The sequence below is a fragment of the Helianthus annuus genome, chromosome 4, assembly GCF_002127325.2.
Source record: "Helianthus annuus cultivar XRQ/B chromosome 4, HanXRQr2.0-SUNRISE, whole genome shotgun sequence".
Taxonomy (NCBI): Eukaryota; Viridiplantae; Streptophyta; class Magnoliopsida; order Asterales; family Asteraceae; genus Helianthus; species Helianthus annuus.
In genome coordinates, this window is record NC_035436.2 from 166541988 (window position 1) to 166614076 (window position 72089).

At 39.6% G+C, this 72089-nt stretch overlaps 2 protein-coding genes across 22 annotated transcripts; both read right to left on the minus strand.

Moving 5' to 3' along the window:
• Window positions 1-12320: 12320 nt before the first annotated feature.
• Window positions 12321-19149, minus strand: LOC110937234 (signaling peptide TAXIMIN 1). 21 transcript variants are annotated; one of them, XR_004890456.1, is made up of 17 exons: window positions 19032-19149; window positions 18867-18970; window positions 18733-18796; window positions 18599-18662; window positions 18345-18528; window positions 17853-17949; window positions 17474-17772; window positions 16878-17056; window positions 16564-16777; window positions 16283-16395; window positions 16142-16196; window positions 15963-16070; window positions 15094-15246; window positions 14303-14894; window positions 14153-14228; window positions 13076-13343; window positions 12321-12611 (listed from the first exon to the last, which is right to left on the minus strand). XR_004890456.1 is itself a non-coding variant. In XM_035988597.1 (16 exons), the coding sequence occupies exons 15-16, from the start codon at window positions 13189-13191 to the stop codon at window positions 12488-12490; spliced, it is 240 nt and encodes a 79-aa protein (XP_035844490.1). In that variant the 5' UTR covers window positions 13192-13343; window positions 14153-14228; window positions 14303-14894; window positions 15094-15246; window positions 15963-16070; window positions 16142-16196; window positions 16283-16395; window positions 16564-16777; window positions 16878-17772; window positions 17853-17949; window positions 18345-18528; window positions 18599-18662; window positions 18733-18796; window positions 18867-18970; window positions 19032-19148; the 3' UTR covers window positions 12321-12487. The 21 variants fall into 21 exon arrangements, 1 of the variants encoding a protein (XP_035844490.1); XR_004890458.1 differs by lacking the exon at window positions 13076-13343 and having other exon boundaries at window positions 17474-17599; window positions 17678-17772; window positions 19032-19148; XR_004890466.1 differs by lacking the exon at window positions 18345-18528.
• An 11049-nt stretch (window positions 19150-30198) lies between these two features.
• Window positions 30199-30798, minus strand: LOC110933887. The gene has a single exon (XM_022177089.1). It carries the CDS (start codon window positions 30796-30798, stop codon window positions 30199-30201), a length of 600 nt encoding a protein of 199 aa, XP_022032781.1.
• Window positions 30799-72089: the final 41291 nt, after the last annotated feature.

Here is a 72089-nt window from a genome sequence, read left to right on the forward strand (position 1 = left end):
TTCAACGTTAGCAGTCTTCCAAAAGTCTCGAATAAGGCTTTCATAAACAACTGGATTCTCACGAAGAGCATGAACAATCCGGCATGTATTTAGGCCTTTCATCAACGACGTATACAGCTGCTTGTGCTTCACTGGTGGAGGTGCTAAATATCCAACTTGATTATGAGAAGATATAAACTTTAAATCCATTTTCTGCACACAACACACCTCAAATAAGTTTCCAACTTTCGAATATAACAGTGATAAAAATAAAAACCAAAACAAACACTGTTACTGTTCACTCGAGACCATGAGTCGCAACTAAAAGGTCTCGAGTCGAAACCAGTTGTCTGCGAGTCGCAACCATGAGTCGCAACCAACAGATTTCGAGTCGCAATCATGAGTCGCAACTGACAAACATTGAGTCGCAACCATGAGTTGCAACTGACAAATATTGAGTCGCAACCATCAGTCGCAATCTTGATGTTGCGACTCGTAACCACTGGTTTCGAGTCCTAAGTGTTCTTGATTGCGAGTCAACATCTTCAAAACTTCATCGGAAACATCATCGGAATCTTCAAATCCTCATCGGAATCTTCAAAACTTCATCGGAATATTCAACAAACATTCATAATTCCTGCAAAACTTGAATGATGACGTCATTATACCTTGATGATTAACGAAGCAGATTGCGAGTCGCAACCGGAAACCAGTCGGAACTGTTGATGATCACCGGAATCTTGAGAGAAAAAGAGAGAATTGATTGCGAGTGAACAAGGGTTATGACTCGTAACCTCCCTTTTATACTCAACAGTTATCATGAGCCCATGTCTTATGGGCTTGGGCCTTGTGGACTTGGGCTTAAAACAGATTTATCAAACAATTTTTAACCCCATTTCAAAAAACCGATTTAATTTTAATAAAAATTATCCATTAAACCTTTTGAGCAACGTTTGCAAAATAAAAACCTAAAAAAAACAAAATTAAATAATAAAATATTATTTACAAAAATAAATCAGGAAATTTGCATAGATACTCAGGGATCAAATCACAAGGTTTCGGGCTTGACTTCACTTATCAACACTGATCTACTACAGGATGATCTAGACAACTGCCAGTATATTTGTCCTCTTAAACTCATCTCCCTAGACCTTTTCCATATAACTGCCTGTACCTCATTTTATCATGTTTTGATATTTTAACCATGAACACCCAAACAAATACTAACCAAATCCTGGGATTATGCACAGCTCACTCTATCATGCAAGCAGTTTCCCTACCACATATTTCACAAGTCCAATCCAAATTTCTGAAATCTTAACTGGGAATTAGATTGAGAAGAGAACAGAATAGATCTTTTGCAGAGAAGATATAATATACAAATCAAATGAGTTTTCTCAATTTGATATAGGTTGCATGGGTTTCTTTTGGGCACTTGAGGGCCTCTTTCGGGTGTTAATTGATCTACAGATCGACAACGTACAGCTAGGTCAGCATGTATCTGGATGCAGCAGAAGCTGTAGTTGCCTAGCACCTCCAGGTCAGCATGTATCTGGATGCAGCAGAGGAGGTACACGACTTTTTCAGATAAGATTTCAGAATCAGATCAAAATTGTGTGTATCGGGAAAAACATACAGACATTCAAATAGACATGAGCTAATTCCAGGTGATTTTCTTTTCTGAGGTCATGTACTAGTTTAGTTCTGAACAGAAACAGCTAATGTTTCCAATCTTAAGGATAGAGCCTACCAACACATCATACTAGAGTCAAACTTTTTCGATACTGGTCTTACATGAGTCAGCCCTCGACCATAATGTGAAAATTCATTTCATTTCCCAGTCCAGCCACACTTCTTTTTGTATTTTTCAATTTTTTAATTTTTTTTTTCGATTTTTCTCCCCCTAAATTTGAGCATAAATAAAAAAAACTACCTAAGAATAGAAAACTTTATGAACAAATTTACCTACGAAAATAAAACAAAAAAAACATGCTCAATCAGTAAAACGGATCATTTTTAGAAAATCCACAAGCACTCTGAATTTCGAGCTGCTGATAGGTTTGGTGAACAAATCGGCAGCATTTGCATCTGTGTCGATTTGTTCAAGAGTAATAAGACCTCTGTCAAAACAATCTCGAATAAAATGAACTTTAATATCAATGTGCTTGGTTTTGGAGTGAAAGACAGGATTTCGAACAATTTGTATTGCAGCATCATTATCGCAGTAAATAGTAGTGTTAAGATAAGTCAAACCATAATCCTGCAATTGATGTTGCATCCACACCACTTGAGAGCAAGAAGCAGAGGCAGCAACATACTCGGCTTCAGCTGTAGATATCGCCACTGTTTGTTGTTTCTTGCATTGCCAAGAAATGAGCCGATCACCCAAAAATTGGCATCCCGCAGATGTAGATTTCCTGTCACTGTCAGTACCTCCAAAATTGCTGTCAGAGAAAGCAAACAAGTCAAAATTGGAATCCCTCGGATACCACAGACCAAACCGAGGTCGGCCTTTAAGATACCGAAAGATCCTTTTAACAGCAGTAAGATGAGAAGTTTTAGGATTAGCCTGATAGCGTGCACAGTTGCAAACATCAAACATGATGTCCGGACGGCTAGCTGTGAGATACATCAACGACCCGATCATGGACCTATATTGACGTTGATTGACAGACTCTCCTTCTTCATCTTCAGTCAATAGTGGTCTCTCTGCCATAGGTGTTTCAGTAGGCTTTGCGTCCGTGAATTTGAATTTTGCCAGCACATCATCCACATACTTCCCTTGATGAATAAGAATACCTTGTGAACTCTGCTTGACTTGTAGACCCAAAAACAGTGTCATTTCCCCCAGAGCACTCATTTCAAACTTCTTCTTCATAACTCTCTCGAATTCCTTGCAAAGATCCTCACTTGTAGATCCGAAAATGATATCATCAACATAGATTTGAACCAAGATTTGATCACGTCCTACCTTCTTGATAAACAGAGTCTGGTCTATGGTGCCACGCGTATACCCATGAGCCAACAGATGCTCTGTTAGTGTGGCATACCAAGCTCGAGGAGCCTGGTGTAACCCGTACAGCGCCTTGTCTAGCTTGTAAGCGTACTCAGGATGGTCTGGATGCACAAACCCTGGTGGCTGCTCGACAAAAATTTCCTCCTTCACATCTCCATAGAGAAACGCGGTTTTCACATCCATCTGATAAACAGTGAATCCCATGTATGACGCGTAAGCCAAAAAAATCCGGATGGCTTCAAGTCGTGCAACCGGAGCATATACTTCATCATAATCCAGTCCTTCAATTTGTCTAAATCCCTGAACCACCAGCCTTGCTTTGTTTCGAACTATGACTCCTGCAGAATCCTGCTTGTTTCGAAATACCCATCTAGTTCCAAGCTTACGTTTTCCTGTTGGCAACTTGACGAGCTTCCATACTCCAAGTTTTTCAAACTGGTTCAGCTCTTCGTGCATAGCATCTACCCAGCCAGGTTCCTACAAAGCTATATCAATGGTTTTAGGTTCGATTTGAGAAAGATAACAAGAATATAAGCAAGTGTTAATGGTTCCTGATTGACTCCTGGTCAAAATTCCTGCATTTACAGGACCAATCACATTCTCGATTGGGTGATTGCGTTGAACGCTCGTAGGTATGGCCAAATCAGGTACAATCTCCTCTTTAGTGGTGGTGTTGCTAGACTCCCCCTCATTAGGTGCTGTAGTAGTGTGAACTACAGGAGAAGTGACAACACAATCCTCAGGAATTGGTTCAGGAAACAATGCAGAGTCACTCGTTGATGCACCCTCAGGGGATCGATTGACCGTCGGAGTTGGTGTAGGATGTTGCGTAAACACCATTCCCGGTGGATCAATGGTATGATGCCTCACGTTGTCTTGCATCAGTGCTTCGTCTTCCGTATCTTCAAACGACAATGGTTGTTTGGGAATAGACATACCTGCAACTGAAACATCACTTGACAAAATGTTAAATGATTTAAACAGAGCAGAATAATCGTATAACCAATCTGGACCAACTCTAGCGTCCGTAGCATTCTCTTCAAGCCATTCAATGTTGCACGACTCGAAGACCTTTTTAGTTACTTTGTTGTATACCCTATAAGCAGAGCCTTTAGCATATCCAACAAAGTAACATTCGTCACCTTTGACTTCAAACTTTCCGTTGGAGTCCATTAGTAATAATACACATGGACAACCAAAGATACGAAAGTGTGAAACCGAAGGTTTATGTCCTTCCAGAATCTCATAAGGGGTTTTCATGTGACGTTTGTTTACTAAAGCATGATTCTGGATATAACAAGCCGTGCTAACAGCCTCGGCCCAAAAGAAGCTAGGAAGCTTTGAATCAGCCAGCATAGTACGCGCAACTTCAATGAGAGTACGATTCCTTCTTTCAGCCACTCCATTTTGTTGTGGAGTTCGAGGCGCACTGAACTGACGATCGATTCCCTTATCAATGCAGAAAGTATCCAAAGTAACGTTCTTGAATTCTGTCCCATTGTCTGATCGTATAACCTTCACCTTAGTACTCGCTTGATTTTCAGCCAAAGTAATGAATTGTTTTACCAAGACAGCAGTTTCATTTTTGTGGCTGAGAAAATATACCCAAGTGTAGCGAGAGTAATCATCGACGATTACCAGACAGTAAGCTTTCTTCCCAATGCTCAGCACATTCACTGGACCAAAAAGATCCATGTGAAGTAGTTCGAGTACAGCTTTTGTCGAAGGTGCTGGTTTAGTCTTATGAGGTTTTCGATGAGCTTTCCCTTTCGCACAAGCAACACATTTCTCCACCAACATGAAGTCCTTGATTGGAAGATCACGTACCAGTTGACCTTTAGCTAGACGGTTCAGATTTTTCATATTCACATGCCCAAGTCGACGATGCCACAGCAGACCATCATGCTCCAAAATTTTTGAAAATAGACAAGTGATCTCTTCACACGGTTTCTTGTTCATATCAATGACGTAAGCATTTCCTTTCCTTTCAGCTGTCATCAAGAACCAGTCTTCTGGAATAACAATCCCAGGCTTAAGAACATGACATCCCTTCTTCGTGAAATGAACTGAATTCCCTCGATCACAGATCTGCGAAATACTTAACAGATTGTGTTTCAGTTCTGGAACATAATTAACATTCTCAAAGCTTAAGACGCTGTTTTGAACAGTTCCTTTTAACGTGATTCTGCCTGACTCTCCTCCCGCAAATGAGACATATCCACCATTAAACTCTTTGACATTTACCAGTTGGGATAAGTCTCCTGTCATGTGCCTGGAACAGCCACTATCCATGTACCAGAGGCGCACGGTAGTCCTCCACAGCTGTTCCTGCACGATTAGCGGGATTAGTTAGATTTAGGAACCCATCCCATAGTGGATCTGGGTTTTCCTTGTGCATCAATATACGTCACTCTCTGCCACACTAAATTTTCTTTATTCAGAAATTTTGAAACATCCCTTTTGGCGACATTTTGATGACATGTTTTCATTGAATTGGATTGCATACCATTAGCTTTAGGTTTCCCAAACTGTCTTGACCAGTTAGCATTGAAACTTTCAAAAGCGTTACCAAAAGAATTACTTCGATTACGCTGAAAATTTGTTTGTCTATTCTGATATTGATTATAGCGTTTGGCTGCATTCCAATCCTGATCAGAAGGTCTAGTCCTATGATGATAGTTGTTCTTCATCGCCTTAGTCCTTGCAGACATCATGGACTCCGAACAGTGATATCGGTTAGACGTGACCTTCTGATTTCGCCCTGATGTTTTCTTATTCGGTGTCCTTGGGAGTTTACCACAATTTCTGGCAATGTGACCAGCAATGCCACAGTTAAAACATGTTTGACGTTTCACATTTTGAATATTCTTGACATTTTGACTCTGTTTGCTTGATTTCGTGTGATTCGATGTTTTAGTTTTCTGAACATGTTTGACTTGTGGTTTTTCTTTAGACAAATTTTCTTCTAATGATTTCTCTTTTAGATCAGCATCCTTTTCATTGTTACTTAATCTTGATTCCGAATTTGAACATGTACGAGTTTCATCCAAATGCGTTTTATCAAGGCATTTATCATCTGAAACTGATTTAGGTTCACTTCCCGAACAAGAAGAAGTCTCAGCAACATGCTCTTCCTCAATGCATTTGTCATGTGAAACTGATTCAGGTTCCTTTTCTGAGCCTGAAGAAGTTTCATCAACGTGCATTTCCTCAGAGCATTGATCTTGTGACACAGATTCAGGTTCATTATTTAACACAGTTTCCAATGGGGTCCCACTAGATTCAACATTAGGGACACCCACTGAGACAGATTCAGAAGAAGAATCAGGATACTCTTGATTTTCTTGAGAAGTCGTTTCAGTGGTTTCACTGAATGCATCCTGAGGGACCTCACCTGTAACATTTTCACAAGCTGAAACATTAGAGATGTTAGGATCACAAGCATTAGCTGAAAAACAATCACCACACTTATTGTTCAAATCATCCACACAAACATTATCCGTTTTGCCCAAAACAACAGGCTCACAAGACGAAACATAAGCTGAAAATGACGCAAACAAAGAACTAGTAAAAGCAATGTCAGACTCAGTTGGTTCAGAATAATGTTCAAAATATGGTTCAGAAACATTTGAAATAACGACTGGTTCACTCCCATGAACATCACCACACTTTACTTCAGAGCTATCATCTGCACATGACGATGAAACGTTAGGATCAATTGTGCCTTTAGGAACAAAATTCAATGCTGTAGACTTTTGTGGCTCAACATGTCTGTTATGAACAGACGATTTGTTGTTATTTAAACCATAAGTCATTTTACTTTCGTTCAGCATCTCCTCCTCAGTCATTGGTAAATAAGTGTAATTATCATTGTACGGAGGAGGAGTCTGATTATAACCCAATCCCGACCCTTTCTTTTTAGAATATGCTAATTGTTGATCACACAGATTTTTGACTAATTTACTGGAGGAATCGAATTTTTTAATGTTTAACTGATTAATTTGGTATTTATCCCTAACATTCTTCGGTTCTTTAGTCACCTCACATAGTTTTTCTTTGACTATGATGAGTTGGGCCGTAGCTACACTAACATCGTCCTTGAGTTGAACGATGTCCTTACGCTGAGCTTCGATTTTCTCTTTGAAAAGTTTTTCGTTTTTCGTTAAAGTGAAATTTTTCCGTTTAATTTCATTATAGTCTTCGATTAGCTCAGCGTTGTGAATTCTATAAGCCTCAACTCGTTCCCTACATTCAGGAGTGCAGAAAACAGAAATTACCTCTTCTTTCGTGAGACCTTTGACAGGTACTGACATGATTTGAGTCATGAATGCAAAATCATCAGCTGCAGTCTCTTCCTCTGGCTTTGGGCTATGTTCGCTTGAAGTCATGAAAGCAATGTTGGATGTAGCAGTTTGATTCTCTGGAGCTGATATGTTCAGACGCTCAATTTCTGAAGACCAATCAAAGTTGATGTTGGGCTGCACCACCAGTGCTTGTGCTAATCCTTGCGGCTGTGGACTTCCAGAAGCGGCAGCATCTCCTATACTTGTAGTGGTCACAAGAGCTCTTTCTCGATTAGGAGTTGCAGGTTGAGCAGGAGTTGCAGGAGTTTGATCTCTGTTTACGAGTGGCTTCAGGCAGTTTCGAGCATAGTGTCCTTCCTCATGACAGTTGAAACAACGAAGATTGAAGGGTACTGTAGCAGCTCCATTCCATGCATTTCCCCACCTGTTTTTACCTGTTCTTTTCACAAACTTTTGGGCTCTGAAGGCTGCCATTGCCATCTGCCAGGTGATATCCATTTCTTCAACATCATCTGGATGAACCTGTGTCAGATCATCAGGACTCCACTTTGGTGGATCAAGCTTTCCTGCAATGAAAGCATTCAGACAGTTGATCACTGAAGCTGCTATATCCAGTTTTTCCTTTGATTGATTTGCGAAGAAGGCCATCATTTCGTTGTTTGCAGCGGAGGCAGAGGTAGGAGCAACAGTAGAGACATTTCCAGCATTTTGAATTGAAGCAGGAGAAGCTGGAGAAACGACTTGATTTGAGGATCCAGATGAGTGCACCTTTGCTGAAGTTGGAGAAGCGGATGAAGTATTGCGAAACATCTGAAAGCCTCCTTGAGACAATAAGGCTGTGTTGTTGTTGTTGTTGGAGGAGGCGGGAGCAATGGAGAAACCAGCAGCTAGCATACTGTTCTTGTAATTTGTTTCTCTTTGCTTATCATCCAGTTCGCATGCCTTAATGTGAGAGATCATCTCTGACAGAGTGCATCTAGCTAGGTCTTTTGTCTTCTTGATCATAGCAACATGATGATCCCAACTCTTTGGTAGTGCATTGAGAAGTTGTCGATTTGAGGATGCATTTGTTGTATGAATTTCTTCCATTTGCATTTGAGTGACTAGCTTCACGAATCTCTGAATCTGATTGTCTATCGTTTCACCATAAATATGGTTGAAATTGTTGAAGTTTTGTTGCAGCAAATTTCTTCGGCTCTCTTTCATGTCTTCGTTTCCTTCATATACCTCGATCAGAGAATCCCACAATTCTTTGGCAGATTTGCAGGTGCGAAAACCAATAGCAATATCAGGACCCAAACCCATGGTTAAGTAGGAAAGAGCTCGATCATCTTCTTCAACAATGAGCAAATCATCTTCAGTGTACTGATCTCGAGGCTTCTTTATTTTGACATCTGGTTCTGTGGGGCTTTCCATCATAATCTCCCTAGGTCCTCTCAAAATGCTTCGCCACAGCTTGTAATCCTTAACCTTCAGATGTTGTTCAAAGCGCCACTTCCACTCGGGAAAATCATTAGCATCAGTTAACCTAGGAATGCGTGTTGTAGTTCCAAGCTTTGAGTCCAATTCTTGTTGTTGATTAAGGGCGGTCAATTCACTGTTGTTAGACGACATGTTTAATTAATCAGTTAATTAATTAATTAATTTTTGTTTTAAGTCCAAAAGTCAACAGTCCAAATGTCCGTAAATCAGTGTCGTTGCGAGTCGTAACAGCTGGGGTTGCGAGTCAAATCTACTGTGGTTGCGAGTCGTAACTGCTGAGGTTGCGAGTCGTAACTAAAACAGAATGAGCCGAAACCGAGGTTGCGAGTCGTAACAGCTTTGGTTGCGAGTGGAGACTGAACTGATGGTTGCGAGTCGCAACTGAAACAGGATGAACTGAAACCGTGGTGAATGCGAGTCGAAACCAAAACGTGATAGTGATGGTTGCGAGTCGTAACCAGAACGTGATGAGCCGCAACTAGATGGTTGCGAGTCGAAACCTGCAAAAGAATAAACGATAAGATCTGTTTACTCGCAATCCCGATTTTTCAGCACTTCCAAAATTCAAAGATATTGTAATCTTTGAATCTGTTGACCACCAACTTCCCGCAAATTCAGCAAACACCTTTTTCAGAAATCAACAAACCAAAATCAGTATACTTTTTGATAAATCGGTCATGAACAGTTTGAATATATCACTGCAAAAACACGCAACAAAATGGATCAGTAGCACAAACGATTCTTGAATCCGAATGATATCAAAACCGAGCCCTTGAATGGCTTCAATGGCTCTGATACCAATTGTAAAACCCGTGAGGATCTCTCAATGATATCAAACTCTAACTTGTGAAAGCGCGGAAATCAATCACAAGCCGATTCAAGAATATAAACTAATAAACAAGATGAAAACAATAATCAAAACACAAACCGATATCTTGCATTCAAAGACTCGCTATGACTGATACAAGAGATCGATAGGAACTCGGTTCCTTCCTTGATGTCGCCCCCAACTGTTCTCCAAAACAACAACCTCAAACAATGAGGTAAATGTTGTTTAAATACAAAACCAATTGGGCCGAAATCTAAGCCCATGCGACACCCACTATACTAGCCCAAACCTTACATAATTAACCCAAAACATAAGAAATAAACAAGTACATAATCAACCCCCAAACTATGCTAACCTACATGAATAAACCTTCGGGTTCCAACAATGAGCCCCTCCCTATATATATATATATATATATATATATATATATATATATATATATATATATATATATATATATATATAGTTTTAGATATATAATAACCACCCTTCACCCACCGGAGGCATTCAACTAGATCGCTAGAGGAGGCCGGAATTTTTTTCTCTTGATCATGAATGCTTCTTGGGGGTTTTTGATATTTTTGATTTTGGGGATTTTTGAGGATTTTTGATTTGGAATTTAGGTTTTTGATGCAAGTAGCAGTGGAGGTAGAGGTGGAGGTGGCGGTGGAGGGTGCTGGTGGTGGTGAAGGGTGGTGGTGATGGAGGTTATATATATAGTTAAAATAATAATAATATTTTAAATTATTTTGTTCTATCTTTTAAATACTATTAAATAAATGGGGTAAAAAGACTAAAATGCCCTTGAGTGACCAGATTTAACCAAAAAATTTAACTGGGTTTGGCCTAAAGGACATAACCTGCAAGATTTTGAAACGTTAAGGACAAAACTTGTCAACTTTTGCGCTAAAGGGCAGCGCCTGCAATTTGATGTAAACATAAAGGACAAAACTTGTAATTTACTCATATTTCAAACACCAAACTTTGAGCATCGATATCTCATTCATCTTAGCACCAATCCCCCTCCCCCCACTCTCTCTCTAAACCCACCTAAATTACCTCTCTAAACGTCCATCAATCCCTTACCCTCCTCTTCACCCTCAGCTACCTCAACCGCCCCTGATTCTTCTCCGCCGATAACCGTTTCATCCTTTGTAAATTTTCTCTTATGTTGACTAATTCCGCTGCTTCCACCGCTTTAGATTCTTCTATGCCCTCTGGTTTATTAATGTTTACCTAATCGCCATCTGTAATCTTGGGTTTAACTCTTTTGTTCCATTGATTCACGTGAACTTCATCAACCGATTTCAAAGGATGATTCACAGACGATCGTTCTCTGTTCCTCTGTTTACTATCAATAAACTGAGCCGGTGAAATTTTTGACAGGCAAGTCCAACCATGAAGCCATTGAATTGAGATCGAGCTTCCAATGTAAAAGCTAGTTCTTGTTTCATTCTCAATTTAATACGGACTGAGTGTCAGTTATAAGTTAAAAAAAGAACAAAATATCAACAATTGATATGTGAGATTGCGATATCACGAACCGAATTGTAGAAACCCTAGAATCTTCATTTCATAAACTTGATAGATTTCTCTATTTCAATGATTCGTTGCTAATTTAAAATTGCAATAGATTGGTGAAAATTGTGGCTGGTGGTTGTTGGTGGTGGTGACGGCTGGTTGTGATTGTTGTGGCTGATGGTGGTAGTTGGTGGTGATGGTTGGTTGTGTGGCTGGTGGTGATGGCGGTGACGGCTTGGATAGTAGAGAAGATGTAGAGGGAGAAAGGGATGAGAGAGATAGATTTTGTTTTCTTATTTGTAATATATCAAGATTGTTTTTAACAGAGGGATATATTAGTCTTTTCACCAAAAACATAAAAGTGGTCTGGGTGGGGTTAGTGGGAGTGGGAGTAGTTGAAACGAAAATGAAATCAAGGAATTTGCGATGTATAAAAGCAAATATAAGTAGGTTTGTTTCATGGTATAGAACCCAATCTTGATGGAATTGGAATGTTGATTCAATTACTTATTTTGTTGGTTTTAACAAAAAAAAAAAATTGAATTGGAATTGAACATAAGGAAAGGATTCTACATTCTTAAGATTCCACTCCATTTTGTGAAACAAATATACTTAAATTACAAATCAAATATCAATTCTTGGACAATTTCCGATTCCATTACATTACATTCCACGAAACGAAATTAAACGACCGCTACCAAGTGTCAGGGGTACAAGGTTCCTGATGGCACTTGCCTCGTCATGGCTTTGAGCGGTGATGGTTATCGGTGGTCTTAAGATGATCAAGATCTAGGAGATCGCATCTTTGCTGGATAAACGGGGAGGAAAGGATTTGGATACTCATAGAGAGGGGGGGGGGGGGGGTTTCAGGAGTAGTGCTGCCACTTGCCCACATAAATCAGGTTAAAAATGACAAAAGGGTTTCTTATATATTGGTAGGGTTGTTCAGATAACTCGTAACTCATAATTCGAAACTCACTCAGATCGTAACTCATAACTCGAAACTCACTCAGAACGTAAGTCACAACATAATCTTTTAATTTATATTACTCCGACTATGTTTATTTCTCCCAAATAATTAGTCAACTTCGGTGAGGAACATGATTGAACAACAAAAATGATGGTGTTTTTTTTTTTTTTTTTTTTTTAACTTTTTCTCAAGTTAACCACACCGTTTCCAACAAGTCAATGGATGCATTAAACAAATAAGGAGTACGCATTTAATCATCGTCAGGAAAAGATCATATCGTCAATCATATATTACAAAAAATCAGAATCCTACTAAATTCATGCAACAGTTACACAAAAACAAAAGATTTCACTAACTTGAATGTTCCTGTATGAAAACCAAAAGATCTAACAAGGAATTTGTTCAGTAAACCATTTCATGACGGAAAACGGAGCCTTGATCAACGCTATCGCCAGCTCGACTATCACCGTTACACAAAAACAACAAGGGCATATACAGCTCAAAATCAACCTACATAATAATACAAAAGTAACAAAACCATTATCAATACCGTAATCATTATTTCAAGCAGATCATTCAAAGTCACAACAAAAATATGTATCATGATTTTGTAAAGTAGTTTTTTTAAAATACTTAATTTTGCTATCCAAAAGGGTCTACGACACAGCTTTTTGCGTGTTACAAGATCATTCAAAGTCACAACAAATATATGTATCATGATTTTGCGAAAGTAGTTTTTTTAAAAGACTTAGTTTTCCTATTCCAAAAGGTCTGCGACACAGCTTTTTGCGTGTTACAAGATCATTCAAAGTCAACACAAAAATATGTATCATGATTTTGCGAAAATAGTTTTTTTTAAAGACTTAGTTTTGCTATCAAAAAAGGGTCTACGACTTTTGCGTGTTACAGTCTTATGTCGATTTAAATCCAACAAAAATTGTAAAAATGCTATAAAGTGTAAAGAGACAACGAACCCGACGATCCAGATGACGATTCCGATGAGGGAGAGGAGGAGGGCGACAAAGGCGAAAGGGAGGCCTAAGAGAAAGCCTAAGGGTCTGCATCTACAGTCATCGTCACCACCAGACATTTCTTCTTGTGATATTGGATTGGAATAATGGTTTTAGAAGAAGATAAGGTGGATATTGACGTCTTGTTGACGACGGAGAACACAAGAAGACGAGGATGGGGATCAGAGATCCCAAAGAAGTTAAACTACTCTGACCACTACACCTCAACCGCCTTCCAGCGAAATTAACGTATTATTCAAGTATATTTTATATAAATTATAATTTAATCAAAATTAATAACACGTATTGTTTAACAAAATAATCAGTGGCGGCTTTCATGGTGTGCGGAGAGGACCTCCGCACAAGACTTGTGATTTCGAGGGGCACGCGTTTTAAAAAAAAATCCGATATATATACAGTGGCGAAGCTTGAAAATTTCCACCGGGGGTTCGAAAGTCACCGAACCTAAAAATTCTATATAAGTAATTTTTTTTTATAAAACCAGGGGGTCGAAAACGTATATACCTAAAAAATTATACACAAAATGTACATACATAACACTACTGAGCGAAAAGTTCAGGGGGGTCGGGCACCCCTCCCGGCCCCTTGAAAGCTACGCCCTTGTATATATATACTAGGTTATTACCCGGGATTGCTTCCCGGGCTCGAGAAAGTTACTACTATAATTAACACATACTTAAAATCATACCAAAATTGGGACTTTAAATATCTTCACTACAATACCTGACCGGACTACCCATATCATACGCCCTATTTAAATCTTATGATTTAGAAAAATATATATATATATTCAAAACCGGTCCACCCACTAAACCGGAAAACACCCTGTTCAAATCTTATTATTTAGAAAAAAAAACATATATAATCAAAACCGGTCCAACCAGTAAACCGGGTAACCAGTTCAACCGCCACTCGCAAAAAGGGGCCAATTCAACACATTACACATAGCAACTGAACTTGCTGGTCATGTACAGTGGTTATAACTTATAAGTTTCATATGGTAGAAGTGTGAATACTTACTCTTTCCACCCTAACTTGCTCGTGTGTTTGATAAAATTCAAATCGCGCTTCAAATCACAAAATATGAAAAGAAGATCTGCAATCAAGTTCAAAAAATCAGTAAACGAACCAATACGAAACCATGTTCTTCTAACAAGCAATGAAGCATACCGTCTTGAGTCACGAGAGGATAATCCGAGGCACTAAGGTTTATAAACCAATCCCAATCCTTAAATTTCTTAAGAAGTATAGCACAAGCACGAAGAGTGTTTGACACCATTGTGGGTCATGTATATGTAACCATATTCGCTTTCGAAACCACATAAACATTCCCAACCGCGACAAAAACAGGATCATTTTCAACCCGTGAAGCGAGCTCCTTTCGCTCCTCCACCGGCGATTCAAGATCAAGATGAAGAACATAATAGTTCCACGGATGGTATAACGCTCTAACCGTCCTCCACAGCTTGTTTAAATCCCCTTTCGATCCGGAAACCAGCAGATGGAGGAGAGTGGGTAGGCGGACCGTGGAGAGAGGGATTGAAAAGTAGGGTTCAAATTTTGAAAGGAGAGCCAAAAACTAAAAGTATGAATTTAGGACTAAAATGCAATTTAGAAAAATTTAGAGCAAAAAGAAAAGACACTCAACAGGGTTTAGAAATTAAAGATTTGACCAAAGTTCGTCACTTTATTAAAGCAGTTAACCCTATGGCTTATGCAATCAGAAGGTATGCAGCTAGTGATCCTCCTGTACCCTGTACTCCTGCACAGCGGAAAGCGGGCAGTAAGCCATTTCTTCGAAGTACAAATGTTTCAAAAATAAAAACCTCTACTAAATTCCTTCTTTCTTTACTTGTTCTTCCTACATTCTTTTATAGACTTTCATGAAAGATATTGTTTTGACCCAAATCCATTTTGGCCAATTTTACAACCGACAGAAAAATAGAAGAGAAGAAACAAACCAGAAGATGCAGCTTTGATCAGTTATCATAGCCTCCTTCATCACGTTGCTGGTGAGGGTCATAATACTGATCTCCATTTGGCGAAGTAGCAGCAGGCCCATCGTTATGGAATTCGTGGCCAGCAATGAGCATTGTCATCAAGTCATCTCGTAGCTGTTTCATGGAAATTGTAAAAAGATTATTCAAATTAACACATTAAACATTCAGATAAAACTGTAGGTTATACTTACTTGTCGATCACCAACATCAACTTTGTTCAACTGAAAATACAGGTTAAAATAGGGTTTTGAAACCACTGTAAATCATAATCTTAATTTTAGTTGCATTTTACATAAAACCTATAGTTTTTGAAACAGTGTTTTAATCCGAGAAAAAGTGAAACCACTGTTTTGGGTTAAAACAGTGTTTTGAAACCACTTTTCGGTTAAAACAATGTTTGAAACCACTATTGGGTTAAAACAGTGTTGTTAAAACAGTGGTTTCAAACGCTGTTTTAAACCAACAGTGGTTTCAAACACTGTTAAGCCTAAAGTGGTTTTAAAACACTGTTTTAACAACACTGTTTTAACCCAACAGTGGTTTCAAACACTGTTTTAACCGAAAAGTGGTTTCAAAACACTGTTTTAACCCAAAACAGTGGTTTCACTTTTCCTCGGATTAAAACACTGTTTCAAAAACTATAGGTTTTATGTAAAATACAATTAAAATTAAGATTATGATTTACATTTTTAAAACACTATTTTAAGCAAGCAATAACTACAGAATTTCACTAACAAACAAACCTGATGAATGAACCCAGATCCGACAAATAACTGGAAAAGTAAAAAAAATAACTGGAAAAGTTTAATTTATGAATAATGTTAATGTACCTGCAAATAAGTCATGTACGGACTTGGATTCACGACTCTCAGCGCGCGATAAATCTCGAAAGGATCTGCGAGCCGGCTAGTCGGGCTCGGACCGGCTCGTTTACACCCCTACAATTACGGTTAAAAAATGATTAAGGATTTGGAACAATCCAGGATGGCACAAAAGTCCAAATGACTACCTGCGGTTAAACATGACATACGCCACTCGTTACAGCATGCTGAAACAGATTCAACCTGTATGCCAGGAAAGTACAATTGTATATTTTTAAGCAACAAAAACAGAGTTGACTGCAAGCAGAAGGAAAGCTATATGGTCAAACCTCTTCAGTAGTGAACCATTCTGATGCTAGCTTTAATTCAACCAATGTTGCTGGAGGATCAAGAGCCAACGCAGGGAAAGCAACCGAGTAATCGAAATGAAACCTCTTGAGGTCTGTAAATGATATAATAAGAAACCTTAAAGGCACAGAACTGTCCTCTAATTTTCCTGATCTAATATCATCCCAAATCTAATATTCAAGATCTTGATATGACATTCATACGTCACCGAAAATAACTAATTCAACAAGATTATAAAAATATCAAAAAACATGAATTGTACCTTCTTTCCTTCAGCCTTTAACAGACTTTTTTATCAAGGGACTGATATCCTTCATATGTGTTTGTGTTGTAAAGCGTTCCAGGCACCAAACATTTATTTCTGTTCCCACGGGTTGCTACAGTTTGTAATTCGTCACTTGGTTCGGTTGGCAAGGATTCAGCAAGTAAATTCAGATGGTTTGATGCATGGGGATTAGAGCAAGGTGTGTAGAATCCTACAAGAATATCATTTATACAATCAACTTATTAACCAACATGTGACTAAAATAACTGCCAAGACATAAATCAAAAGGATTCAAAGTTACTACAGCAAACCTGTTATTGAAATGGGTGACTCGTCGGTTTTTAGCTTGTTGAGTTTTAAAGAACATAGTCCATGCCAAAAACCTTCATCCACGGAACTCTGAAAGGTTGCGAATTAGAGAATAGACCCTTTCCTCTCACCGGACATGCTTGATTATATGAAAACTATGAAGTGTCCGATTTTGCCCCACCTGTCAATTGTGTTTTTCCATAGTTAGATTACGAAAGGATACTCATATTCAGACACGAAGAAGAATTTAAACATAAATTCCCAAATTGCAAATCGAATTTGAAACAAGTACCCATAAATCATCAAAATAGTTACAAATCCCTAGAAAAACCCTGCCCTGCAAAATCTTGAATTATAAATATACCCATACCTGATTTCTTGAAAAATCGATCTTGAAAATGTTGATAATCAAAAGAGAAACGTGTATCAAAGAAAAAGGTTTTGACTTTCTTAAGTCCAAATTGGATTTGAAGAAATGTATAGGCAGAGCCGCAGAGAGTAAATTTAATTTTTGGTTTTATATGAGTTGTAATAAAATTATTTATTTATTCCATTATATCTCAGTTAAAAGGAATGGATGTTATAGTTCTCAATAGACCTGGCTATTGATGTATTCTGAATATAAGGGAGCTTATGTCTCTGTTAGTTATGCACAAAAAATCCAACAAATTTTAGTGACTTAGGGGTCTCGTGACGCCTCTTGTTCCGCCCCTAAACCTACATACTGGAAAAACAATTTCTGATTGCACAATTTAAATGAACCAATTAATCGAAGAAGATATTTTTTTTAAGTTCTAATCACATAATCGAAGATAGATCGATGCAGGTTATATTAGTAATTCCTTCGTTATATAACTCATCAGACAGTTGTGAGTTTCCACACCCGAGCTCCAATACCTGCAGCAGTATTACATCGAAAAACCATTTCAGGTGTTGACTGACTAATGGTGATTGTCAAGAAAGAGAAAACAACTTACTGAAGAATCGGGTTTGATATGCTGGTGGATCAAATGACGAAAATGTGCGTAATCTTTGAGCCATTTGTAATGATCCTCAGAAGTAAACCTCTCATTCCTGAACAAAATGTATACATACATACATACATACATATTAATTAACCAATTGTCAACATCATTAATTTACAAATACGGTTCAATTTCGACTTCTGCAGATGACTATAAACATCAACAGTAATAACTATCAATGAAAACAGATTCAAAGAATGACAATCTAATATGTACCTAACAAATAAGACCTAAATTCTTCTATTATTTCACTAATAATTTGTATTTTAATTCTTATACATAGTTTCAGTCTCAAAATATCGTTTTATAATTCCTAAATCTTCGTCACTAACGAACTATATAATAATATTTCCTTTATTCAACGCGTAGTAAATGATATAAATGTTCAAGGAAATAACAGTGTTTCATTTCAAGTTTCGATTCAGAAAACAAATTAGGACAAACCAGTAATTGGGGTCGAGGTAAGCCAAAACGGAGGGTGGTCTGACGGTGGTTCTTTTTGCATCCGATGGCTTCTCCATTTCGTCCATTTTTAGTAGAAATGGAAACCCTAAAAGGTCCTTTCTTTCAAGTGAACTTAAACACCTTCCTTGTAATATAACTCAAAAGTCAATTTTGGTGTGTTTACCTGAGAAACTCACAAAGATCCAATATCAAAACCTAAAATACAACAAATCTGCTTGTTTCGATAAACATACCTGTGAAAATCGCCTACAACGGACATCGTTTTGAAAGGAAACATTAGCCCTAATCATAAACTACCTGAGAAACTCACAAAGATCCAATATCAAAACCTAAAATACAACAAATCTGCTTGTTTCGATAAACATACCTATGGAAATCGCCTGCAACGGACATCGTTTTGAAAGGAAACATTAGCCCTAATCATAAACTACCTGAGAAACTCACAAAGATCCAATATCAAAACCTAAAATACAACAAATCTGGTTGTTTCGATACACATACCCGTGGAAATCGCCTGCAAAGGACATCGTTTTGAAAGGAACCAAATGTTTTGGATGAGAAATCGAGAAGCAGGTGAAGAGAATCGTGGTGAAGAAGGAAGATTACTGATTAAGATGATATATCAATAAAACGCTAAATCTAGAATAGAAGGAAGATTAATCATACCTGGATTAGATGAGAATCGTGGTGAAGAAGAAAACACAGAGTTTTTTTTGAATCGCACTGAAGATCGAGAGAGAAGGAACCCTAGCCATTTGAAAAGATAGATGAGAAGAGAGACGATAAAGGAAAAAAAGGGGACGGGGGTACTGTTGGGCGGGAAAATGGAATTGAGGATGCCCTAATCAAGTGACACGTAGCCCAAATTCTTTTCATTTATTATATATAATAGATATATGTTATTTTTTAAATAGTAAATACATACCAATTCCAATATAGCCCATTTACAAATCATTTTTTATGCTTTAGAATTTAGCCAACTTGGCATAGATTTATTGAGCCCAATACTAATTTGATTTTTTTTAGATAATAGTAAAACATTATAAAAGGGCATATTTTTTCAAGCTCGAACAGAATACATGAATCCTTAGAGACGCCTCCGAAAATAATAAAGATATTTATGTTCTGTTGTTTTTCAATCAGTATGAAGCTTTATTTAAGTTAACAGGAAGAGATATTGTTTATATTTTTATGATATGTCTTCTGTAAAAAAGTACGGTAAGAAAATGTGTATAATTATTTTGTATATATCAGCTACAAATGTTTCATGTAGCCAATGTATGCAATGTAGCTAATAGTGGCAACTTTGTAGAATAGTAACCAAGTTTCAAAAGTGTTCCAATTAGGTCACTCAAGTTTCAAAAGTGTTCCAATCAGGTCACTCAACATTCATTCTTCATTAAAATTAAGGGTTTTTTCATTCATTTCATAGGTAACTGTGGTGATGTGGATTTTTGTTTCTTTTTTCTCTTTTATTTGATGCCAACGTCGAGTGATGACGTAGATTGTAACTTGTTTTTTTAATTTTTAATGTAATTAAATGGCTTTTATTTTTAATAAATATAATTTCATATATTAAAATAATTCGACCCAAGCATCTTATGCTTCATTTTTTTCTTGACACGTGGAAAAAAAAATATGGCTCGATTTGAATGTTAAGTTATCTAATTGTGACAAAAACGACACCAGTGACCTAATTAGAACACTTTTAAAACTTGGTTACTATTTTGTGAAATTTTCCCTAATATTAAAACTTGTTACATATGTAGGTCCATTTGGAGGATCAAGATTAAACCTACTTCCTTGTTTGTTAACACACTAACGAGTGCGGAATCCACGTAAGTATGCAAACCAAAACAAAATGGAACAAACACCAAATACTCAAAGATTCACAAAGCTTTGATTGAATGAAGAGAATCAGTACACATACACACAGTGTTACAAAACTCACAGGACTCTCTTGACTAAAATGGTGAACAAGTGTGTCATTATATAGGCCCTGATACCCAGTATCACTACGAAGAGTGTTACTGGGCCACGAACTGTTAACAACATCGACGAACCCCCTCAGTCCACGAACTCTCCATTTCCCACGAACTCTTCATATGCCACGAACTGTTAAGGGTTCGTGGTGAACTCTCCTTTACATCCAATATCTACGAACTATGAGGGTTCGTGGTGAACTCTTCTTGCACCAATATCCACAGTTCGTGGGCCTTCATCATACAAGTCTACCAAGACTTCATGCAAAAAGGATTCTAATATTAACATGTGTGACATCATCATGATGATGTCATGGTGATGTTAGCTCGCGACGTTTCGTGCTTCGCGTGACGAAATCTGGGGCGCACGACGGAGGAATGTCGTGACGTCGGGCTTAAACCAAACCTAACCGAGTCAAACCGAACCGAGTCGAACCGAACTGAGTCACATCCACAAAGTGCATCAACAAACTCCCCCTTGGATGCTGCTCGTGATGGTTCGATCTTCACATGTTGTCGGATCTTCAGATGTCTTCACGTGTTACTGAAAGGAGGTGCATCAACAAACTCCCCTTGAACGTTGCTCGTGAGACTTTGATCTTCAAATCTTCAGATCTTTGTGGTGTTGATGAGTGGTCAGCAGCAACTCGATCATCTTGATCCTTTGATTGCATCCATGTCGTGTCTTCATTCCAAAGCTCATCATCTAACATGTTCTCTTTGACTTTAGCTGGTTCGAGTGCCACATCTGCATATACAACTGAGCTAAACGCGTAATGAGAACAACCGCTTGGAATATAGTCAAACATCACATGACACACATAAGACCAACTCTCAATCAACTACCGACCCACAACAGTTTGAAAGTTGAAAAATTTGATCAATTTAGATTTTTTTAACTTTCAAACTTGCTAAATTTTGACCGTTTATGAAGGTGTAATTGTTTTTCGGCTTACAATCAGGTTTCAGGAGGTTAACACTCGAGATCCAACATCGTACAATAAAAAATAAGATACAATAAAAAATAAGATAGAAATAAAATCTTTTTGGCTTTTATAAAGTTTATATTAAAACACACCTAAAATCTTTTTGGCATTTTTGAATATTTCAAACGTAAAGACGGAAAGCAGTAAATAAATATATACAGAGATGCAGAAATTGAAAGCATTAAATAAATATTTACAGATATTCTTTTTACGAGTTTCGAGGGTAAGAGAATCATATCAGTGTACGGTCATGCCAAAACGCTCTTGTTGTTCAGTTAGTTAATATTAAGATAAGCATCCTATAACGATTATCGGTATTGTTGTCCACATAAGCTCAACTTATCAGATGTACTCGCGATTAGGGGATACGTTAAGGTATGATTTATACTTACCGACTGGTATTCATCCACACACACGACACATTCCCGTATCAAGGTATGCACGAGAGTTCATCTAACTGGTGAGTATACCATTTATCATCTGTTTCAACGTATATGATGTGAGATACTCACTTATTTTGGGTGAATACAAGCCCTATGTGATAAAATCACTTATTGATGAGGAACTTGATATTCGATGCATGCAGGGCACAAGAGCAAGTCCGTGAACAGGTTAGTACCATCGTACTGACAAGTAGACGAACTTGACTCCTGGATAGATGTGATATTTTATCACTTATTGATTTTGGACATGTGATTGTTTATCACTTATTAAGGTTAAATGCATCATGTATGTTGTATAATATTTACACGTATGTATAGTATCATGGAAGTTCTAGACTTGCGTCCCCGTTGTTTTCCGGTAAAAGAAACAACCATGATACCCAGATGATAAACAGCATAAAGACCACGTATCTCAGAACCTCGGCAATCTATCAAGCGAATTTCGGTACCAAGACCATAGGCCAATGAGCGGTTCCCACACGGTCTTCAGTCGATTTAGGTTTATATCACCCTGAACACTTTAAAATGATTGTGAGCCTACCGATACATCTTATATAGAGCTGCTTATCATTTTTCATTTTAAGTTTAAAAATGTTTCGACAGACCACTGATGTACTATCATATTCTCTTTTTCTCGCCAGGAAACTCATTTTTGTTTTTCTATTGTTTTTGTGTTTTTGAAATTTTTCGATGTTTTTGTATTTTTAAAATTTTTCAATGTTTTTGTATTTTTCATTTTTACTCCCCCTAAAATGCAAAAAGTACGAGAAATTAAAAAAAAACACATATAAATATTTACAAAAATGATTTTCCGATGTTTGTTTTACTCTGGCTTGACCTTAATGCCATTTACCATTAGTAAATAGTCAAATCGTGATTTGTCAAAGGCTTTGGTAAAAAGGTCGGCACGTTGGACATCGGTGTGGATTTTCACAACATCGATAAGTTTCTTTTCATAATAGTCTCGTATGAAATGATACCTTATCTCGATGTGTTTCGTCTTTGAGTGCTGTACAGGATTACGAGTGATCTGTAAAGCAGCGGAATTATCAACATAAATAGTAGTAGTTAGGAATTCAAAACCATAGTCGCGCATTTGCTGTTGGATCCACAGAACTTGGGAGCAACAACTTGAGGCAGCAATGTACTCAGCTTTACAGGTTGAAGTAGCTACACAGGTCTTCTTTTTTACATTGCCACGTGACTAGACGATTCCCCAAAAACTGACATCCCGCTGATGTTGACTTTGCATCAATCTTGCAACCGCCATGATCAGAATCAATGAATGCAATCAAATCAAAGTTATCATCCTTAGGATACCACAGACCGGTGTCTAAACAACCCTTTAGATAACGAAAAATCCTCTTAACGGCCATCATATGAGAAACCTTCGGATTGGACTAGTAACGAGCAAGAAGACATGTTGGATACATAATATCGGGCCTTGAAGTGGTAAGATACATGAGAGATCCAATCATAGCGCGATAGAGAGAAGGTTCCACATGTTCACCAGTTCCGTCAGGAGTAATTCCATGATTCTGAGCCAGAGGAGTTCCCGCAGGCTTCGAATCTTCCATCTGAAATCGCTTTAAGATATCCCCAACGTACTTTGTCTGATGAATAAAGATCCCTTTCTCAGACTGATGAACCTGCAAACCCAAAAAGAAATTCGTTTCTCCCATAGCACTCATCTCGAACTTCTCTTGCATCACCCGCTCGAATTCCTTGCACATTTCATCATTTGTAGACCCAAAAATGATGTCATCTACATATACTTGAACCAGCAACAAATCCCCGTTTCTTTCCTTGATGAAGAGAGTAGAGTCGATCAACCCACGCCGAAAACCATTCTGCAACAGATAGGTAGACAACGTTTCATACCAAGCCCTCGGAGCTTTATGAAGACCATAAAGTGCCTTGTTTAGAAGCCAAACTCTGTCAGGATGAATCGGATCTTCAAAACCAGGCGGTTGCTCAACATATACTTCTTCCTCAACCACACCATGAAGAAATGCACTTTTCACATCCATTTGATAAACAGTGAACTTCTTGTAAGACGCATAAGCCAAGAAAATCCTTATCGCCTCAAGACGTGCCACCGGTGCATAAACTTCATTATAATCAATGCCTTCTACCTGATTAAAGCCCTAGACAACCAAACTCGCTTTATTTCTCACAACTACACCTCGGTCATCCCTTTTGCACTTGTAAACCCATCGAGTACCAATCTTCTTATAGTTCGGGGGCCTGTCAACCAATTTCCACATGCCCAATTTCTGAAACTGCTGAAGTTCTTCCTGCATTGCTTCAACCCATGAATCGTCTTTCATCGCCTCTTTCCACGATTTTGGCTCAACTTGACAAACATAGCAAGCGAAAAACCAATCATTCTGTTCCCCGGATTCTCTAATTGCCGAATATAACCCAGCATTCTGGTTGTTTCGAAGCTGATTACGTGTCTGCACACCACTTTGGACATCTCCTATAATATTCTGCCGAGGATGAGTATCATGAATTCTAGTTTCAGGAACATCAGGAACTCGAGAATTGATACCCAAATTGTTGATATTCAAATCAACAACCAAATCGATGCCTTGAGATACGGTAGATGTGGATGCATTGCCTTCAGTATTCTCTTGGCTTTGCACATGAGAAGTTGCTTCAGAAGTACCCTGGACAGGAGCTAGAGTAGCTTCATTAGCATCATGAAACTCATCATCTTCCGACGAAACATTATAATCAGCTGCATCTTCAAACTCCTCATTTTGAGCGACATTATGAACCGAACTAGATTCTTGTTGATTGACAATAATTAGTCGCACTAATGATGAATCAACTGCAGTATCCCTTTCCAGTAACATTTGAGCTGCCGCAGACGCATCATCAAAGGTTGGCAGATTAAAGGTGTCACACCCGACCACGTAAAACAACAAAGCGTGGTGGAAACGTCGAGGAGTGTTGTAACAGAATCATTGTTTCATAACACATGGAAATTTGAAATTTTGCTTTATTGATTAAAAGAGTTACAATGTCTTAACAACAAAGAAACATAACATAATTAACTAGTCTTGCATCTTTTAATGTCACTAAGGCCCAAGTCCACCTAAGTGTATCTTGATCAATCATATGCATCATTTCCTGAAACACATGTGAAAATAGGTACGTCAGCATAAAAATGCCTGTGAGATAAATAGGTTTCATTGATTTAGGTTTCATGACTTATAAGTTTAAAGAAAAATGTTTAAGAAAAGTTAGTCATGATCCTTGTAAAATGATTTCTTTTATAAGTCATTGGAAAAGCGATGTGAAAATCAAATGATATGTATATATAAAAGAATAATGTATGGTTAAATAATTAACCAAATAAAATGAGTTTGTATAAATTAAGTCATTTGTAAAACAAAGTTTAAGTGAAATATATCGTATGTGTAATATGTCTAAACTGAAATGATTTAAATAGCGCTACGATATGTAATACCATAAAAGCACTTATATATAGGAAGTACCAGCGGCGTATCCACTATGCTTTTATCATATTACACACGTCTTTTTACTTAAATCACTTACCTCAAACAAACCACCTATGTATAATGTTTATGTATAGTCAAATGTCAAATGTTTATGTGAAAACCATCAAATGTAAATCATGTAATGTGTAAACAAATGTTATGTATGGTAAGCAAAATGTGATTACTTAAACCAAATGTAAAAATATACAAAACAAAGTATTTGAATAGATCAAAAGTTATGCTTTGTAGAAAAATGCATGCTTTACTGATACAAACATTTATGCGGTAATGTTAAACGTCTACATCCAAGCCTTGAGAGAGTAAGATAACCTTAGAGTGAAGGTTATCAAAAAATGCTTTCGGATTCGGTCATTCCTTCCACCCAAACAAACCTAGGATTTTAGGAACGGGAGATGTCAAGTCCTATGGTACCACTACCTACTACCGAGCGGCATGATCGGTGTTAATAAATGTAATTTAGTTCCGTTAAACAAACCAAATGATATACCAAATGTAAGCATGTTTTATGAAAATAATGTACCTAGTATGCTAAGTGAACATACAAGGTAGAAATGTAAAACAATGTGTCCATATGTTACGAGAACATGTGCAACAGAGATGCAATGTAAAACAATGTACTAAGTATGCTCTAAATGGACATACATAGCATAAAATGTAATGTAATGTAAAATAATGTACTAAGTATGCACTAGATGGACATACATAGCATGAAATGTAATGTAAAATAATGTACTAAGTATGCACTAAATAGACATACATAGCATAAAATGTAATGTAAAATAATGTACTAAGTATGCACTAAATGGACATACGTAGCAAAAACATAACGAAATCATGTACTAATAGTGTACTAATGAACATAGCAAGTATATGATATGAAAACATGGAAAGCACGAAAGTAACAAGTAGGCACATGTGTTTCACCCCAAAATGTTTGAAAAACAGTAAAAGAGGGGACTATGTACTCACTTGAGGGTGCTTAGAAGTCTTGAACAACAACCAAGCAAAGCTAGAGGGATCACGGAACGGCACCTAATTTAGATAACTACATATATAACCGAACCTAAATCGCGAGATTGGATAGTATGAGGTTTCGTAAACCAAATGAGTATTGGAACTCATATGATATGGTTTAACAAAGCCTACATACTAAAATGAAACCTAACCTAAGTGCTTACGACCCATTACGACTCGTTTAGGTAGCTTATGCTACTTTAACGCGTCGTTCGCGAAAAACGCGTTCGGACTATTTAACTAGTCCTATGACAAGTAAAATATGCCTTAACATGTCTAATATAGTTGCCTAATCAGTTTAGATGTCAAAATTTATTTTACATATGCTTAAAATGAATTTTGGTGTTAAAATGGCATTTTGGTAATTTTCCTAAAGCATATAAACTACCTATCATATAACTACTTAAACGAAGTGACCATAAGGTATAACCTCGGAAGGTTATTCCCTATACAACTATGGTCACCTAATGTGTTTGGTTGGAACCTAATGATCGACCAAACAGGTCGGGTTTGAAAGTATATGCGATTGTTTAGATCGCTTACCTTTACGACCCTATATAAGCACAATTCTAATAGTGACGAGTTAAACATGTTAAAACATGTTTAACGAGGTTTGAAAACAGGTTTGGTATCAAGACAAAGGGTCTTGATACCCAAAAGTAGTTTGGTTACAAAATACGCAAGAATACGCATTTTGGCCGAAACTACGACTCGTCACTAAGCCTAGATAACGTGGTAATCAGTAGGTATAGTCACTAGGGACTATAACCATCGTGATTACGCTCACGTTACGAAGTTCAAACGAACTTCGCGTTGAGCATAAACTGGTCAATGCAGAAAGTCAAACAGAGTTTGACTTTAACGCTAAAACGTAAAAGAACGAAAGAATACTTACAACGGGTCCAAGAACGGAAGTTTTGATCCGATTACTCTCAGGTATGAAGTAAATACTTCAACTTAGAGAGATGAAATCAGATCAATGTGGGTTTGAACAAATGAGGGGTGGGGGTTTATATAGTTTTTGCACAACCGTTAAGATCGTTCATCGTAAAACGAGTTTCGATCTCATCCGTACACATGTGCCCATGGTTTTGTGAAACCAGGGGAGCCCCTAGTTTCATTAAAACCATGTGCAAATGAGAGGAACAGCTGGAACAATCTGGAATTTAGATTTTCCATTTTGGTCCCTTCCTAAGATAGCTATGGCAGAATGTCGATTTTGGTCCCTGAATGTGCAAAACATGGTTTTTGATGCATTTTTTACACGTTTAAGCCCAGTTAATCCCATTTCAAGGCTCTAAAATGAAGTTAAAGTATAGGGAACATGAAACATGCTCAAAAGTATCTCGGATGCCGGTTCGTTTGGTCGTACGGTTGCGTTGGTCGGTTAATTACGACGAAACACGAACGAATGCGAAAAACGATCCAAATTACGCGACGAATGGAATTTTATCATGCCAATCACTAAAATAAAATATTTTAATGATTACATAAAGTTTTGGATGTACGGATGTGTTCAGAACGTAAGATATGCGCGAAAATGCAAACTTATGCACTTTTTGACGCTTTTAGTCCCTGAATGAGCATAAAGTTTATTTTAGCACACCGAACCCCTCAAAGCCTATTTTGTAAGCTATGTAAAGGATATTTAGGGTGTGTTTAACTTATGATAAAGTTCCGGAATGTCCGTTACAGTACAAATTGACATACTTTTGCAGTTTGTCGAATTTAGTCCCTGTAAGCGAATAAACTTGGTTTCGACACACCAAACCATCCAAAACTTATTTCTAAGTTATGTAAAGGTTATTTAAGGTATGTTAAGCCTATGTCACTGTTCCGGAGTGTTTGTTGCATTAAACTGGTTATATTTACGCATTAGATCGCGTATAACCTTCTAGAAAGCGATGTAAAGCTCGAAATCGAACAAAAATTGATATGTGTAAACGATACACATATTTTTACAAATTCCATGTATGAAACACAATATTTCATTAATTTGGTATTTGTTTGATGGCCGTGGAGGCACAGGTGTCACAGTCTCCCCTACTTTAGGAAATTTCGTCACGAAATTTATTTAGAGGAAACTTGTGAGAGCTTGAAACATGAAGTCGAAAAGATCAAACAATACTGGTTAGAGTCCTGAACTTCTAGTAACTTTAATAACATCATGCTTTCAATGTAAGAGGGACACTTATATACAAGTATATAAAGTGTTATTGGTGTGTCCACCGTACCTTCATTACATCGTTCGCGTTTTGTTATTGTTGCCACTATAGGTTCTTACACATGATAAGTCTTACTGTGGTTTTTGTGCACTAAATTTCATAATTATGTACGCGTCCATAATTACGTAATTCCTTGCATAGTTCACACAGTGTATTTTATAATGTGTAGGGGAAAACTAAATGAACAAACCTGTGATGAGTGTGACTAGACCACCATAGGGTCCTTTTTAATTAGAGTTAACTGCCATTTCAGTCCCTGTGGTTTGGTCACTTTGGCCATTTCAGTCCAAATTTCAAAAATACGCCATTTTCCTCCTGACATACTGGAAAGGTGCCATTTCAGTCAAAATTCTCATAACCTAGTTAAAGTCAGTTAGGTGAGTATATTTAATGAAGGGTATTTTAGTCCTTTTATAATTTTTTTCTTTTCCCTTTATGTTTTTATTAACCAAAACCTTCCTCCCCTGTATAAAACCCCCAACCTGCAACTTGTTTACAACGTAACCCTAAATCCCAAATTCACCCCCAAATTGAAGCAATCCATCCCCTCAACGATGGTCGTATGCGCTAATTGTGGGTCTCCAACAATTGTGAAGACATCGTGGACCCCTGCAAACCCTGGAAGGAAGTTTTTCTGCTGCATTACTCGACATAGGGGTTGCGGGTTTGTGGATTGGGCAGAGGGTCCATCGTGTGAAAGGGCTGTTGAAGTATTTCGACATTTTGCGGGTTTGGCTTATCAAGTTAGGGACCATGAAGAACAAGCTTTGAGGATGACATCTGAAATTAGGCAACTTCAAGAACAAGCTTTAGGAATGGCAGTGAAGTACACGAGATTGAAGATGATGTTAATGTTTAGCTGGGTTTTTTTCATCTCATATGTTGCTTTTCATTGAAATGTTTAATGTTAAAGCAGTGGTATAATTGTGTTTTGCTGGTATGTGTCTTCGATATGTAATGTGGTGTCTTCGATATGTAATGTGGATGTAAAAATGGGTTATTATGTACATATTATGACGTTAATGTAATAGCAGTTGGCGAATATTGTCCGATACATTGTAATATGCTTTTGTTATGGTTATGCATTTGCCGAATATTGTTGCGTCCGATTTAATGTAATATGCTTTTTGTTATGGTTAATGCACTTGCCGAATATTGTCCGAGGCAATGTAATCAACTGGTGTTACCTTATGGTTATGAATATTGTCCGAGGCAATATTGTTGCGTCCGATTCAATGTAATATGCTTTATGTACCAAAAGACATCACCATTATGGTAAAACCTTGGACATAAAACATAACCATAACACCTGGACAATTACATCAGACCTGGACATAACCATTACCCAAGACCTGGACATAATAAATAAACATAGCACCATAACAGATTTCATAATTGACCATAACTCATAACAGAAGACATAACCAGCATATTACATAGTTTACCAGAATTCATAACAGAAAGACATAACCTGGACATAAAACATAACCCCATAAGACATGTTCAAAACACAGATTAGGTAGTGTACCAACAGACATAAGCAAAAGACATGACATGTTCCTGGACAAATTACATAACCAAAACATTCAAAAGACATTTTCAACCAACATAACCAGGACATGTTTCTACCAAACTACTGAACACCAGCAATGCCTATTCAACATCAGTCCCCTTGCAACTCCTCCTGTTATGGCCCCTCCTTTTACACTTGCTGCATTCCACAGTTTCACCCTTTCTTGACATCTTGCCACTGGATTCCATCTGTTGAGTCAACTCAGTGATTTCCACAGCAGATTTCTTCCTTTTCTTTTTTGGCTTGCCTATTTGCTTGTGGTGCTTTGGTGGAAGCAGCTTAGTAGGGCATGTGGAAGGTGTCCATAAGTATTGACCATCTACTGGATCAATTACATGAGAATACACATCCTTCCAAGTCTGCATCCAGTATGATTTATCAACCCACTTCTCCAATACACCATCATCCTTGCCATGTAGGGCCAAGTTCCATATACAAGCAACCGCATGCTTGCAAGGGATGCCAGTCAAGTCCCATCTTCTGCAGGTGCAACTTTTCTCCACCAAGTTCACTACTTTGTTGTCTCTTGGCCCATTAACTTGATACTTGGAGATAGAGTTAAAGATAACAGTGTACTCAGCAGCTTCTTGTTTGATCTTGTCTAGGGCTTCAGTTGCATAGGGGGTTAGAGGACCTTTGCTCTTTGCAATCAGCTTGTGTACAACAAGATTCCTCTTCATTAGGTATTCCCTGATGCACTCTAGACTGGTAATGATTGGTTTATCCCTAGCATGTATCAACTGCCTATTGAAGACTTCACAAATGTTGTTTAGAAGAATGTCACACTTTGGCCTACCTGTTTAATGGAAACCTGTCAGTTATTATGCAACCACAAACAATTATGTAAATGGCTTAACATATATGACATTCTTAAGCCTTACCACTAAACTGACACTGGCTCCAATGCTTCACTGGGATCTGTCTTAACCAGTCATGCAGCTTCTTATCTACCATCTTGATATCTTGCATTGCATGATCAAACCAAGGAACTGTTGTTGCAAAAGCAGCATTCCAGAATAGACCCTTTATCTTATCATCCCTCCAGTTAGCATTAGCCTTCATATTTTCATGTATATGCCGAATACAGTACCTATGCTCTGCCATAGGAAAGACCTTGCTAACAGCAGGTAGTATTCCCTTTACAGAATGGACTGTTATACATAACAAAGTTGAACAACAAAGGAATACATTTAAACAAATTATACATAACACACTTGAACAACTAAGGCATACATTTAAACAAGTTATACATAACACAATGGCACCTTTTGTCTGTCGCTTATGAAGGTGAAGTTGGCAGTTCTTGGCAGCTCCAGATCTACAGCAAGTTGTTCTAAAAACCAGGTCCAGGTCTTTGTAGTTTCAGACTCAATCACAGCAAAAGCAACAGGATAAATCCCGTTGTTTCCATCAACACCCACTGCTGTTAAAATTTGGCCAGGGTAGGGCCCCTTCATAAAGCATCCGTCCAACCCTAGAATGTCTCTACCAATTATCTTAAAACCCTTCTTAAATGCACCATAACAAATATAAATCCTCCTAAACTGCCTTGTTGAACTTTTGGCCTTACAACTAGATGGTTCAACATCTATGATAACAGTTGTTCCTGGATTCGATTTCATTAACTGTTCAGCATATTCCCTAAGTAACCCAAACTGAGTTTTATAATCCCCTTGAAGCTTCTCCATTGCAAAATGCGTAGCTCTAGAAATTTGGTTAATTGTAATCTGTACCTGAAGTTTCTTCTTGAGTTGATCTTGAAGAGCAGCCATTGGAATTGTAGGGTTAACCAAAATTATGGGTTCCACTTCCTTGGTCAAAAAAGAGATATTGCATAAGCCCACATCCCTGGTATGCAAGCACTCATGTTCATTGATAAGAGTCTTCACCACCCATGTGTCTTGGCTCTTGAAGTGATTTGAGATGTGCAAAACCCAAGGGCATGTGGGAGGAGGAATCTTTTTCCTTGGACGTTTTGGCTTCTTTTCAGGCTCTTTTGAAGAACAATACTGTTGGGCCCCACCATTGTTATTTGTGTTTACATTATGGTCCCCAATCACTTCTGGGTTTGCATTCAAAGGTGTATCATATGAATTTCCAAAACTGCCCTCATTATCACAACCACCTTCATTACTGCTCAACTTTGGATTCTTTCCCATGCACACAACCCGGAACCTTCTTTTATCATTCCTAATTATGTACAATTGCCTTTTAGATTCCACTACATACCATTTCACAAGATCTTTGATTGATTGCCTATCATAAAACTGTTGACCTACATAAAAGGGACAACCATCTGTTGGTTTCTTTTTCCTCCTGCTTCTCCTAATCCTCCTAACGGCCCTCTGCAGTTTTGTTTCATCATCCGGGTCACTCAGACTATCAAAGTTATCTATATCTACTTGAACATCTACCAATTCATCCTCATTTAAATGGTCTTCTTGTATGTTCTCATCTTCACTAATGTCAAAGTCCACAGCAGCCCTAAATTCATCCATGTCATCATCATAGTCTATGACTAAGTTATCCTTATCAACAATGAACTCAGGATCATCTACATCCTCCTCTGTCTGCACCTTCTTGTAAGCTTCACTTTTGGTGGCATTTGCCCTCTTATTGCTGGCATGTTCATTCACACCCTCACTATCCTCTTCACTAACCTCATCATCAGGAATAAACTGAGGGTCTTCAGAATCACTTCCCTCAGACTGGACCTTACCACTGCTACCATCTCCACTGCCCTCATTATCATCACCACTGCCATCATTATCATCACCACTGCCATCATTATCATCACCACCTCCTGGACTACCATCACCACCTCCTGGACTACCAACACCACCTACTGGAATTTCATCACCACCTACTGGATTTTGATCACCACCACAACCTGGTTCCTATGTTAGATCTCCTAAATCAGGATCATTTTGAGGCTGTTGATGTTGTTCAGGATAGACCACATTTAATGGTTGCTGTGTCAAGTCTCCTAAATCCACCCTTTGAACCTTTTCAACATATAACTCTATAACCTTACTCTTTGTTGCATGTTTAATCAACCTACGAATATCATCATCTGTACCTATTGGCCTTAACCCAAAATCCATATCTTTACCTGGAATCCTAAAATAGTATTTTAAAAGATCCAGATCCTCTTCCATATAACCAAGTTCCATCATCATGAAATTGATGATTACTCGCGAGAAATAGTCCGCATTCACCTTATCAACATATTCGATTATCCCCCCCTCGTATGTTACATCTGGGAACAGAGTGAATTCACCTCCATGGTGAACTTGCAATGTGAACATATCAGGTTCGTGTTCTGAAACGTTTATACAACAAACATTAGTCCTAATTTATACATGATGAAGAAACACAATCATTCAAAAACCAAAAAGTGACGAATGTAAACCTACCATATGCGATTTTAGGGTCGAAATTTGAGTAAACACCTCGAACCCTCCAGTTTGGATCGTTGTCGTCTTCATGATCCATTGTTGTTGATCGTTGATTGTATACAGATTGTTGAGGGAAAGGGGTTAATTTTGGGGGTGAATTTGGGATTTAGGGTTACGTTGCAGGTTGGGGGTTTTATACAGGGGAGGGGGTTTTGGTGGCAGTTAACTCGTTTTGGTTAATAAAAACATAAAGGGAAAAGAAAAAAATTATAAAAGGACTAAAATACCCTTCATTAAATATACTCACCTAACTGACTTTAACTGGGTTATGAGAATTTGGACTGAAATGGCACCTTTCCAGTATGTCAGGGAGGAAAATGGCGTATTTTTTAAATTTGGACTGAAATGGCCAAAGTGACCAAACCACAGGGACTGAAATGGCAGTTAACTCTTTTAATTAAATCAATAAATAATTTAAATAGACTACCAAGGAGTCTATTCAGCCATATCACCACGTCTCGTTCTTAACTAGATTCTGAATCAATCTTTTTGATTAGACCACTCAAAGGGTCTTTTTTTGAATCAAGGAATGGCACTATAAAATCCATGGGTCTTAAATATCACGTAGAAGCCCAATTAAGGATTTAATGGTAGTACCTTTTGAATATCCTACTATGAATCCCTCATATGAATACATGAAAGATTCTACGAGGATTTGGATAACGATTATCCAGAGTATACAAAAACACAAATGCATAAAAGAAAACACAAATGCATAAACACATAATCACAAAATTGTTTAACTTGATCATCAATTTATTATCATTTTGTTAATTTGTTGTTAATTGCGCACATGGATTTAAAGCACACTAGGAATCCAAGCCGTGGATTTTGATTGGCACTTTAAATATTTCCAAGAATCTAACTATAAGATAGAAAAATTTTAAAAATTCGATTTCGATTATAAGGAATCGAAATGTTCGAATTAAGGCATACAAGGAATCCAATGAAAGATTCTGATTTGAATGATAATTATCCACAAGGATCTAATTGTAAAGATAAAAAGATCCCATATGGATTTTAGAAGTTGAAGATGTTTTAAAACCTTGCACTGGATGTGCTTAAGTCAAAACATGAAGTAAAAAATGCTTATGAAGTTGAGATGCTAGATATGTCAAGGCGACGTATGAAGCAGAATTTGAAAATTAAGTCAATGTATGAGAAAAAGATGTTTTTTGAGAACTATGCATGGGGTTTCTTTAATGTTTTTGAAATCTTACATAATCCTTTTGAAATCATAAAGTAGGTGTATTAGATAAAAATGTTTTAAAATCATGCGAGATGAAATTTTTGGAAATTATGTATAAGGTTTTTGAAAATATGAATAATGCTTTTTGAAATCATGCACTTGATAAGAAAATATACTGTGTTAATATTGTTTTCAAACTATATGAAACATTTTGAAATCATGAAGGTTGTTTTTGAAAACATAGACAATGCTTTTGAAATCATGCATTTGATATGTTAAGTAAATACACTATATTAAAAATGTTTTCGACTATATATAAAATGTTTTTGAAATCATGAAGGTTGTTTTGAAAACTTATGTTATGCATGTTGAAAAATCAGAACGTAATGGATATGAGATTTGAAAATACCCTTAGTTATCTAACCAAGGATTCAAAGGCACAGATGTGCAAAAGCACGATTACTCATAATGTCACTTTATTTTCTGTACTTCGTTTCTTAAAATGAAACGAGTACTTAGAATTTTCTAAGGGAATCATGAGCAAACACAAGAATGGGAAATTCACAAGAGTAGTTTGTAAGGAACATAGTTCCTTAATGTAGGTATTATAGGGAAATGCCATACACACCTGTAACTACACTTGTGTATCAGAATTTGTGATCAACGATTTATTTATAAACAAAACTGATTGTTTCACATTACAAGAAAAACAAAGAACAAAAGCATAAGATTAAAACAACAACATCTTATACTCAGCCAAATGCTCATCCGTGGGTCAGATTTGCATTGACAATCTTTGTTCACTTGTTCCTGAAATAGCTCGTCTCGCCATAGTTGTACCAAGTACCAGATGGTAAACGAGCTGGAGCATGGTTGACTTGGGGTGGTTTGGACCACCTTGGATTGGGTTGAATTGACAAGCATTTGCCAGGTGACCGAGTCGTCCACATGATGCACACAAACGACACTGCAGGTAAGCTCGGTGAGGTGCATTACACTTGATGCACATCAGTGCAGTACCGGCATAAGGTTTCCTAGCAGGAGGTTGAGCAGCAGCAAGGTTTATAGCAACTTTGTTTTGGATAGCAAAGCGGCATATGTTAACCAAATGTCCCCATCGTCCACAGTAGGTACATTTGAAGCAGGGTATGAGGTTTGAATGATGATGGTTGCATCGTTTGCACCATGGGGCAGCTCTTAAATACGGCTTCCTAGCTGGTGGCGTTGCCACTTGGCTAGGTCCCGCTTGATTTGGTGCACCCGCTGCGGGCTTCCTTGAAGCCTTACGCTTCCTTGATTTTGGTGCAGGCTTGACTTCTGCTTCCTTCGGTGACTCTTGAGTGGCTTCATTGTTGAGACGAGACATGGCAATACCTAAATCCATGGATTTCAGAATTTCTTCGCCTATTTGCTAGGCAAATTTGGCTGTTTGCTCGGACATTTGACCATTGCTGAGATGAAGAGACATTCTAGAAGAAAATGAAAGACATAGGAAGAAACAAGTGAAATGTTATCAGATAAACAAAACAGAATGGCAATGCATAAGAATTGCGATCATTTGTTTGTTACCTAAGGCAAACAAATGAGATGGTGACAAATCAAAGTAAACGGGTCATATTAATGTATCACTGAAGACATGCTTGCCTATAAGTGAACACTCACCCCAAGAGTTCCCAGGTAAGAGTGACTGGTCTGATTCTACGAATTTATACGAACACTCTAGCCTTAGACAGAAAACTCAGAGTACAGGCATTCACCCTTCCAGTTTGCATGTGTTCACATCAAAAGACCCAAACTTTGACAAGATTTGAAAACTTAGAGGGTTCAAAACCTAGTAGTCAATCATCCTAGAATAGATGATTGGTTTTCAAAGCGGTTCTGAAATTTATGTTCTTGTTGTGGTTGTTGCCTAAGGGTAGATGACAGTATTGTTTTATGACTAAATGCAAGTAAACTCGCGTTAGGGTCCTATGAAGGTTATAGACTAGGTCAAAGCATTACTAATAACCTAATTCCCTATAACCATGAGCTCTGATACCAACTCTTCTGTCACACCCCGACCACGTAAAACAACAAAGCGTGGCGGTGTCACACCCCAACCGATGGCGGAATCATCGGGGCGCGGCACTGAGCGAAACAGATTGTTCAGAAGTTTCCACAACAACTATCATACAATTCAGTTATATAACACGTCCCATACCGTGTCCCAAATAATAACAAGTTATCATAGAAATCAACTAAACAATATGGGAACTGTTCCGACAACTCGGATTCTTAATTATTACAGACCAAAAGTAATATTGTTTTAAGACTTCTAGACAACTATCCGTAAATCTTACTGACTACAGGTGCCAGTACAAGATCTACAGATAATTATGGCCCTGGAGCAGATACGTGGACACTGTCCTAAGGTCACAGGCTCCTAGAAGCTTATTATTGCCTCGCTTCCCTAGCACGCTAGTAGCTTAAACACCTGTCACATACGTTAAAATAAAAGTCAATACATATAATGTAAAGGTGAGTACACAAGTTTGATATAACATATAGAGTTCGAATAGTTTACGCATAACCAAGCACGTACACAAGGGCAAACGATGCATGTAAATTATCAACATGGGACCATCGATACCAATGACTTCGAGTTGACTGTCCGAGACAGTTCGCAATACATGATTACCACCGTAATCCATGCAAGTAATTGTCCTTAGCAACCCCCGTGTGAACGGGTGCTGAGTCCAAACGATAGTACTACGTTGCTAAAGCAGGCAGATAGCACTCCACGTGTAAACATAATAAACAGCAGTCATTTAGACAAGTAATACATGCAAGTAGGTTAGCGTTCAAATAGTTTGTGTCGTTTGTGAATTTGATAGATTACGTATGTAACACCCAAAAGTGCTGAAAGCAAAAAGGGATCGAGTATACTCACAGTGGTTGATTGTGGATTGAAGGGAGCACTGAGAATAGGTTAGCCTGAATAGTTCGATAACACAACGATGAGTAATGCGGAAAAAGTAAACAATGTACTTGGATCGAGTAGGCCATTCGATCGGACAGCAGTTCGATCGAGTGGGCTGTTCGATTGGTTTGAAAGTCCGTTCGAACATCCGCTCGATCGGCCGGCTGGCTCGATCGGCTGGTTCCCTCAAGTGGATTGTTTCTTCCTTTGATGTGAAGGATGTGTTTGTGTATGATGGTTTGTACTACCTTTCAAGTTGGCCGATCGAACAGCTGTTCGTTCGGTTAGCCCAACCGATCGGTTAGCATTGTAGACTTGGCAAGATGTCACTCGATCGGTTAGCATGCTCGATCGGGTGACATTCCATTGTTTCAAAAAGTCTTATGTGTTTTAAAGTATAGTATCTCATGATCCGAGCAGTAATGATTACAATCGAGTGGCGTAGTCGATCGAACAGTATCTCGTCAATACTACACTTTTGTGAGTTGGTGGGTCTAAGTGCTAGTCGATCGGTTAGCCTAACCGATCGGTTGGCATAGTCGTTCGGTTGGGCTGTTCGATCGAACAGCCTAGCCGTTCGGCCAGCTTCTCGATTCGGTTAACTTTTCACTTAACACTTGTTTCTTCCCGTTACTTGGTGTGATTTGGAGATATTTTGACTACGGGTTGAACCACAAAGCTGAAGTCCCTACTTAGCCTACCAACTCGAGCAGGAATCACCCAAACTCGGTCAGAGACGGTTTGGAACCTAAGTTTAACGTTTAACCCGAAATCGGTACATCTCTCGGTAGAACCCGAATCTTGAACCATGTGTTGTTTAGATTGATTTGTAAACCGGTTCAAGTCTCGTTTTCACCTTTTTGAGTGTAAAAGAGTTGAAAGATAGATGAAAACCCATCTTCCAATCCTCTTCCACCGTGAAATGTTAAGATTTTCCAAAGATCTTAGGTTATTTATGTGGAAATCGGTTAGATCTAGCTTATTCATGGTTGAATGAAGTCAAGAACATGATGTTCTTGATGAACACCAAGAACACCATGATGACATCACTCAAGAACACCTAGATCTTGGTGATTTCATGGATGAAATTCAGATTTTGAAAGATAGAAAGATGGAGAATCGATTAATGAACAAAAACGTACAAGGATTAGAGCGAAATACTTACCGGTTTGAGAGAAATCTTGGATTTAGTGAGAAGAAGAGGCTGGTCGGTCAGAGCTTTTCCAAAAGTGGAAAGGTTGACAAGGACAGCCCTATTTATAGGCTTCCAAAAGAGGAAAGGGTCAGCTGATCGAACAGCATTCCTGATCGAGCAGCTGTCCGATCGAACAACCTGTTCGATCGGCTAGCCTGTTCGATCAGGTTGCCCTGTTCGATCGGCTTGCCTAGTTTTGAGTGTTTCGCGACGATTCTTGATATTTCGACTTCGATGAACGATGATTTGAGAATGATAGAATTCCTAATCAAATTACTTTTAGTTCCAACTACTATATCTAACATACAAGCATCCCTACAACCATTTCGGGTTCGAGTTCCATTGAGTTTGATTCACCTTTGAGTCTTGATTGATTTGATTGATTCACCACACACTTTAACATAAAAGTAAACATGCACAAGTAACACATAAGGCACTCACACACGTATAAAATGTACTAAAATCCCCACACTTGAGTTCGATGGTTGATTTGATTAGCTTGATTATTGATTGACTAACTTTATTGCATTGTTACTTCCTACCATTCACAGTCGATCGTTGATTCACGGTTCGATTATCGGTCGATTAGTTTGATTATACAACACTTACTCCAAATAATATGAAAATCAAAACGAACTAAAATGAAATTAACCTTTATTAATCTTTAATTCCAATAACAGTCAACACTTGACTTTGACTTTGACTTTTGGAAAACACGGGGTGTTACAGTCTCCCCTCCTTTAGGGAATTTCGTCCCGAAATTAGGCCGAGAACCGTACATCGCCGTGTGATTTTACCAATTTGATGCTTCAGATCTATCTGAATAACTGCGGGTACTTGGCCTTCATGTCACTTTCGAGTTCCCAAGTGAACTCCGCGCCTCGTTTGCCTTCCCATCGTACTTTTACAATAGGAATGCGAGAGCGTCTGAGTTGCTTGGTCTGTCGGTCCATGATTTCGACAGGCTTTTCCACGAAGTGTAGCGTCTCATTGACCTGAAGATCGTCGAGTGGTATTATTGCGTCGTGGTCGGCAACACATTTTCGAAGGTTCGAAATATGGAAAGTCGGGTGGACATTGCTGAGTTCCTCCGGTAATTCGAGTTTGTAGGCAACTTTACCGATCCTTTCCAGAATCTTAAAAGGTCCAACAAATCGAGGCGCAAGTTTCCCTCTTTTGCCGAATCGGACTACTCCCTTCCAAGGCGATACCTTTAGGAGCACGTAGTCGCCAACTGCAAATTCGCGGGGCCTGCGTCGTTTATCGGCGTACATCTTTTGTCTATCCCGGGCCTTCACCAAGTTTTCCCTTATCTGGTGGATCTTGTCGGTCGTTTCTTGCAGAATCTCGGGCCCAGTCAACTGTGAATGACCGACCTCGTGCCATACAATAGGCGAGCGACATCTCCTACCATACAAGGCTTCGAAAGGTGCCATTTCGATGCTGGAGTGATAGCTATTATTGTACGAAAATTCGACCAAAGGTAGGTGTTTGCTCCAACTACCACCAAAATCGATAACACACGCACGGAGCATGTCTTCAATAGTACGAATCGTTCTTTCCGTCTGCCCGTCGGTTTGCGGGTGGAATGCGGTACTCAAATTCAGCGTCGTACCTAGAGCTGCTTGAAAAGTTTCCCACAATCTCGATGTATACCGAGCATCGCGATCAGAAATGATATCTCGAGGCGTACCATGATTCTTAATGATCTCGTCGGTGTAGATTTGGGCTAGCTTGGCCACCTTATAGTCTTCTCGTATCAGCAGAAAGTGGGCTGATTTGGTTAGACGGTCGACTATAACCCAAATACTGTCGTGACCTGATGGCGTGGTCGGAAGCTTAGTTATGAAATCCATAGCTATGCTTTCCCACTTCCATACGGGTATCGGCGGTTGTTCGAGTAAGCCTGAAGGTCTTTGGTGTTCAGCCTTGACTCTTGCACAAGTTAAACAGCTACCAACATATAGCGCAATATCCCTTTTCATCCCAGGCCACCAGTACTTGTAGCGAAGGTCCTGGTACATCTTGTCCGCACCGGGATGAATGGAATATCGGGATTTGTGGGCTTCGTTCATGATGATCTTTCGCAAATCTGTCCTCCTCGGAACCCAGATTCGGTCCAGATAATAGAATATCCCGTTGGCTTTGCTCACGAGCTGAGTTCCATCATGATAGATTCGTTCTTTCTTCAACGTACGCTCGTTAAAGCATGCGTGTTGTGCTTCGCGGATGAGAGCTTCGAGGTTATACTGAGCCTGGATGTTTCGAACACCTATCACGTAATTCTTTCTGCTGAGGGCGTCTGCAACTACATTCGCCTTGCCTGGGTGATAACGGATCTCACAGTCGTAGTCGTTGAGAAGTTCTACCCATCGGCGTTGACGCATATTGAGTTCTCTCTGGTTAAAGATATGTTGTAGGCTCTTGTGATCGGTGAAGATCGTACACCTTGTACCGTACAGGTAGTGTCGCCAAATCTTTAAGGCAAAGACAACTGCGCCTAGCTCGAGGTCATGGGTTGTATAGTTCTTCTCGTGGATTTTGAGCTGTCGAGATGCGTAAGCTATAACCTTGTCTCGTTGCATGAGAACACAGCCAAGTCCAAGGTTTGAAGCATCACAATAGACAACGAAGTCATCGCTTCCGTCCGGCAGTGTAAGAACTGGTGCATGGCACAGCATGTGTTTGAGGGTTTGGAAAGCAGTCTCTTGCGCGGTTCCCACACAAAAGGCTTGTCTTTATGAGTAAGGGAGGTAAGCGGTACAGCAATCTTTGAGAATCCTTCGATGAATCGTCGGTAGTAACCAGCTAATCCGAGAAAAGAGCGAACTTCTGACGGATTCTTTGGCGTAACCCATCCCTTGACTGCCTCAATCTTTGCAGGATCAACGTGTATACCCCGACTATTCACAATATGACCCAGAAATTGAACCTCCTCCAACCAGAACTCACACTTGGAGAATTTGGCGTAGAGTTGGTTTCCCTGAAGCAACTCGAGAACCAATCGCAAATGCTGCGCATGTTCGGCCCTCGATCTGGAATAGATCAGGACATCGTCGATAAATACAATGACGAAACGGTCTAAGAACGGTTTACACACGCGATTCATCAGATCCATGAAGACCGCGGGTGCGTTGGTCAAACCAAAAGGCATGACAACAAATTCGTAGTGGCCGTATCGGGTTCGAAAAGCGGTTTTGGGTATATCTTCCTCTTGAATCCGCAACTGATGGTAGCCTGAACGTAGATCAATCTTGGAGAAACACTGAGCACCTTGTAGTTGGTCAAACAGATCATCGATTCTTGGTAAGGGGTATCGGTTCTTGATGGTTAGCTTATTCAATTCCCGATAGTCGATGCACATTCGGAACGACCCGTCCTTCTTTTTGACGAAAAGGACTGGTGCGCCCCATGGAGAAGTGCTCGGGCGAATGAAGCCTTTTTCAAGTAACTCTTGGAGTTGGTTTGAGAGTTCTCGCATCTCAGATGGAGCGAGTCGATACGGAGCTTTGGCCACTGGGTTGGCTCCTGGAATAAGGTCGATTCGAAAGTCGATATCACGGCTTGGAGGTAATCCAGGAAGATCATCAGGGAACACCTGAGGAAATTCTCGGACAACGGGGACATCTTTGACTTCAACTTTCTTTTTCTTGTCCGTCTCTGCTACAACAATGTTGGCCAAGAAGGCTCGATATTCCTTGCGGAGATATTTGCGAGCTTGAAGACAGGACATGAGCTTGAGATCTTTCGCAGTAGTTTCACCATAAACACATAGAATATCACCACTAGCTAGCACAAAACGAATCATCTTATCGGAACACACAACTTCAGCACGGTTTTCACGAAGAAAGTCCATGCCTACTATGACATCGAAACTTCCGAGCTGCATCGGAATGAGATTAATCGGGAATATATGTTTGTTGAGCTCGAGAGTACAATCACGGAGCACAGAATTGACAGCAATGGTTCTTCCGGTAGCGACTTCTACTTCGAAGGGTGTCGAAAGATAAGAGCGCTTACGTCTAAGAAGTTTCTCAAACTCAGATGACACAAAGCAGTTATCGGCTCCAGTATCAAACAAACATGATGCATATATACCATTCACAAGGAACGTACCATTGACCACGTTGTTATCAGCTTGAGCCTGGCGTGCATTGATGTTGAAAGTTCTGGCGTGAGCGGCTTGTTGTTGAGGCTGTTGTTGTTGTTGCTGGGGTTGTTGAGCTTCTTGTTTCACCACCCTGTTCGGGCACCGGTTTGCGAAGTGGTTAGGGTCACCACATGCAAAGCAGGTCCGAACATTGTTTGCTGGGGCCTGTGCAGCTTGAGGAGCTTGAGGAGCAGGGAGTAGAGCCTGGTTGACAGCGACTTGAGCTTGAGCTTGACGGGGACCATAGCGACAACTCGCAGTGAAATGCCCGTAGACGTTACAGTGAGCGCAGAATCGGCAGGCCACACCCACCGGGTGATGATAAGAACATGTAGCACAGAGTGGGTGGGGGCCGGTGTACGCACGCTTCGCTGGCGGCGCATTGATCACTGGCGCTGAACGCTGTGGTTGTTGCTGTTGTGGCGGTACTGATTGAAGAGGAGCAGCATTGGTTGCGGCGGCACAACCCTTGTTCTTCTTCCTTCTTCTCGAGGACTTGGAGGCTTGAGCAGTAGGGTTGTCGGTTGATGCGGCAGTAACTTGATGCAACGACTTGGATGGTTTATCCCAGACACCAGCCTTAACTCGCTTGTCGTTAATCTCAGCAGCGAGTAGGTAGGTTTCCTCGATCGTTGCGGGTTTGGCGGCGTGAACAAAATCTGCGACACAATCCGGAAGAGCACGGATGTATTTCTTGATGGTCATGTCAGAAGTCTTGACCTGGTCGGGACATATGATACTCAATTGCTTGAAACGGGCAGTGAGACCAGCATTGTCTCCCTCCTTTTGCTTGATACTCCAGAACTCATCCTCCAACTTTTGGCGTTCGTGGGGAGGACAGAACTCGTCCATCATGATCGCTTTCAATTCCTTCCACGTCAGCTCGTATGCAGCGTCATTCCCGCGCTTGTTCCTTTCTGCGGTCCACCAGTCCAAAGCTCGCGACTGGAAGACACCGGTAGCATTGAGAGTACGGAGGTGATCGGGGCATCCGCTTTGACGAAGGGTAACTTCCACAGAGTCAAACCAATGAAACAGAGCCGTAGGGCCATCTTCACCGGTAAACTCTTTTGGCCCACATGCCTTGAATTGTTTGAAGCTAAAAGTAGCTTTGTTGGAGTCTTTGGGCGTGAGGGTTCGGGATTCCTCAGATGACTTGCTTGCGTTCTCGAATACTTCACTCACAGCCTTTGCTACCGTTTTAGAGAGGATAGCAGCAAAACGACGATCTCTCTTCTCCCGACGAGTAAGACGTTGGCGAGGCCTTGATGATGACGACATGGTCTGCAATAGACATCGCCATTGGGCTCAACACAACGAATTCGAATCTCGCACGTCTTAGTTTACTAAAGCTTAGAATCACGTCACATCTCACGTCTCGTAACACATATAAACACATAAGCACATAATCACAGAGGCACATAAGCACAGAAGCAATTTAAGTACATAAGCAATTAAGCAAATAGAGCACTTAATTCCCTAAACACGTACGAAGTTTTATCACAGAGGCTGTCAGAAAACAGAAACCTATAATCACAAGTCGAGTGTCGTTCGTTTTGCATATCGGATAGCATCACATTGTATCGTCTAACTTAGTCGTAGCATAGCACACTGGTTTCGTTTAGATCACATCAACAGGGACTTGAATCGAGATAGAATAGCAACAAAAGTCACGCAGATTGATAACAAATGGAGCAATCAACGAATCTTAAAACACGTAAACAGGTAAATCATATAAAATCAATAAAGCAACACTCAAAATCGGAAAATGGATTGTCTGCGGCTACTAGACTTTGACTAACCATGGCAATTTAACTATTCACAGTTGACTTGTCGTCACTTTCGACTCTAGGGGACAGGTTTCTGCCTCGATTCTTGGGCATTATGCATGCGTATTCTAGGCCATACTCGTGAGTTCAGGTCGTTGGAGTCCGTCAATTGCCTTGGCGAGATGAAATAAAGTTGGAATAACTGCCAAGGTTAGGGTTTCACCCCTAGCTCAGAAATTTCTTCCTTGTTTCAAGAAAATCTAGAGGAAAGTTTTCATCAACTTACGGGTTTCAGCCCTAATTTGGTATAATTCTCCCCTGTTTATTGATAGAAATTTGCACAAAATAATTGGCAAAAATTTGTAATTTAGGCAGGAAATTGCGGTTTTTACTCCTAGTCCCGTCCAAATTACAAGGTTTGGCTCGGAGTTCGGATGTAATGGTAGAATAGAAGGAAACAACATGAAATAAGCACATAAACTTGGTCTCTTGGTTCCTAACTATAGTCTAGGTCTCTAAGACAGCGATCCGGACTAGATCTTGTCTAACCTAATTCCCTATAGTTATGGCTCTGATACCAATCTGTCACACCCCAACCGATGGCGGAATCATCGGGGCGCGGCACTGAGCGAAACAGATTGTTCAGAAGTTTCCACAACAACTATCATACAATTCAGTTATATAACACGTCCCATACCGTGTCCCAAATAATAACAAGTTATCATAGAAATCAACTAAACAATATGGGAACTGTTCCGACAACTCGGATTCTTAATTATTACAGACCAAAAGTAATATTGTTTTAAGACTTCTAGACAACTATCCGTAAATCTTACTGACTACAGGTGCCAGTACAAGATCTACAGATAATTATGGCCCTGGAGCAGATACGTGGACACTGTCCTAAGGTCACAGGCTCCTAGAAGCTTATTATTGCCTCGCTTCCCTAGCACGCTAGTAGCTTAAACACCTGTCACATACGTTAAAATAAAAGTCAATACATATAATGTAAAGGTGAGTACACAAGTTTGATATAACATATAGAGTTCGAATAGTTTACGCATAACCAAGCACGTACACAAGGGCAAACGATGCATGTAAATTATCAACATGGGACCATCGATACCAATGACTTCGAGTTGACTGTCCGAGACAGTTCGCAATACATGATTACCACCGTAATCCATGCAAGTAATTGTCCTTAGCAACCCCCGTGTGAACGGGTGCTGAGTCCAAACGATAGTACTACGTTGCTAAAGCAGGCAGATAGCACTCCACGTGTAAACATAATAAACAGCAGTCATTTAGACAAGTAATACATGCAAGTAGGTTAGCGTTCAAATAGTTTGTGTCGTTTGTGAATTTGATAGATTACGTATGTAACACCCAAAAGTGCTGAAAGCAAAAAGGGATCGAGTATACTCACAGTGGTTGATTGTGGATTGAAGGGAGCACTGAGAATAGGTTAGCCTGAATAGTTCGATAACACAACGATGAGTAATGCGGAAAAAGTAAACAATGTACTTGGATCGAGTAGGCCATTCGATCGGACAGCAGTTCGATCGAGTGGGCTGTTCGATTGGTTTGAAAGTCCGTTCGAACATCCGCTCGATCGGCCGGCTGGCTCGATCGGCTGGTTCCCTCAAGTGGATTGTTTCTTCCTTTGATGTGAAGGATGTGTTTGTGTATGATGGTTTGTACTACCTTTCAAGTTGGCCGATCGAACAGCTGTTCGTTCGGTTAGCCCAACCGATCGGTTAGCATTGTAGACTTGGCAAGATGTCACTCGATCGGTTAGCATGCTCGATCGGGTGACATTCCATTGTTTCAAAAAGTCTTATGTGTTTTAAAGTATAGTATCTCATGATCCGAGCAGTAATGATTACAATCGAGTGGCGTAGTCGATCGAACAGTATCTCGTCAATACTACACTTTTGTGAGTTGGTGGGTCTAAGTGCTAGTCGATCGGTTAGCCTAACCGATCGGCTGGCATAGTCGTTCGGTTGGGCTGTTCGATCGAACAGCCTAGCCGTTCGGCCAGCTTCTCGATTCGGTTAACTTTTCACTTAACACTTGTTTCTTCCCGTTACTTGGTGTGATTTGGAGATATTTTGACTACGGGTTGAACCACAAAGCTGAAGTCCCTACTTAGCCTACCAACTCGAGCAGGAATCACCCAAACTCGGTCAGAGACGGTTTGGAACCTAAGTTTAACGTTTAACCCGAAATCGGTACATCTCTCGGTAGAACCCGAATCTTGAACCATGTGTTGTTTAGATTGATTTGTAAACCGGTTCAAGTCTCGTTTTCACCTTTTTGAGTGTAAAAGAGTTGAAAGATAGATGAAAACCCATCTTCCAATCCTCTTCCACCGTGAAATGTTAAGATTTTCCAAAGATCTTAGGTTATTTATGTGGAAATCGGTTAGATCTAGCTTATTCATGGTTGAATGAAGTCAAGAACATGATGTTCTTGATGAACACCAAGAACACCATGATGACATCACTCAAGAACACCTAGATCTTGGTGATTTCATGGATGAAATTCAGATTTTGAAAGATAGAAAGATGGAGAATCGATTAATGAACAAAAACGTACAAGGATTAGAGCGAAATACTTACCGGTTTGAGAGAAATCTTGGATTTAGTGAGAAGAAGAGGCTGGTCGGTCAGAGCTTTTCCAAAAGTGGAAAGGTTGACAAGGACAGCCCTATTTATAGGCTTCCAAAAGAGGAAAGGGTCAGCTGATCGAACAGCATTCCTGATCGAGCAGCTGTCCGATCGAACAACCTGTTCGATCGGCTAGCCTGTTCGATCAGGTTGCCCTGTTCGATCGGCTTGCCTAGTTTTGAGTGTTTCGCGACGATTCTTGATATTTCGACTTCGATGAACGATGATTTGAGAATGATAGAATTCCTAATCAAATTACTTTTAGTTCCAACTACTATATCTAACATACAAGCATCCCTACAACCATTTCGGGTTCGAGTTCCATTGAGTTTGATTCACCTTTGAGTCTTGATTGATTTGATTGATTTGATTGATTCACCACACACTTTAACATAAAAGTAAACATGCACAAGTAACACATAAGGCACTCACACACGTATAAAATGTACTAAAATCCCCACACTTGAGTTCGATGGTTGATTTGATTAGCTTGATTATTGATTGACTAACTTTATTGCATTGTTACTTCCTACCATTCACAGTCGATCGTTGATTCACGGTTCGATTATCGGTCGATTAGTTTGATTATACAACACTTACTCCAAATAATATGAAAATCAAAACGAACTAAAATGAAATTAACCTTTATTAATCTTTAATTCCAATAACAGTCAACACTTGACTTTGACTTTGACTTTTGGAAAACACGGGGTGTTACAGGCGGAAACGTCAGGGAGTGTTGTAACAGAATCATTGTTTCATAACACATGGGAATTTGAAATTTTGCTTTATTGATTAAAAAAGTTACAATGTCTTAACAACAAAGAAACATAACATAACTAACTAGTCTTGCATCTTTTAATGTCACTAAGGCCTAAGTCCACCTAAGTGTATCTTGATCAATCCTATGCATCATTTCCTGAAACACATGTGAAAATAGGTACATCAGCATAAAAATGCCTGTAAGATACATATGTTTCATTGATTTAGGATTCATGACTTATAAGTTTAAAAAAATGTTTAAGAAAAGTTAGTCATGATCCTTGTAAAATGATTTCTTTTATAAGTCATTTGAAAAGCGATGTGAAAATCAGATGATATGTATATATAAAAGAATAATGTATGGTTAAATAATTAACCAAGTAAAATGAGTTTGTATAAATTAAGTCATTTGTAAAACAAAGTTTAAGTGAAATATGTCGTATGTGTAATATGTCTAAACTGAAATGATTTAAATAGCGCTACGATATGTAATACCATAAAAGCACTTATATATAGGAAGTACCAATGGCGTATCCACCATGCTTTTATCATATTACACACGTCTCGTTACTTAAATCACTTACCCCAAACAAACCACCAATGTATAATGTTTATGTATAGTCAAATGTCAAATGTTTATGTGAAAACCATCAAATGTAAATCATGTAATGTGTAAACAAATGTTATGTATGGTAAGTAAAATGTGATTACTTAAACCAAATGTAAAAATGTACAAAACAAAGTATTTGAATAGATCAAAAGTTATGCTTTGTAGAATAATGCATGCTTTACTGATACAAGCATTTATGCGGTAATGTTAAACGTCTACATCCAACCTTGAGACAGTAAGATAACCTTAGAGTGAAGGTTATCAAAAAATGTTTTCGGATTCGGTCATTCTTTCAACCCAAACAAACCTAGGATTTTAGGAACGGGAGATGTCAAGTCCTATGGTACCACTACCTACTACCGAGCGGCATGATCGGTGTTAATGAATGTAATTTAGTTCCATTAAACAAACCAAATGATATACCAAATGTAAGCATGTTTTATGAAAATAATGTACCTAGTATGCTAAGTGAACATACAAGGTAGAAATGTAAAACAATGTGTCCATATGTTACGAGAACATATGCAATAGAGATGCAATGTAAAACAATGTACTAAGTATGATCTAAATGGACATACATAGCATAAAATGTAATGTAAAATAATGTACTAAGTATGCACTAGATGGACATACATAGCATGAAATGTAATGTAAAATAATGTACTAAGTATGCACTAAATGGACATACATAGCATAAAATGTAATGTAAAATAATGTACTAAGTATGCACTAAATGGACATACGTAGCAAAAACATAATGAAATCATGTACTAATAGTGTACTAATGAACATAGCAAGTATATGATATGAAAACATGGAAAGCACGAAAGTAACAAGTAGGCACATGTGTTTCACCCCCCAAAATGTTTGAAAAACAGTAAAAGAGGGGACTATGTACTCACTTGAGGGTACTTAGAAGTCTTGAACAATAACCAAGCAAAGCTAGAGGGATCACGGAATCAAACGACACCTAATTTAGATAACTACATAAATAACCGGACCTAAATCGGGAGATTGGATAGTATGAGGTTTCGTAAACCAAATGAGTATTGGAACTCATATGATATGGTTTAACAAAGCCTACATACTAAAATGAAACCTAACCTAAGTGCTTACGACCCATTACGACTCGTTAAGGTAGCTTATGCTACTTTAACGCGTCGTTCACGTAAAACGCGCTCGGACCGCTTAAGTAGTCCTATGACAAGTAAAATATGCCTTAACATGTCTAATATAGTTGCCTAATCAGTTTAGATGTCAAAATTTATGTTACATATGCTTAAAATGAATTTTGGCGTAAAAAGGGCATTTTGGTAATTTTCCTAAGGCATATAAACTACCTATCATATAATTACTTAAACGAAGTGACCATAAGGTATAACCTCGGAAGGTTATTCCCTATACAACTATGGTCACCTAATGTGTTTGGTCGGATCGTAATGATCGACCAAACAGGTCGGGTTCGAAAGTATAAGCGATTGTTTAGATCGCTTACCTTTACGACCCTATATAAGCACAATTCTAATAGTGACGAGTTAAACATGTTAAAACATGTTTAACGAGGTTTGAAAACAGGTTTGGTATCAAGACAAAGGGTCTTGACACCCAAAAGTAGTTTGGTTACAAAATACGCAAGAATACGCATTTTGGCCGAAACTACGACTCGTCACTAAGCCTAGATAACGTGGAAATCAGTAGGTATAGTCACTAGGGACTATAACCATTGTGATTACGCTCACGTTATGAAGTTCAAACGAACTTCGCGTTGACCATAAACTGGTCAATGCAGAAAGTCAAACAGAGTTTGACTTTAACGCTAAAACGTAAAAGAACGAAAGAATACTTACAACGGGTCCAAGAACGGAAGTTTTGATCTGATTACTCTCAGGTATGAAGTAAATACTTCAACTTAGAGAGAGGAAATCAGATCAATGTGGGTTTGAACAAATGAGGGGTGGGGGTTTATATAGTTTTTGCACAACCGTTAAGATCGTTCATCGTAAAACGAGCTTCGATCTCATCCGTACACATGTGCCCATGGTTTTGTGAAACCAGGGGAGCCCCTAGTTTCATTAAAACCATGTACAAATGAGGGGAACAGCTGAAACAAGCTAGAATTTAGATTTTCCATTTTGGTCCCTTCCTAAGATAACTATGGCAGAATGTCGATTTTGGTCCCTGAATGTGCAAAACATGGTTTTTGATGCATTTTTGACACGTTTAAGCCCCGTTAATCCCATTTCAAGGCTCTAAAATGAAGTTAAAGTATAGGGAACATGAAACAGGCTCAAAAATATCTCAGATGTCGGTTCGTTTGGTCGTACGGTTGCTTTGTTCGGTTAATTACGACGAAACACGAACGAATGCGAAAAACGATCCAAATTACGCGACGAATGGAATTTTATCATGCCAATCACTAAAATAAAATATTTTAATGATTACATAAAGTTTTGGATGTCCGGATGTGTTCAGAACGTAAGATATGCGCGAAAATGCAAACTTATGCACTTTTTGACGCTTTTAGTCCTTGAATGAGCATAAAGTTTATTTTAGCACACCGAACCCCTCAAAGCCTATTTCTAAGCTATGTAAAGGATATTTAGGGTGTGTTTAACTTATGATCAAGTTCCGGAATGTCCGTTACAGTACAAATTGACATACTTTCGCAGTTTGTCGAATTTAGTCCTTGTAAGCGAATAAACTTGATTTCGACACACCAAACCATCCAAAACTTATTTCTAAGTTATGTAAAGATTATTTAAGGTATGTTAAGCCTATGTCACTGTTCCAGAGTGTTTGTTGCATTAAACTGGTTATATCTACGCATTAGATCGCGTATAACCTTCCAGAAAGCGATTTGAAACTTGAAATCGAACAAAAATTGATATGTGCAAACGATATATATATATTTTTACACATAATCAAAAGGAGCTCTCACACATTCAGTGTACCTTTGAACCCTGACTTCACCCCATTCCTCAATATTTTTAGTTGTCAAATTCCACATCCTGAAATTTGGAGTAGCATACCCAAGAAAGAAACCTTCGATAGCCCTTGGACCAAACTTGCCATGTGGATCAATCATAGTGCATGGAGCGCCAAACGGTTCTAAGTAAGACACATCCGGTTTCCTTCTGTGCAACAATTCGAAACATGTTTTCCCATGCCTTTTAACTATAATAAACCTGTTCAAAGTATAAAAAGCAGTAGCCACAGCCTCCCCCCAAAACTGAACAGGAAGCTCCGACTCCACTAACATAGTTCTTGCCATCTCGATAAGCGTTCTATTCTTCCTCTCAGCGACACCATTTTGTTTAGGAGTGTAACAAGAACTGTACTCATGCAGAATTCCCTTAGAAGCACAAAACTCGTCCCTAACCTGATTCTTGAATTCCGTGCCGTTGTCACTTCTAATTCGCTTTACTCTCAAAGTGTACAAATTTTCGAGTAAAGTGAGCAGATTTTTGAGGATTCCCGGAGTCTCACTCTTGTGTACCATCATCGATACCCATGAGAATCTTGAATAGCATAAGTAACTACCAAACAATAAGCATCTCCAAACGTATTCTTGTGCTTCATAGGTCCAAAGAGGTCCATATAAAGACGTTCAAGAGGCATGTTGACGGTGTTGACATTCTTGATTGGATGGGACTTCTTCGTTTGCTTTCCTTTTTGGCACGATACACAGACGTCTTGCAAATGAAAACTCTTGACTGGAACACCATTCACAAGATTATTTCTCACCAGATGGTTCATCTTCCTCAAGTGAATGTGACCCATACGTCTGTGCCACGATATAGACTCCTTTTCAGTGGCCTTTGAGACAAAACATGTAACTTGTGCAGACGTGGTAATAGCTTGGCTCGTATCAAGAATATACAAGTCATTAATCCTTGGAGCCGTCAACATAATCCATTCTTTGGGAATCTTGAAACCGGGTTTCAGCACATAACAATCGGTATCATCAAAATGTACCGTGAACTTCTTGTCACAGATTTGCGAAACACTAAGAAGATTGTGATCAATTTGATGCACATAATTGATCTTGTCGAAACTAACAACACCATTGGAAATCATTCCTTCTTCAGTGGTGTATCCCCCCTTATCTCCAGCAAAGGCAACATAACCTCCCCTAATGCTTTTCATATCGTACAACAGCCTTAAGTCGCCTGTCATGTGCCGGGATGCTCCACTGTCAACAATCCAAAGACTATTCACAGTTCCTCTTGGAACACCCTGCACAACACACTAAACAATCAGTTTGAGATAGGGACCCAAGCCTTAGTGGTATTGGGTCGACCCTTATCATCAAGAAATGTTATTTCTATTTCTTGATGGTTTGGAAATGGTATGCCTCCCCTTGAAACTGTACCGGTTTTAAGTTTCCAAGATTGTTGTTGTTTACCAGATTGATTATTATTTACAGTTTTAGACACTTCTGGTTTTGACGAGTTTGATGTACTTGGTCCCTTTTCAACAACATCCGGTTTTAATGCTTTTTCGATTACCTTAACCTTTTTACGTCGTTGATTTGCTTCTTGTTCCTTAACAATTCGTTTGTCTTGTTTAGGTGACACAGTACGACGTTGGCAATCCTTTTCAGGAGGGGCTTTTTCAACAAACTTTGGTTTTGGTGGGTTTGTTCAATTTTTGATTATATGCCCAAATTCCCCACACTTAAAACATGTTCTCCTTTCAACAAATTTAGGAGATTCTGATCGATGTCCCGATGTTGAACTTGCGGGCATTGAGGTACTAACTTCATTATCAAACCCATTTGTATGTTGAGTGTAATTGTTATCACTATTATATTTCAAAATTTTGACTTGTTGGACAAAAGCAGTATTAGATTTGTTTTCAAAAGTCTCAATTTTGTCAGTACCGCTTGAGGCCACAAATTTAACATCCCTTCCCTTTTTCTTGTTTTGAGCTCCCTTTGGTTCAAACTTACGTTGTTGAGCTTGTTTTTCCTGTTGTTTACCTTTTGGGGCGATTGGTTGTTTCTCAGTTGGTAATTTTTTATTTCCGTATTGTTTTCTAACTTCAGATTTTGGAATAAGATCACACTGTGTTACTGTAGCTCTCGGGATCGCCTTACCCAAAAACTTACAGGTAGAATCTTCCAAAACTCTTTCAATCATTGATGGATTAACATTTTTAATTGGGAAATCCTTGTTTGAGTAAATTTTATCATCACCAACCAAAGTATACAACACATTATCGCCCTCAAACGTAGACACAGATTTCTCCACAGATTTCATCGAATCAATCTCTTGTTTTTCAATTGATTGCACAATGGGTGCAGCTGGAGTAGGAGGATCACACAAGATATGATTCTCAGCTGGAATTTCTACTCCTTTCTTCTTATCAAGAGATTGATCCTCATAACTCGAATATGATTCATCCGATTCATCATCAGATTCATCATCTGATGAAACACAGTCCTCAATTATTGGAGGACTTTGTTCCATAGCACAAGACACATTTTCTGTCTTTTCTGATTCCTTTGATGAATCATCCAGTTTGAACCCTAAACCTGCTGCAAATTCTTCGGGATTAAGTGGTACAGATGGTTCAAACTATGGCATGTCTTCCTCATCAGGCAACTTTGTATAATTGTGTCTCAACGGAGGTGGACACGATTTATACCCAATGCACTTAACATCTCCCTTCAGCTTCTAAACCTCGATGATATGATCAAGCACATATCGGGAGTCAGAATAACTCTCCAACTTGAGCATGATCGCATTATGCTCACATTTGGCAATAGCTAACTCTTTCTTTAATTCTTCAATGATATTAATATAGTTATTAGTACCTGTTTGCTTGTTCAAAACTGTTTTTGTTAATTCAGACGCACTTTTCTTAAGCGTTTCACTAACAGATTTGAAATCTTTTTCATTGTGAGTTAATGCCATGTTTGCCTCCTTGCATTTTGAAAGGTCAACTACCAATCCCTGATTGTGACTAATAACAACTTCTAGCTTACGTTTCAATTCCACACAAGCATTGAATACACTAGGAGTTTCAGTGCTTACCTGACTAGTCGAGGCTGCAACATTTGCCATAAAGGCAGTTTGATAAGAAGAAGATCCATCTTTGGTGAAGAACTCCTCCATTTCCTTTAATGCAACTTCAGCTTTCTTTATCAGCACAGATTTCCGGTTTTTCAACTCCTCGGCTTCTTTCAATTCCTCAGCTTCCTTCAACAGACAATCAACCTCAGCATCGAGATTTTCCTTTACTTTCGGATTTGAACCATAACCACCCGCATTGGAGCTTTCCTCATCCGAGCTACTGCTGTAACCAGAACTATCATCATCTTCAGAGAACTCCTCACTGTGAACATGCTTAATATACTTGATGATCTTAGCATAACAAGCAGTTCCTCCACTGCCTTCCATTCCCTGATTTCCCAGTTGAACTGACCAGTCACAACCTTCATCTGCATGAACTACTAAGGCCCTGTTTGAATTAGAAGGCCCCGACTGGTTTGAGTTACCCGGATTGTTAACTGCTACAATGCCCCTTTCATTGTTCCCTTGATTGGCATTGGATAAGCTTGACTGGTTTCTGAAAGGATTTTGATTTCCTTGTCTGCTCGGTCGAGTGCATTCCTGTTTGAAATGGCCTTTCTCACCACAATTGAAGCATCTAACTGCATCCTTATCAAATCCATACTTAGTATCCCTTTTGCTTTCCAAACTTGTTCTACCCGTTCTTCTCATGTAGTCCTTAGCCCTTCTCACTGCACTAGCAAAACGCCCACTTAATATCTATTAGTTCCATTTCCTCCCTGTCTATTTGCTGATAGTCTTCATCTGGCAGTTTTGGGGTTCAAAGATTGAGTTTAAAAACAATAGGCACAATAGGCACTCACCATTGTGTTTAAAAACTCTATATGTTCCCGAGCACCTTCCACACTTACTTTGGTGAAGTTTGAGGTATCGAATCTGACAGTTTTGGGGTTCAAAGATTGAGTGTTGTTATTCCCATAAAAGGCTTGTTGAGGAGATGGTTGACAAGGTAGTTGTAGGGTTGATTGTGTGAATGGAGAGGGTTGTTGTTGAGGAGGTGGTTAACAAGGTAGTTGTAGGGTAGATTGTGTGAATGAAGAGAGTTGTTGTTGAGGAGATGGTTGACAAGGTAGTTGTAGACCATAGGGATTTGTATTTGATACAAATTTTGAAGCTTCGGTTGTTGTTGACTGGTACTAACCCCTATTAATACCTCCATAGTATATCTCGGGATTTTGTGGAACTAGAAGTCGTTTAGCCTTTCGAATTTCTTCTTCATCCTTGTTCTCGAGCTTTTGGACGTATTCATAAATGCTTACCGTATCCAAAACACCAGTATGTTTCGACAAGTCGATGAACTGACTCCACTTAGGTGGTAAAGCCTCAGCAAAACGCATAACCATTTCTTGCTGTGTAGCCTGAACCTTGTATGAGTGCATCTCACTAATCAAGTGATAATACCGAGTAGCCATCCCGTAGAGTGTTTCATTTTCCATGAACCGAAATGCTTCAAACTCCTTCTTCAACAAATCATGACGAATCTTTCTCGATGCAGCATTTCCTTCTCTTCTCGCTTCCAAGACGTCCCACAAGTTCTTTGTACTTGTACAATACGCAAATTGATGATAGATATCCATATGAAGTACTTGCGTAAGGATAGCAAAAGCTTTCTTCTCGAGATCGTAAGCTTTTTTATCCATTTCGCTCAATCCCGCCAAAGCTTGTGCATTGGAACCTGGTTCTTCGAGAGCTTCATTGTACGGTGTGATAAAACATGTCCACAATTCGGTGTTTTGCCCTAGAACATACGTATGAAAACGATTTTTCCATGATGGATAATCGTTCATGTGATTCATTTTTGGTGGACGATTGCTGCTTCCTGTTTCACTCTCGCTTAAGAGAAGATTTTGTATGCTACTGTTTTGATTCGCGATACATGCCCATTGATGTTCGGTGATTTCCTTTTTAGGTATCAATCCTTTCACCTATTGTGAAGGATCTTGTGATGTACTTGGGTTTTCACTCTAACTCCAAGGTTTTGAACTCATTGTGAAGTTTAAAAAAAAACAATTTAAGTTAGAACACAAATTTTTAAGTTATGACAAATTTACAAGTCTTCTGTGAAAAATTACAAGTTAATATCCCACGAAGACTAGTGTTAAGTATTTTTGTCAAAGGTGTCCCACACTTTCAATTTATAATCCCACAAAAGATAATTTCTTTTTTTTTCAACTCACGAAGAAATGAGTGAAATGGCCGCCACTAATGATTCTGTAGACTTTTGATTTCCACTAAATGCTGAAAAGGTGAAAGATGAGGTCCAATGACAAATTAGCAAGACCAAACAATTATTACAATTCACAAAATATGTTGACAATATCCACGAAAAATGTTCTGTGTGTTGGACCTGTTGTATTAGTCCACGAACAATTAAGTAGACTACAAAGACTTGTAATATTTTCCAATTAGATTGACTAGTCCCACCAAGATGTAATTTTTTTTAAATGTCCCACGAAGACTTAAGTGGACCACGAAGACTTGCAAGTTTACAAAGATGTAAATTTTAAAACAATGGCCCACGAAGATGACCAGTCTACGAACACTATTGAGATACCAATGAAGACTTTGTGAATTTTACCAGCCCAATGAAAACTAAGTATCAATCATGAAGCCCAATGAGAATTGACCAGCCCAAATATATTAGTATTGAAGTTGCACTGTTCGTCTAAGACCAAATCCTACGAAGAGTTATTTGATGTCCCACGAAGACTAAACACTATGAAGTCAGGCCCATGAAAGGTGACTGTCTACGAAAGGTGAGTGTCTACGAAGGGTTAGTGTCCACGAAAGGTTGTTCATAAAAGGGTAGGTTAAAACAAAGGTTTCCTTAAAAAGGAGAATCTTGTTTCTGACTCCACAGAAAGTGGTTTGGTGACAAATTTGAAATAGGTACAAGACAAATATTCGAAAATTGAATTTTCAGACAAGGTACAGGAGCATTCTTTAACAAGAGAAATATTCCGGTGACTTCTCCGGTCAAACACCTCACTTGGAAAAATTTTCGAACAAGATTTTGCAAGGAATTTTAAGAAAAACCCAACTTTAACATGTCTCCATGGGTTTTAAAGAGGTTTTTGTAAAAATTTTATGCAAACAACAAGGTTTTTCAAAGATTTAGCCCATTTTACTTTCAAAAAACACATAAACTTTTAGAAAAACCATGAAGAACCCTTTCAAAAACACAAGATAAAGCTTGGTTTTAACAAGGAAGAGAGCCAAAGCTCTGATACCACTTGTAGGTCCACTTGGAGGATAAGATTAAACCTACTTCCTTATTTGTTAACACACTAACGAGTGCAGAATCCACGTAAGTATGCAAACCAAAACAAAATGGAACAAAGACCAAGTACTCAAAGATTCACAAAGCTTTGATTGAATGAAGATAATCAGTACACATACACACAGTGCAGGACTCTCTTGACTAAAATGGTGAACAAGTGTGTCATTATATAGGCCCTGATACCCAGTAACACTACGAAGAGTGTTACTGGGCCACGAACTGTTAACAACATCGACGAACCCCCTCAGTCCACTGTTGGTTCAGGCCCTCAAGATCACTCACTATACACACTCAAGTAATACTATCTAATATATATGTGTAACTGAACTTGAAGAAAGAAAACGAAGTGGGAAAACTGATTACTATATTCATTAACCATAGGGCTATAAATAGCCTTACACACATACTGGAACCATGCGAATAATAAATTAAAACTGAGTCAACCTAAATAATCGTGCACTTCAACAAACTTCCCAACGTTCACATGCTCTAAAGAGTCGGTCAACCTTTTGGACTCCTCCTCTCACGTGCAGAAATACTTCAAGCCCATTTCTCATTTTTGCTTGACCCATTAGAGGACCCGGGGTGGGAGCAAAAAGTTCCGTGATGAACTTGACAACGCCGTTATACACGGCCGCCGGTCACCACCATCACGCGTGAATAAGAAAACGCGTTAAACACATCACGCGTTGAAGTTTGATCAAATTAATGTGTATTACTTGTACATTGGGTATTAATACTTGTACATTGGAATTCCATCACTAGTGATACCACCCCCCCTACATTTCTATCACTACTGATAGAATATTGGTTGTGCACATGGCATGACTTGATTGGATAGTGGGAGTGATAGATTCTATCACTAGTGAACCACCCCTAGTCCCCTTAGCTAAGTTAACTTCATAAATAAATAAACCACAAATAAACAACTGACCCAGTTGATTATTCGACCCGTACTCGACCCGAAATAACCCGCAACATCAAGATAATTAATTCCAACATTCACCCCCTTAATCTTGATGTCCGTCTTTTCTTCTTGCTACACTTTACGATACGAACCACACCGGCCCGTCTTCCCCTTTCTCTTTCTAGCGTGAACCCTTTTCAGTCTTCGGCTCACGACTCGGTCTAATGTGAACACTTTCGGTCTTTGTTCACAATCGGTCTTGCTTTCAATAAAAGCTTTCTTTGGTCTATCATGGTGCGAACCTCCGGTCACTGTCGCACCCACAGTCTCAGTCTTATGTGAACCTCTTCGGTCTCGGTCTCTGGTTCACAATGTAAGTCTACGGTCTTTCTGCAGCAACCACCGGTCTAGGTTACCTCGGTCTTGGTCACGCCATTCTGTCTTACACGCGGCTTTGGTCTCAACAGTCTTTGTCTTTCTTGTCTCCGGCGAGTTCTTCGGTCTTTCTTTCAAGCCGTTCGGTCTGCTACGACTTCGGGCTCTTCTCGCCGGTATATCTTTCTTACACTGGTACTTGTATTTCTGGCGACTGTCTTCTTACGTGATCAACGATCATTTGTTTTCTCTCATACCGGCACAACACCGGTTCTTTCTTTGTTGATTCCAATCAGCACTTCTTCATTCTTGCTTACGGTTGTCGGCTTTCTTTCTACATCGACACCGGTTCTTTCTTTCTTTCTTACGGTTGTTGGCTTTCTCTATGTCTCCCACCGGAATTCACTTTCCGGTAGCGGTCTTTCTTACGCCGGTATCTCCTTCCGGCTACGGTCTTCTTTCTCCGGCGATGACGACGGTCTTCCTCGGTCTTACTTTCTTTCGGTCTGGTTGGCAACCGCCACCGTCTTCTTTATCTTTCTCGCAGCGCGGCTACAACCTTCTTTCTTTATCTTTCTTGCTGATCTAATTAACCAGCTTTCTGTCTTGCCTTTCTTCTTTCTTTTGATCACCAGACGTGATCACCCTTGCACCTTCCTTCTTCGTCTTCAGCCCTGCAACCTACGGGCTGCTACTCTTCCCGCCGCCACCGACTCTCAAAACGGCCCTCGTTTCTCGACCCTCGCTCTGATACCAAATGTTGGTTCAGGCCCTCAAGATCACTCACTATACACACTCAAGTAATACTATCTAATATATATGTGTAACTGAACTTGAAGAAAGAAAACGAAGTGGGAAAACTGATTACTATATTCATTAACCATAGGGCTATAAATAGCCTTACACACATACTGGAACCATGCGAATAATAAATTAAAACTGAGTCAACCTAAATAACCATGCACTTCAACAAACTTCCCAACGTTCACATGCTCTAAAGAGTCGGTCAACCTTTTGGACTCCTTCTCTCACGTGCAGAAATACTTCAAGCCCATTTCTCATTTTTGCTTGACCCATTAGCTAAGTTAACTTCATAAATAAATAAACCACAAATAAACAACTGACCCAGTTGATTATTCGACCCGTACTCGACCCGAAATAACCCGCAACATCAAGATTAATTCCAACATCCACGAACTCTCCATTTCCCATGAACTCTTCATATGCCACGAACTGTTAAGGGTTCGTGGTGAACTCTCCTTTACATCCAATATCTACGAACTATGAGGGTTCGTGGTGAACTCTTCTTGCACCAATATCCACTGTTCGTGGGCCTTCATCATACAAGTCTACGAAGACTTCATGCAAAAAGGATTCTATGAAGACTTCATGCAAAAAGGATTCTAATATTAACATGTGTGACATCATCATCATGTCAGGGTGATGTTAGCTCGCGGCGTTTCGTGCTTCGCGTGACGTACTCTGGGGCGCACGACGAAGGAATGTCGTGACGTCGGGCTTGAACCAAACCTAACCGAGTCAAACTGAACCGAGTCGAACCGAACCGAACTGAGTCGCATCCACAAAATACATCAACAACAATACAACATACTAGTCTCTAAAATGGGTAATGGGATAACGTTGAAAAGATTATTATATTTATTTTTTTAAAGTGCTACTTTTACCCAATGAATAGATCTATATAATTATAGTCCTTAAAAGTAATATATTATATTACAACAGCCATACAAAAAACAAAAAATCAATACTTTTTTTTGTAACCAAACCAATCGGTTTGATCAAGAACCAAACACTCGGTCGGTTCAGTATGGGTAATAGTGAGCTATCTAGATCTAGGTTAGCCAGGTGGGTGGGTCGCGGTTGTACCATGTGACCCGAATTTAGTGTTCGAAAAGAAATTTGATTTTTAGAATACAACTAGAATTGATTTTTCGTGTTACGGGAGTGTTATTAACTGATTTGAACATACTTAATTCTTTTTTTTTCACTTGCTGACCGATCAAACGTAGACCAACTGAAAATGTCCATAAAAATTCTTTTTTTTTTCACTTGCTGACCGATCAAACGTAGACCAACTGAAAATGTCCATAAAAATAAACACAAAAGCGTATAATATTTGACATGACTCATTTTCGAAAAAATGACGTCATAATGGGATTCTAGGGTTGAGGTGTCCATTGTTGGTGGGTGCAGTGGGGTAGTGAAGAAACACTGACCTATGTAGTGACTTTGGGCTAGGACTTCAATGATTAGTGACCCGAACGCTTGGCTGCAAAACAGAAACACCGTTAGGACTCATTACAGGAATGGGGTTATTCCTGTAACCACCATCCGGCGTGAGAATAAGTCTCGATTTTTGGGAGTAAAGGAAATTGAGGAGAAGAAGTTATATGAGAGTAAGATGATCATACCTTATACGTTTACCTCTATTTATAGGTTCTCCATTAGGGTTTCCTCTAACCTAGGATATATTCCGATAAGTTAGAGATTTACATGATCTTCCCGAAAAGTTGGAGATTTGGTTGTGTAACTTCCATGCAGATATGGAAAGTTCTAGAATAATCATTTATATTTACATTAAAATAATAGGTTGTAACCGGGTCGGATTGACCGATGCGGGTCACACCTCGTCATGTCCCCCCAGTCCGAGTTTATGGAAAGATTTTCATTAACTCGGACTAAGAGAGAAAAAAGGAAAAGTTATTATACTATGCGTATTGCCAAATTCGTTGGGCTTAATGCCGTTACGTTTTGGGGAAATGACGGCAAAAAGATAGGATGTGACAGTTAGGTCATCATTGGGATGACAACTGTCCTTACCCTGTATGGATACGTATTTCCGTCCGTACGTCTTTTTGAATTTGAAAAGTTGCCTTTGCGTATAAATAACAACTCTATATGAGAGTTCAAATCTCTCTCCCCCAAAGCGTTCTCTTATCATTCTTTCTGAAAAATGGCCTCGAAACCTAGTGAATCGTCTTCTTCCGCTGCCGCCACTACCAACGTGTTGTTCTGTAAGTGGGGCGTGACGTCGTACAACAACCTTGTTCAAGATAATGGTATCCGGGCCGAATGGAACTGATGTGCGTGAAGTGTGTTATAATTTTGATGTATATTTAAGCCCCTTTTTACACTTTTAGCCAAGTTTTAAATTTATAAAACACGATATTCACTAACACTAAACACACATATGGGCAAGTGCAACCATCGTGGACGTAGTATAGTGTTGGTAAGATACCGAGGTCATCCAAGGACACAAGAGCTTTTAATACCGGTTTATCCTCAACGTCTAATCAAATCAAAAAGTGAGAAAAATGTTTTAAACTAAGAAAAATAAAAACTAACTAAATGCTGAAAAATAAAATAAAATAAAAACAGATAGACAAGATGAATCACTTGGATCCGACACGTGTATTAGTATAACCTTTGATTATTTTCGCACTTTTGCACTTGTTTAAGAGATTATCTTAGTTATTGTAGTAGGCCCCTCTTTTGAAGGCGACGTTACCCTCAACCCAGTAGTTTGAGTCAGCAAGGATACAATCCTAAAGGGTCGGATTATTGGAAGATAATGAATTAAGTTATTAATGCAAATTGTGGTAGGCCCCGCTTTTGGCGGTGACGTTACCCTCGGCTAAGTAGTCTGAGTCAGCAGGGATACAGTCCTAAATAGCCGGGATATAGTATTAATAGTAGTTAACTTATGAGGGGGTCAAAGAGTTTGGATCCCCGCCATCCAACACCTATGGGTGTTGAAGGAGATCCTACTAAATTTGACCCAGGTCCCAAGCAGGACCTCTAAACGCTGAACAAGGGCAAGACCCTTACCAAACCGTTCCCTTAACCCCCGACCAGGTAGCCAACATACCTCCATATAGACCGTGGAGATATGAATGGTGAAAATCTTTTATTTTATATAGACAGTAAAATAACGCCAAGACACCACGGACAAACGATAAGGAAAGATCACCTTCAACATAAGTAACTAGTTATTAAAGTCATTAATACAAAACCAAATAAAAAGTGCAAAAGATTAAAAATAAAAAGTATTATACTAAACACTTGTCTTCACCAAGTGATGTAAGAGACTTAGGCAAACATGGCCTTGATTGTCAAGAACTCTTACGATCAATCTTGGATCCCGAGACGACTCACACACTCTATGATGGACAATGGATGATGGTGGTGGATGATGGTGTTATGGTGGTGGTGGGTGGTGGATGAAGTGTGAGAGAGGTGGTGTGCCAAGAGATGAAGTGGAATGAAACCAAGCTCCCCTATTTATAGGCTGAACAGAAGGCTGGGCACGGCCCCGTGTCCGCTGGACACGCCCCCGTGCCCGTCTGACATTCTCTCTCTTCATTAATTGTAATTCGCAATTACAATTAATGCGCCTGCTGTACTTTCACCACGCCCCCGTGCCCGCGGGACACGGCACCGTGGTGGGCAATGGAAGCTTCTACTGGTTTGTCTTTTCTGCTGCTTCCTGGGCACGGCCCCGTGTCCGCTGGACACGGGGCGTGTTCAGTCTTCTGTTTTCTCTTCTTTGCCTTGGGAGGTGCCGTTGAGGGTCCGGGCAGTCTACTTTTATTTCTTTTCTTGTATTTGTGCTAGAATTAGTTGTCTTTTTGCTTCTTTTGTGATTTTGAGCTCATTTCATCCTGAAAATACAAAAGGAAGACAAAAACACTCTTTTTACAACATTAGTACTTAAAAAGGGTTAGTTTTATGCCTTAATTGATGTGATTTATATGTTGCATTTTACACACATCAAATACCCCCACACTTGAACTTTTGCTTGTCCTCAAGCAAAACTCTTTAAATGTGGCTTACACATCCCAAATGGAATAGGTAGAAGAGAAAGTTTTTAGCTTGTCCTAGAGTGTCGGGAATCCAAGGTCTTTGTAAGTTTTATTTTTATTTATTTACAATCTTATTCGTTATGATTTATTTTGAACGTTTCATAAGATAAATTACTTATTTGAACGTTTTATATACAAGTTCACATACCTCGCGGGGGATCACTCAACACTCGGCCGAAGGTGTATATTTTTAGTGAATCACTCGAGAGCGGCATGGAGCTTACGCCTTCCATAGGCTTGCCAAGCAATCAATCCTCCTCCTTTTTAACTTTTTACCTTTGTAAATATCAAGAGGACTTTTGGGGTGAAGGGTTAGGCTTGGGTTAAAGGTGGGTAGTTGGGTTAGTGGTTAGAAAAAGGGTGAACATCGTAAAAAGCGTCGGTTTTCGTGAAATACCTTGTCTTTAGTGATTTTTTATTTTGAAGTATTTCTCCAAACAAGCTTTTATATAGCATTTGTTTGTTTTTGACTTCATAATTTTTTTTTTCATCACATAAAAAGGTGAGTTTACGAAAAAAACCGAGCTTGTTACTAAAATAAAGGGTGAAAAATAAAAATGGTTTTTTGGTGGGTAAAAAGGGTTTTGGGGTAATGAAATGAAAGGTTTAGGCTCAAAGGGGCTATCTAGGGGGATTTTGGGTAGGTGATAAAAAAAATGAAAAATAATGGTTTTGAAAGAAAAATGGTTAGTCCTAATGCCTCCATCATTTACTTACTTGGGTTTAAGTTGGTAAGGACCGGGAATGTATTGTTGTGGCAAGTTCTAGATTTGTAAGAACCAAGCGGCTATTCACACAAGAAACGAAAAATGAGCATTTAGTCTAAATATATATATTTTTATGCTCAATAAAGGCTCAAAACTCACTTTTGTGGGAATGGGTTTTTAATGTGATCAAGTATATATAATCGAATTTTTAACTAGACTTGTTATGCCGTTTCATAATTTTCTTATGTTGGTTCTTTGTTATCACGACGCTATCGGTTGTAAACTTGTAAAAATATAACCTTTTTAGAACTTGTTATTCCCAACTTAAACTAAGACAAGTAAAAAATAAAAAAAAAATGAAAAAGTTTTTGAAAAAATTTGGGGTGTTTAGCGGTTCCAATAGAGTTTTGTGTAAGGCTTGTGTTTAGGATTTGCAAAATTCAAGGTTTTAGCATCCCCCCCACACTTAAATTACACATTGTCCTCAATGTGTCCAAAAATAAGGTTTTTGGTTGATTAGAATGTGTAAAAGTGGTTTAAAAAGCAAAGATTTTTGTTACTGGCATCCTGGACACGGCCCCGTGGTGATCGGGCACGGCCCCGTGGTCAAGTGCCAGTAACAAAAATTAGAGAATTGAAACAGAAGCCTGAACACGGGGGCGTGTCCGCTGAACACGGCCCGTGTCCAGTTACCTGAACTGGGTGTTTTCCTGCAGGTGGCTCAGCACGGGGCCGTGTTGGTTGGGCACGGCCCGTGTTGAGCCTTCTGTGATGGAGATTTGTGTCGGGTTGCTCTGTTCTTTGTGCATGGGTCCATTTTTCTCGTTCCCCTTTTTCATCCATTACCACCATGAGTGTGTTTTATTCTCAAAACAACCATCAATCTTAAAAACCATCATAACATTGCGAATTTAGAGAAGCATTCCATAAAGTTAGCTAAATAACTAGGGGATACATGAGGTTATCATAAGGGTTCTACTTATTTAGGAAAATTTCGGGAATAGCTTCCCGATGTAGTAACACTCTCTAGCCGATGGTTCCTCGGTTGTCATTCAAAGCCATTCTTCTATCTCCCTTGGGAGGTAGAAGGTAGCTTCATTCTCTTCGGGGTCTTGAGGAGGAACACGCACCGGGATTCCTTGCACCACCCTTGTTTGAGGCACTTGGTGCATGGCGTGCCATTCGGCCGGAATGATGACCTCGGATACTACATTCCACGCTCTTTGGGTTATTACGGGAACCAAAGGCGGGGAAGCGAGAAGGTTTAACCTCTGGTGCAGGAGGTTTACTTCTCGCAGGCAGCCCTCCAAACCTACCGTCAGATGATTAATACGGTCCACTAATGCTTCTTCCACTCCCGTCATCTCGTCTATGGCTTCCCTCAAAGCGTAAACGTAGTTTACTAGGGAATCCTCTGCCGTGGACGACCTCCTTCCATTTCGGTTATTTCTCGAAGATGATCCGCTATTTCTGCTGGCCATTTTCTGCGAAAGAAGCCGAAGATAACTAAACTTTTGTAGAACAGTACCTCGAACACGGCCCCGTGCTCAGTGAGCACGGCCCCGTGTTCAGCTGTCTGCAGGATTTTTGTCTAACGATTCTAGGTTTTTAAATTATTTTAATATACTTTTATCGTGTTCTAAGCTCAGATAATTTAAAACAAAGTTATAGAACTAACTTTAGACAAGAATCCGCAGCCAAAAATCCTACAAACCTTACATAGAAGATTGGAATCATGGGTTTCCAAGCTTCCATGGAGGAGATGTTTGAAAAATTTTTGGAAGAAGGAGAAATAAACAAAAGTGGAAAAGACAAGATGGTCCTTAGGAACCTTCTTTTAGCACTTACCTAGGATGGTATATGTGAAGATCCCAGGAATCTCTGCTTGGTGAAGTGGTAAAAAATGAGCAGGATTCAGGCTGCATTTAAAGAAAACGATAGCACATTGGACACGGCCCCGTGTCCGCTGGACACGGCCCCGTGTGCAGAGAAAATCCTGACACATTTTGTCCGTATTCTGACAGAATCAGCAGAGAATCTTCTGAGTGAACACGGGGGCGTGTTGACCGGGCACGGCCCCGTGTCGGCAGGCTGTTTTATGGAGTTTTGTTGCTACTAAGGAGTTTATTTATATCGGGTGGTTCTTGATTTGTTGGAACAACCCCAAAGTGCCTAAGATACCTTAATTGTCCTATACTGAGGCGAGAACGCAAGAGGTTATCGGTGAGGGTAATTCCTATTTTCATTCTAGGTGGACAAGTCCAACCCTTTTCCGGGCTCTCGTTAAAGAAGGTGTATGCCGAATCGCTCAGGTCTATGTATGCACCGAACGAAGTCGATGGGGAGTCCTTCACGGCACAATCGACACAGGGACGACTATCGTCCACGTCTTTTCTAGGTATGAAGGTATTTTCGGGAGCAACGAGGTTGTCGGAATGCGGTTCCAACATTTCCTCATGGTCATCATCTTGGGATGGATCTATAAAATCCTTCCTAAGTTCTTTTGACCAATTGAGAATTAGTTCTTCTAGTTGAAATAACTCGTCAAGGAGCATTTCTCCTAGAATATCTGGCTGGGCGCATTCGAGGGAGAGATAGTGCTTATTTTTACTTTCGCCCCTCTTAAGGTTACAAGGAATTGGTGGGTCTATATAGTGCGGCCTATAATTGAGAAAATAACATTTTAATTCCTCATGTTCGCCTCCACATAATCGACACCACAAACCATAAGAGTGCCGAAAGTAAAAAGAATTACTATCACTCATGTTTGCGTCTGAAATTACCAACCGCCGGGATCTAACGGTTCTGTTTTCAGTAACTGAATCTTGGGCACGGGGGCGTGTTGAGTGGACACGGCCCCGTGTTCAGCTTACTGTCTGACTTAAAACAGGATTGCCAGTTCCAATGATTGAGCACGGGGGCGTGTTCAGCAGGCACGGCCCCGTGTTGAGCTCTGCAGAAGCTGAAAATCTAAGAAAAAATCCTAAAAAATTAAAGAAAAATAAAAATATGATTAGGCCGCTGATTCCTAACTTTCTTAAAATCCTTGTGTCCCCGGCAGCGGCGCCAAAAACTTGATGTGCGTGAAGTGTGTTATAATTTTGATGTATATTTAAGCCCCTTTTTACACTTTTAGCCAAGTTTTAAATTTATAAAACACGATATTCACTAACACTAAACACACATATGGGCAAGTGCACCCATCGTGGACGTAGTATAGTGTTGGTAAGATACCGAGGTCGTCCAAGGACACAAGAGCTTTTAATACCGGTTTATCCTTAACGTCTAATCAAATCAAAAAGTGAGAAAAATGTTTTAAACTAAGAAAAATAAAAACTAACTAAATGCTGAAAAATAAAATAAAATAAACACAGATAGACAAGATGAATCACTTGGATCCGACACGTGTATTAGTATAACCTTTGATTATTTTCGCACTTTTGCACTTGTTTAAGAGATTATCTTAGTTATTGTAGTAGGCCCCTCTTTTGAAGGCGACGTTACCCTCAACCCAGTAGTTTGAGTCAGCAAGGATACAATCCTAAAGGGTCGGATTATTGGAAGATAATGAATTAAGTTATTAATGCAAATTGTGGTAGGCACCGCTTTTGGCGGTGACGTTACCCTCGGCTAAGTAGTCTGAGTCAGCAGGGATACAGTCCTAAATAGCCGGGATATAGTATTAGTAGTAGTTAACTTATGAGGGGGTCAAAGAGTTTGGATCCCCGCCATCCAACACCTATGGGTATTGAAGGAGATCCTACTAAATTTGACCCAGGTCCCAAGCAGGATCTCTAAACGCTGAACAAGGGCAAGACCCTTACCAAACCGTTCCCTTAACCCCCGACCAGGTAGCCAACATACCTCCATATAGACCGTGGAGATATGAATGGTGAAAATCTTTTATTTTATATAGACAGTAAAATAACGCCAAGACACCACGGACAAACGATAAGGAAAGATCACCTTCAACATAAGTAACTAGTTATTAAAGTCATTAATACAAAACCAAATAAAAAGTGCAAAAGATTAAAAATAAAAAGTATTATACTAAACACTTGTCTTCACCAAATGATGTAAGAGACTTAGGCAAACATGGCCTTGATTGTCAAGAACTCTTACGATCAATCTTGGATCCCGAGACAACTCACACACTCTATGATGGACAATGGATGATGGTGGTGGATGATGGTGTTATGGTGGTGGTGGGTGGTGGATGAAGTGTGAGAGAGGTGGTGTGCCAAGGGATGAAGTGGAATGAAACCAAGCTCCCCTATTTATAGGCTGAACAGAAGGCTGGGCACGGCCCCGTGTCCGCTGGACACGCCCCCGTGCCCGTCTGACATTCTCTCTCTTCATTAATTGTAATTCGCAATTACAATTAATGCGCCTGCTGTACTTTCACCACGCCCCCGTGCCCGCTGGACACGGCCCCGTGGTGGGCAATGGAAGCTTCTAGTGGTTTGTCTTTTCTGCTGCTTCCTGGGCACGGCCCCGTGTCCGCTGGACACGGGGCGTGTTCAGTCTTCTGTTTTCTCTTCTTTGCCTTGGGAGGTGCCGTTGAGGGTCCGGGCAGTCTACTTTTATTTCTTTTCTTGTATTTGTGCTAGAATTAGTTGTCTTTTTGCTTCTTTTGTGATTTTGAGCTCATTTCATCCTGAAAATACAAAAGGAAGACAAAAACACTCTTTTTCCAACATTAGTACTTAAAAAGGGTTAGTTTTATGCCTTAATTGATGTGATTTATATGTTGCATTTTACACACATCAGGAACCCTGTTCTGCCATCCAAAACCGACACTGCATTTCCCTTGAAGTCGGGGAAAATCACATTGTTTAGTGATTTCTTCAAGTTTTGTAATTTCCGGCTACCCATCACCAAGTTTCTTAAATCGGTGCTCGACTATTACCGTATTCACATATCGCAATTACATCCCCTTGGTTTAGTGAAACTTCGGCAGTTCGAGTTTGCCTGTATTGCCCTAGGCCACATCCCGGAACTGGTTGTGTTTAGGGCTTTCTTCGTGCTTGTGTGGAAATCTCCTTTCTTTACCTTTGACCGGAGAGATATTGACGCGTCGTGCCTTCGGGACATTCCTACCAGTTCTAGGGACAAAGATTGGAAGAAAAAGTTTTTCTACATTGACGCCGCTGTTATCCCTGGTGAAATGTACTGGAGAGAGAAAGGGCCAAAGGATAAAGTGAAAGACGATGGTCCGTCTGAAGATGCGTATTTATCGAATGTGCTGTACACGAAGTTGTGTGGCCGCCCCTTCGAGTGTACGATTATCCCTGAAGGTGCTTTGGTGATGGCGGGCATGAGCTTGTTGTGGCCGGAAATCCGGCGTTACCCTTCGTTCCCAAGGGATGATGCAGGTATGTTTACTTGTCATTTGTTGTTTTTTTTTTAAATGCCCACACGCTACACAGGGGAATGGAGTATGTTTGACTTCATTGATCCTCCGCGGCATCTCGCGTTGAGGTCTGCCGACCGCGTGTTGGACGAAGGAGAGCTTGATGTGCTAGGGATGCACCTTGAGCAATGTATTTTACCTGCTGTACCGGCGGACCCATCTGTATACATCTCCCCCTTGTCGACTGTTGCAAATACCGGCGTGTCGGTATCGGAGAAAAAACCTGCTCGGATAAAGCTTACCGGGAAGAAACATACGGCGACCCATGTGGTTGTGACTTCCGTTGAGGAATCTGCCTGTGTTGGGCGTGATATTCCCCTTGCCGCCGATATGACGGGCCCTGGTCGTGCCTTAAAAAGGAGGAAAACCTGTGTTGTTCCGACTCTAAGTGCCTTCGAGGCAGTACAAGCTGCTCATGCTTTTCCAACAGGTATATATTAACCGACTTAGCATGCCGCTATAGGTGGAAAATTTCATGGTGCTAAACCCCCGCCTTGTTATTATGCAGGTACCTCTGCGGGAGTACCTCCTATGGTTGTTGCACCAACGCTCGTGTCAACTGCGGCGTTATCAGTGCCCAGCTCCAGTGTTAGCGTATCCACGAACCCCAAAACTCCGGCTTCCGCTACTGCTGTTATTAGCTGTTCCATGCCGCGTCCTACTCCTACGTTATCGGTGGCTGTGACTGTTGATCCTATTGCTACACCACGGACGTGTGGCATTGATACATCTTTGTCTGACTCGCCCATAGGCATGTTTTCCGATGCAGACAAAAATGTTACTGCCGTGTTAGTGGCACAGGAGGTGACCAGCCTTGGTGGTGCAGCTGCTAGTGAAGCTGGGGGGTCAAGTAGCGGCATTGCTGATGACGGTGTCCATCTGATTGATGACCTGTTCTTACCAACCTTTCGTTGGGATCCCAATGCTCAAGACAAAAGCTATCGGCCATATTGGAAAATCGCGGAATCTTCAAGGCTAATTTTCCCCCCTGTGATTCAACACTGGGTTGAGCGAGCGTATCCCCCTGCCGAGGCGGTGTATGTAGAGGGTCTGAACAATGAAGATCTGATGAATTCTTCGATATCTGATTCTGTGAGCCTACCACGAAGGCTGATTGAAATTCGTCGTCGGTGGATGCATGATAACACCCAACTCCACCAGGCGCGGGCTACTATTCAAGAGCTGAGCGATGACAAGCACCGCTTGGAGAGTCAACTTCAAACTGTGGGGTTAAAGGAAGCCAGGTATCTGTCGAAGAAAAACAAGGCTGAGGAAGATTTAAAGAGGGTGACTGCCCATCTTGCTGAAGAACGGATTATGTGGGCCCGCGATATGGCGGAGAAAGACCGAGTGTTGGCTCAAACTAAGAATATACAAGAAGAGCTGGAGCGTAAGGCCATAGCGGAGGCCCAAAAGGTGAGACTCGAGTTATCGGCACAATTGGAAAAATTCCGTGTTGATACTGATTTTGTGTCTCAGGTTCAGGAACGGTACCAAGGCTTGACAGCCGAAGTAGAAGCTTCCCATACCAAAGTCCGGCTTCTTCAAGCGGAGCTGGAAGAGCGAGA

Bases quoted from the DNA above. Each gene is read 5' to 3' on its own strand.
- LOC110937234 (XM_035988597.1), bottom strand. From the start codon at position 13,191: ATGTCTGGTGGTGACGATGACTGTAGATGCAGACCCTTAGGCTTTCTC. The intron at 12,612-13,075 runs GTTCGTTGTCTC...ATTATTATGTAG, and splicing joins ATCGTCATCTGGATCGTCGG to GTTGATTTTGAGCTGTATAT.
- LOC110933887 (XM_022177089.1), bottom strand. From the start codon at position 30,798: ATGAAGAGGAATCTTGTTGTACACAAGCTGATTGCAAAGAGCAAAGGT.